The following is a 62,823-nucleotide window of genomic DNA, read 5'->3' on the forward strand; positions in this document are numbered from 1 at the left end:
AGCAGAGAAATATGTCATTACTTGTTCATAAACATTCTGTTGCATCTTTTAACTCTGGTCAAACTCATTGATTTCTCTGTGTAATGAGAAAGCTTTTAGCCCTGTTCCAGTTGTGATAACATGAAAACAGTACTGACCTAATACTAGGGAGCATGTGTCCGAGAATGTGACCTCAAAGAACCCCTAAGATAATAGAGTATTATCTTATTATCACACGCATCTACAAGCAGCTGATGGATGGAGTGACTGCCTACTGCTTTGTGCCATCAAAGGATAAAAAGCCAATGCTCTTAAAACAAAGGTATTTCCATTTGTGTCCAAATTATCTTTTTGGTAGAGTTTGCCTCCTGTTGAAGTACAAGTTGTAACTATAATATTTAAAACTGAACAAAATGAAGCCTGGAAGATTTTAATACTCAGAAAGGCAAACAAATGTGATGTTCTGTTTTCAGCAGGGGACTGTAGTGGAGACTCCAGTGGTAAAGCAAAGTTGTTTTCCACGTTAAGCAAGGATTCAGACTCCTTCTTTTGTACATTAAACAGTGCATTACCAGCTCTCTAATAGAATGGGAAAATTCAAGCAAATCCATTTGTTACTTTTTGAAATGTAGTGAGGTGAAACTCTGTCTTTTAAGAGCTTTGCCTTCCTGTGTGGTTGTTTCTCCTCCTGATCATAACAAAGGAAAAATACAGGTGCTTTAAACTTTCAAGGGAAATATATATATTATACACAGACTGCACTTGAATAAATTACCTGGCAGTAAATTTAAGTTACTAATAAAAATCATACACAAGCGTTATGATTAACTATGACACACACAAACCTAGGTCAAAAATTTAGTTAACTCCAAAGGGTAACTGTCTTAATATGCGTCCACCAACCACTCACCCTGTGACCTCCACTGCTAATTTTCATACAACACTTCCACATGTTGTAGTGGCTCACTAGCATAAAATTGTTAATTGAATGTTAGCTGTCCTAAGAAATGTCATGGCTGCATGGTACCTTGAGTGCCTTGACAGTAGGCTGACTGGGAGCATTGAAAGAGCATTGTCGAAAGACCTGAAGCAACGTTAAAACCTTAAAAACTTTTTGGACTCAGGAAACTAGGATCTTCCTTCCTACATAGATATACAGTCAAAGTTGAACTTATGTTACCATACAAACTAACTCTTTGAATTCCAAAGATTAAGGAAGAAATGCATGGGTTCATATGTTTTCTGGTGATGGAATGCAACTATAAATTTAGCTTAAGTGATTACTGTAGTCTTCCTGCTTTGATGTATCAGTGAATCCTCCTTGAAGTTAAAAAAATCAGTACTGATTAAAGACAGATCCTGTAAACAGAAATAATGAAAAGTATCGCATAACAGCATTCTTGTTTCATTTTTACTTTAGGGTTGTATGCACAATTTCTCATTATAAAATAAAATTAAAATAGAAATTAAGTAGTAAATATCAGAAGCAACTATAAAATGCTAAGAGATGCTACAAATATCATCTAAGTTAAGAAATTTAGGGAAGATAATTCTTCAAAGAAATCTAACCATAGTAAGGTAAGAATTAGGCTGTTCAGACACCTGAATAGCTTTAACTCTGCCTGAAGAGATGCCATAAGGGGAAAGGTTAAAAAAAGGCCTGATTTGTCCTAAAACATCACTTCATCTAGTCTGGGATGATGTGACTACCATTGCTTAATCAGAGGCAAACATTTTACTATCTGGGTGCACTTGTGGTGTTCTTCTAATTTTAGCATGTTGGATTTAATAAAAAGTAAGATTAAATTGGAAACACCCAGACACTATGCATAGTTTTGTAATGTTACAACAGGTTGAGAGAAATGGGAAAAGATCAAAAAACACATGTGGCATGTGAGGGAATCCAAACATAGCTACTGATAGAGGATGCTTGCTACAGCATCTCATCTACATTATTTAAAAATACATGGTCTCCATATGTGGGTTTTTTAATGTGTGGGGATCAATCTACAACATGGGGAAAAGGTCAGACATGCTGCTTTAAGCCAGAAAAGCCCACTTTTTAAGTAAAAGAGAAGTACCTTTAAAAGGATCCTAGACAGTATACAGTTAAGGTAAAATCCAGTTCTGTGAAGAGGCCAGCTTAGATCATGGCTAGGGGGAATTTAGTTCTGTATAAATCAGTCATGCTAAGTAATGTCACTTCCTCTGATCACTGCTTTCTAATCTGTTAACATCTGAGTCAGCATGGCACTGCTTGGTTTAAATAAGGGTATTTAAAGTGTTTCCCCTCTAGAGGTTTGGTGATATCAGTCACCAAAAACGAATGTTCCTTTGGAAACTACTCCTATCAACCTTGTGCATATGTAAATACCAATTGAAGATGGCTGTGGAGAAACATCTTTGTGAACAAGCCCTTAATTAGCTCTCTTTTTCATTGGCAAATATGGCCTACAGCTTTTAAACACATTTTTCTAGCAAGGAAAAATCATAGCTTACACCATGGTGTGTAGGTATAATAATATATGAAATATGCCTAAGAAAAATGCTTGTTCGGGACTAATTGTACACAAGAAGCAACTATGCATACTGATTCCAGAAACAATCACCTCACTGACTTCCATGTGATTTTGAGGGAATCTCTTTAGGTAGTAAATAGTAGTAATCAAGATGGAAATGTAAAAGGCCTAGTGCCAGACCTGTTTGTTCACTTCCTTGTTGTGGAAAAGCATTTGATACAGTAAGAAATATTGGTGTAACATTCAGTCAAACACTGGCTCGTTCCAGCTGCTGACAGTCAGTGATAGCAAGATATTGCTGTTTGTATCACAATTATTAGATGTATTTAACCACAGTAACAGCTTTACCTTTGCATTTCTGCTTCCATACTTAGTATTTTTAATTACTAAACCAAGTTAGACTTCATGCAACAGAAAACAAACAAACCAACCAACCAGAAAGTCTTTGAGTTAGTGATAGAACAGGATTAAGCGTGGATTTGGGAGATATCAGCTTATTTCTGTTAAGCAGCTGGCTCCATTTTATAATACAGTCATTGCTCTAACTGCAAAATTTTAAATTGTTGTCTAGAGGTTTTCTTAGCTGCATTGCAAGTTTCATCAGAAGAAAGAGAGAGTAAACACATTTTTTGGTGAATCTGGAAACTGAGGTAAAGAAAATATGGTAGCATTTAGAGACAGAAAAGTAATATTTGAAGATAAGTGCTTTGGCGGCACCCCCCCCCCCCAAAAAAAAAAAAAAAAAAAAAAAAGGAAAGAAGCAGCAGCAGTATTTAGGGCTGGTAAGAGCCTCACCTGCCTGGATTTTCTGTGTTGCCTTGATGCAGTTGGCTGGTTCAAGAAGTAGTGCTGTGATGCACCAAATGGTTTAGAAGATTAGTTGCTGCTCCTTTGGCTTGCCTAAGAGCTCTTTCTGCATGGATGCTTCAAAGATTATTTGTTGTAATTCCTGGGTTCTTAGACTTATCTGTAACACAAAATGCACACGGATATTCTCCCTGCACAGACTCACCCCAGCTGCCAATCATCAAGTACTGCACTCATTCTTCTTTTCTTCTTAATTTTCCTCACCAGAACAATGTCACATCATTTCCTTTCAGTTCCTAGCATAGTTAAAACTTTAATTTACAGACTGATATGGGTTAATAAATTAAAAAAAAAACCCACAACCCAAAGGTTTTGAAAGCACTGAAAGGCTAACTCTTCTATCGGTGATTCAGACTGAATCTCAAGTTCCATCCTAGGGTAAAGAACCAAGAAAGATATGTATTCCTCCAGAAAACACATTTCCCAGCTCTGGGAAGGTTGTGAGAAACTTACAGACTTGCAAGATACCCAGGAAAGATAAAAATGTTCTTGTTAAAAATGCTTTATTTGGCCATATAACATGTAGCACGAAGGAGTATAACTATGTTAAGTATCCAGGAATACGTAATCCTGTTTGTTTATGCTTACTTTCATTTGACTTATTCAGTAGAGGCTCTTCAAGTTCATGGCCAAATATAAGATCAGAGCCAAATAAATTGTTAATGTTTTCATTCAGATTTCCATTTGTTATTCTGAGAGGATTATGTCTTGTAAAGTTTGCTGGCAGTGCAGGAAATCCAGACTCCTCTGGAGAGTTTGCTGGAAAACCAAAAATAAAGATTACATATCTTGGTCTTTATGATAGAAATGTCTTTTTGGTTTTGCAGTAATATAAACAGTAATGACCAACTTTTTGTGATTAAAGAACTGCATGATCAGTTCTTCAAATTACTGTTGTGAGCTTAAGATTTGACTATTGCACTTTCTAGATAAACCGTCAAACACAGAAGCTATGCAAGTTGTGTACATTAAAAAGTACCAGTAGCTACAAAACTAAAATGCTTGAAATGAAATTGTAACCACTTCAAGAACAAAGCTACTGTAATGCACTGAAGCTGTTTGTACTGAGAAAGATAGAAAACAATACATTTTCAAATGTAAACCCAATACAGGGGATGGCTGGCAGGGGGCTGCTAAAAATTCAGCTTTGGAAGGTTCTTTATAATATTTTAAAATACTTAGTAGTTCATAAGTCTCACTTTGTGACCACCACTTCTAGCGATTGATTTAAGGCTGTGTGCTGGCCTGTGCTGATTTGTTAATTTTGTTAAAACTGGGTACAGTACAATGACAACGGTGATTGATTGCCTCCTGTAAACCATCTCTAATTCAGCAGTGACAACATTAAAAGAGATTTAATCAGTAGCATGAAAAAAGAAAATATTATTGTGTACAGTGTTCTGGTGTCTAGCTAAACCAGTACTAAATAAAGTGCTAGCCTACTTTCTGCTGGGAAAATCTCTTTTGAAGCTTAAGATCAAAAGCACTTTTTAAGCTTAAACAACACCATACGGTTTCAATTCTTGCTTTCTAACAAGCACTTTAAAAAGCACAACTAAAATGCAACTGACAAACTTGAAAAATCTTTTGTGTTGTTCCACTTGAATGATCTAATGAGAAAATGGCTCAGTTCTGTTGTAGCTAATGAGGTATAACATCTTCACTGAACCTGAATATAAACCAGAGATTTCTCTGAAGATATAGTCTTAACATGCTTCTATTGCTTTACTCATTCTGCCATGTTTTTATTTAAGTGATGTCCAATGAATAAAAGCACAGGTCAGTTTTGAAATAAAACATTTACACATGAAATTACTCAATCCAAAAGTGCTTTGAACTCTATATATAAGCATTGTGGCTTCAAGTGGGAAAATGTGTTTCACTAGCTTACTAAGGTCCCGAGTCTGCAAACAGAGATATTAATGTAGCCAGACAGAGATGTGTGATAACACATTTTTGGCAGATGGAGTTCTGAGGCAGAACCCAAGTGTACATAGATTTTAACCTATCTGGTTTCAGCAGTGATCTACTATCAGTGTGAAGACTGAGATTTGGCAGAATGATGAAGTATCAGTATCAAGTAATAGCATTTATTCTGGTAGTACCTAGAAGCTAATATCCTGCTAAAGAGCTTTATTTATACAATAAAATATTTATGCAAAGAATTTTATATAGGGATACAATAAGGACAAAACCCATAGGTGTGGGAAGCATAAGGTAACAGCAAAGGGGTTAGATTCAGTGCATCAAGTAGTATTTGCAGCTGGGCAACAGTTTAGATGTGGTTGGGCATGGTGACAGCATCATGGCAGTAAAAAATTTAAGGAGCTAATTGGAGTAGAATAACCTTGTGGTGTAAGTGTCTCCTGGTAGCACTTCTTATCTATAACACAAAGAGGTTTGAGGAAAAGCTGGATAAGTTGATGAGGACGGGAGAATAAAACCAATTTTACTGATGCTTCTCATCATCCTTAGTACGTACGTTTCAGATGTGTAAAAGGACTGTTTCTGTGCTCCATAAATATGAAACTGAGACATGAAGAGAGAACTGGCTTGCACAACACAGCGTGGGAACAGACTCTAGATCTCCTCATTACTCTATTGGTCCTTCTGGGGAAACCGATGGTTAAAATGCATACTGCAGTCTTTTGAACTGGAGGGAAAGAATTCTGTTCATCAAACAAATCTCCCGAGAAGTTTCATGCTGTGATACGGAAAACACAGGTCTTCTGTGGGACAACAAACTCTTTCAGTGAGTGGGGTCTTAGTGATAAACAGAACCACAGAGACAATGAACCTTCTGTTCGTAGGAAAGACGTGCTGGGCTAGCCTCCTCTGACTCCTTGGCGTTGTTACTGTTACTCTTGTATTTAGGAAACCTAACAGTGAATCCTACTAAAAATCTCTGTTCCAGTGAATTTATACTGTAAAATGAGATGAGGCACACCCAATGAATGCAGACAGACTGACAGATGGGTGAGCACAAGAAAATAATGAGCAATAAAATTGGTCAGTGTGACAGACAATAGTCACAGCAGATGCCCAACTGTTGTGAAGCTTTCTTTTGGTTTCATAGTCAGTGAGAATTTCAGGTCAAGGTCTGGAAGAAAAGAACGAGGTAGCCTGTCCAGGAAGCCCCTTCTCAAGAAAAGGAGTAGCAAAGGTAGAAATAAGGCAGTGAAAAAGGGGTGTTGATGACCAGTAACAGCGGTCAGCTTATCATATGCAATTGCATCTGAAGGCATTAGGACATGACCTCACTCTCAACAAGAAGAATGGGGATAGGCAAGACTGAACCACAGCAATGGAGACAAGTACTTTGATGAGGAGGGACAGTGAGAGCTAACACAAAGCAACAGGATTATGGGCAAAGCAATAAATGAAGAATATTATCTGTGTTGAAGTATTCCCAATGGATACAGATGGGACAAGACAGTACCTTTCAAGACAAGCCAATACGATACTGCATTTTCAAATTATAGTTGAAAATAATTATGAAGGTAACTATCAGCAAGAAGAGAAATTGGAATCAGGTGTGTCAAGAATCCCATTTACTGAGAAAAGATGGACAGAGAAGTTATATCGGTGAATAATGCACTTTGAAATTACAGTTTAAAACATTGATGGAGCATTGCTGTGATACTGCACTATGTAGTAACATTATGAGGTAACAGAAATAGGTTCCTCTGAAACTTTTATAAAAAATTATCAGACAGATACCCTGTGAACGTATGGGTGCTTCTATTCCTTCTGTTCTTGTTCCACATGGACATACTCGCATGACAGTGATAGTGCATCTGCTTAACCTACTTATGAGGATTTGGTTCATCAAATGTGCACCTGCAAGTTTAATTCTCCCTATGACCTCATTCTACCTGTAGTCTAGACTATCCAAAAGCTGTGTAAGTGCACAGGAGCATGAACCGAGGGTGAACCCTGCTGGAAAAAATGAGTGGATTTGCTGCAGCATGGAACTTCAGGGTAAGCATAAGTTACTACCAGGGGTAAATTTCACATTTCTGAACAATAAAATATATAGTGTCACCTATATCTATAGATAGAGGAGCCTGAGACTCTAATGGGTCCTTTCTAGTTTTTAAATGTTTGGTTTGTATTGCAATTGCCTATCACAGGCACCTCAATGAAGGTATCACAACACCCAAATAGTAGGCGTCTTCCTGACAGGATGATAGAAAGAACCTGATATAGGCTCTCACACTCATTAAATTCTGTGGTGAAGAAAGGGAGCAGATGGCATGTCTTTTATTTTTCCTGACTTTACAAAACCTGAGATTGCTTCAGAGAGTCTATCTAGAAGGAAGAAAAAAAATCTATTTTAATGCTATGATAACCACATTAGGCACCCATTATAGGTGACATAAATATTGTCCTTGGAATTTGGAAAACATTTGCTTTACTTGTTCCAGGGGCTGGTAGGCAGCTCTCATCCTCTCTTCTGCATTTACTAGCAGTCAAAACATAAGCAATAAACAGTAGCTCTTCTTGAGAGAACCCTGTGCAAAGAAAATACAAATTAACCCAGAAATGGGGTCCTTGTCCAAGAATCCAATCTGACAGTATCTTGGCTACACCAGTAAATGTATGAACCAAACCTTACACCAATGCTACTCTCCTAGAAACAGAATCCAACCTGTGTGTAAAAGACTATATACTCTTGAGGAACTTTTTTCAACTTTAAGTGCCCGTGAATAACTAACACTTTGTACTGACAAAGAGGCATGGTGTGGGCAAATTTATACCTTCCTCATCAAGGTAGCCCAGACCACAGCAGCTTCTCATGGCTCTCAGCACTTACGAGGATTTGAGTGCGCTGTGCGCCCTGGAGAGACGTGACTAGGAAACAGACTTACAGAAGGCCAAGTGTTGAGATGCAGGCTGTGCTGCGGACAGAAAAGGCTAGCAATATTTTTATGTTTTAATATACAATGTTATTGAAAATAACAGGCGGTAAGCTATCTGAAGTGTGGACCATAGTGGCGGTGTACTAACCGATGCTTACACTGGGATGTACTTCTTAATGCCACATTGTATAAGACACAGCTGAGCTCACCACCTTGATCCCCTTCAGGAAGAAGTCTAGGCCTACAATTCTGAAGAAGGAAACCCTGGAATAGCAATTTCTCAAGAGGAATCTGTTTGTCTTTTTTCCTTGTGAAGTGCATGACTGTTCCTGCCATTACTGGGTAACATTCAGTTTGCTTGACATTCTCCTGCCATTTCATCATCCATTTCAGAAGCCAGTTCATTTCCCACTCTGTTATAACCCTTTGAAAGCTGGTTTAAAAAATGTCATAAGTGTAAAAATATTCTTCTGAGTCAACCACTGAAAACAGAGTGCATGACTGCACCATATGTACTACTGCTCTAACGTGTCCCTGCCTTCTCTCTTCCCTGTGTTTCCAGCTGTTGCTTTAGACCAGAAACTGCTGGTTTGTGGTAAAAGGATGTTAAGGGGCATTTAGAACTTGGACTTCTTTCCACCTAATCATCAAAGGTCTGTTTATGAAAACATGCCATATGAACTATATTTCCAACTGAAATTTAGAAAGCCACGTTTTTTCTCAAAACTAACAATGAAAAATATATTTTTGTTTCCATTTATATTTGAGGCTACTTTAAAGCTCAGCAATGCTAAGATACTTAAATACATGAAGCTGAGATCCTACAAACTTTATTCAAACACTTGGCCCCACTGAGTTCCACTTGTCCTTTTATGGCTACCAGGAAAGCCTTTTCTACTGTGTGAAAGTGTTAGCTGTCTTCTGTCCCACAGCTATGTATTCATAAAATCACAAAGGCTAGACTCTTCTTTACTGTGTTCTAATAGTTTGTTCCCAGGGATAAAAAAAGGCAAACCAACAGTACTACACTGAAAAACAGAAGCATGTCTGGAAAAAAAGAAACGTGAAATTTCCCTTCGGGATTCTTGCAAGGAGTGATGTGCAATAAAAAAAAAAGATTGCTATTGAGCCATTTTAAAAATAAAATCAAGTATTTCAGAAATCCTTTAACATTCTTTGACCTTTCTTCACAGATGTGACCTGCTTTGGAACATTGAAAGGACAGCCCATCACTGCAACATATTCATGCAAACACATACATTTTAAATTTATCTTGCAGCACTATGAAGAACAGTATGCTGAAGAATGAGTGCCTTCTGATCACAGTATAGCACTGAGACAGGTACAGTGAGGCAATGTGATCATCACGCATACTATGAAGCTTTCAACTTTAAAACAATAATAGCAGATACTTAGGACTGATCTGGTTATGGAGAAATTCCTAACAGTTATAATGATTATGAAGAGTAAATATTCAGTGTATAAAGTGAAATACACATCTAGTTTATTTAATAATGCAAATGAACATACTCACTGGATTTCTGTGTTTTGAGAGCACCTTAAGACTGGGAATAACTGGAGGGTTTTCTAGTTCGGATGATTCCTGTCCAAAAGTTAAAAAATACACCATATGTCAGGAGCTCTCAGAAATCTTGCGACTGGTATATATATATATTGGGGAAAATACTGGTAATTTTATTCAGGCAAATCCATAGAAGAAAATGGGAATTTTATCTGAAAACAGTCCACCACAATTAGCTCACTGAATCTACATTAATTAACAAAAATATACTGTACTTGAATTCTGTTGAAGTCCAGAAAGAGTTTCTGCATTTTTACCAAAGGTTGTAAGCTGTTCAGTTCTCGTATTTGGTTTTGCTGCAGATGAAGAGTCAAAAGACCATTCTGACTAGCAAGGAAACCTCATGCAATCATCTTAATGCGGTTATGGTCCAATACAAACTCCTGCAGAAGTCTGAGACTTTCAAGTCCTTCAGTTTGGCTGATGTAGTTTCCTACTATAGCAAGAGTAAATGCATGGAATCATCTGTAATGAATTTGGATTCCTTTCCAGCAAAAAATTATCTTAAGCAAAAGCAGCTCATGAACTTTCTGAATTACTTGTATGTTGTTTTGGACCACTTCAGTGACACTGGAAAACAGTGTGTTTTATTTCATCTTCCTATCTGCCATCTCTATTTAAAGCAAAATATCTTCCTAAATAAAATCTAGGCATCTTGAGGAACAAGACTTAGGTCAATTGTTTTCGTCAGTATTGCTTATAGTGAGGAGGAAATTTCCTGAGTGTGGAACTTGCTGCTGGCCATGAGCTGACAAATATATCTTCCACATGCTGGTTACCCTGCTTTGCCCTTGTAAAAGAAAAGTGAGGCACAGTAGCGCAATATGGAAGAATTTCACTGTTGAAATTCTGAAGGATCTTGGAGCCAGGGCAAGAATTAAAGCTGGGATATCATTCTTATGGGGGTCAAGACTGTCCCCCCACAAATTCAAGGCGCAGAGTGAAGACTGGACATAAGGAAAGTACTGTAAAATGCTTGAATGAATGTACAGAAGAGCTGCTACCACCTACTCTGCAAAAACAGAAGTTTCAAGTTTTTTAGCCTGCTAAGCTGTAGCTGGGCCATGTTAGTAATTCCAGATGAAAATCTTCCAAACTCTGCATTATCAGGGGCAGGTTTGCTCCAAATTCTGCATCCCCACACCAGTAAAGCAAACAAGAGTATGACGCCACAATTTTCCTTGGACAAAAGAACTTCAGCATTTCCCACCCCCCCAAAAAAATTTACGAAGGGTATATATGGATGACTGCAATTTCACTAATCACTGGAACGGGTTTCATAAGAATTACACCTTTATATGTTAAAAAAAATCTCATTAAAAATGAAACAAATCCACTACTTTGAAGTGGAAATACTCCATATATAAATTTCTGTTCTGTGGAAGCTAGGTCAAGTTTTCTGGATCCACACCATGGAAATCAAACAAATAAAAAACCCCCTTCCTCTGCTCACAGAAGTCTGAGGACATGAAAAGAAAACAGCTATAAACCACTGCTACATTTAGTAAAATACTTACGGCAACCTTTGGGTGTATTCTCACAACAGCTGAATGACAATAGGGCAAAATAAAATAACAAGCACTGTTCTACTAATGTGTTTATAAAAGCTTCATTTCTGTTATGTCTGACCTGTAATTAGGTAGCATGAACTAATAGATTAGGAAAGAGAAGGGAAAAAAGGGTTTTAATTTTAGCTTTGCTTCTACCTTACCACCCAGCTAATGAAACAATGTGCTTAGGAACCTCAGTTTCCATAAAAACACTAAATAGTGGTGAATGCTGAGCAGGTAGTGAGTTGATTACATTCACACATCACAAACAAAACAGTATCCAAAATGTATGTGAATATATAATATTAATTTGTGTGAAGATGTGTAAATATGTAATAAGTATATTTCACGGTTTACACAGGCTTATCTCACAAGGCTACAAAAATTAAGAGCTAATTCAACTTCCGAAGAAAGTGTCAAGAGTATCTGGGGAAGGTTTAAGAACATTTTTGTTCCTAGAATATCTCACAATTGAGAAAGAAGGCAACAGTCATTAAAAAGACAGTATCTACTTAGTGGGAAATTAAAAGCATATATAATAAATGGAAAAATAAAAGAAATTGACAGTAAGAAGTAAAAATGTGCAAAAAATTGATGAAAAGAGTAAATGCATAGAAGGGGACATCAATGGCTTGTAGCATTAAGAACAGTAAGAAAGAGTTTGAAAATATACCAATTATAAAAGTAATACTGACAATGGTATTGGATCATTACTAGCTGAAGTTGGTAGACAATAAACCTGAAATGAAGCATAGTTGTTCACTAAATAATTTTGTGCTGCATTTGTGGGTAAAAAAAGGGTAATGTTATTCATATCAGAGAGTAATAATGAAATAATTTCCATTCCAGTGTTGACTTAAATGTTGTTAAGTAGCAGCTACTGAGCTAGAATCTGACATGTTTAAATCAGTGACTCTGAGTAAATCACATTTGAAAAAGCTGGCTGAGAAACATTATGGAATATTTATGTTGACTTGCACTGAGTTTGGGACCATCAGCCAAGTTTCAGTGGCCTGCAAGAAAGCTAGAATTTGTCAATATTTAAAAAGGGAAAGGGGAGGAAACTAGAAAGCATTAGTGCAAAAAAATCCCTCCCATCAACACGAGGGGAATTCCTACAATTACTGAACAATTATTTCAAGTCCTTTTTGAACCCCCAGTCTGTATAACGAATGTTCATCTCTCATGAGGAAGCAGATAAGCAAAATGAGCACAGAAATTTGTCACGCTATGATCTAAGCCCAAACAGCCCATATCCATGTGTGCTTCTGCCAATATCCCTTCCCCCCAGAAAATCTGAAAACAAATTCATGTTTTTCTCACACTCCATATGCAAAGAATGAAGACAAGAAGAGCTGGGTGAAGTCTTGAGAAGTATGCACACAACAACTAGGTTTTGCAGGATTCTCTGATGCTCTGTCACTGTTACTTGTATAAAATTTGGCCAATGTATAGAAGGAATTCTGCATGGTGACTTCGCAAAACTTCTCTGATATGATAAAACTGAATTTGACTATGGATGTTGCCTTATCCATGCAGAAATAAGTAAATGAACCCTGACAGGTCCTGGAAGTTTCAGTCCTGAAAGAGTGCACAGATGAGAAATGCAAACTGAAAGGTAATTGAAAATGCTCTTTAGGACACAGGCTGATCTAACATTGATGGCAAAAGGAAGAAGAAAGAAGTATGACCGTCTCCTTCAGAGGATGATGAAAAGAATATCACTTCTGAAATGAGCAAAGGAAAAGAGGTTTAATGGCAGGATGAATGACTGCTTAGACTACACACATCATTGCAGAAGAACTTTGGATGAATATGCAAAAGCTTTCTTTATGCTCATAAAAGGTACAATATAGTCTGAACTGGCTGAACTCATTGATTCTAACAAGAGGTTGTGACTGCCATCAGAATACTATACAGTGTAAGGCAGCTGAATTTTCACAGGTCAGGCTCCAAGGACTGAAATACTATCTCAATATATTCCTCACTATCTGAATATATTCCTAAAATTTTGTAGTGTTATGTTGTACAAATTTAAATAAAGAATGAAAACAGAATATCAATGATCAATCTGGTCAGAGATACATGTCCACTCTCCCAGATCAAACCAGCAGCCAGAGAGAGGTAAGTGGTTCCCTTACTCAAAATGAAAACCTTTGTAGGAAGGTGAAAAAACTTCAATGTCTGCCTAACCACCTATGCAATAAGATCCAAAGAACGGATGACAGCAGCCTGGTATAGTTAGTTTGATGAAGAAGTGGCCTAACAAGTTCTTCACAAAGAACTTGTGAAAGAAAAGCCAACTAGATAATGCCAAACATAACATATGTGTGCAAAACAAATGAACAAAAAACCGTACTGGGTTTCTTCAAGCTAGGAGGGGAAAAAAAAGCTACACTGAAGACACCTCCTTCCTCCTCAGCAGAGTAGAGAGATAAAAGTATATTTTAAAAGCTGATGTTACTTGCTTCCTTTTGCAAGTCCTTGATGTCCATAGCCACAAGAGGCCACCTTTCAGTACAGCTGCTGCCCATTTGTTAACTGATTTGGGAGCTTTTGTCCAGGCAGTATTGATTCAATGTAATTGTATTTCAGGCACGATACCTGTAAAAAGGAAACATAATTAATCAAACAGAATGTTCCTCTGCTAACACATTAGCAAAACTGCCAATTACGTATTTCTGATTCAGAAATTTGATCTTTAGAAAGATGATCAGTCAGCTTAAAGTGCTTAAAAAAGTTTGGTGCAATTCATTGATTTTGGATCAGAATACTGCAACAATACTGTAAAATTGAAACAGTGGTTGCAATCAGCTTTGTGCCAATTGATTGCTGTTGTTACAAAACCCCACAAACAACAGGGTATTAAAGGAGATTAAAGACTATTTTCAATCAAGGAAATTAGTTTATCATTAATATTATTATGAAAAATAGAAAAGACTGTGTCATGAACCCACTTTGGCATTAGGAAGGAAGAGTAAACCACTGAAAGGCATGAGATTATTGTTCTGTAAATTCACACTGCAGACATTTCTAAACTGGTCTGCTAGCACCAGCTCTGCAGCTTTGAATTAAGTAAAAAAAGACAAATATGGATTGACAATACAAGTAACATGGAAAGATAAGATAGAAATGAGATATATAGCATGACCAGATCCATAACATGCTGGCTTTGGGGTAGGAAATGCAACATGCTCCTATGAAAGAAGCTCCCTGATGAAAATCTAACAACAAATTCACAGTTCTTTTTCCAGTAGTAAACAATTGATTTGATTCTGACACCAAAGGCAAGGGCTTTCAACAGTTTGCTCTGTTTGCTTCTATATGACATTACTGAAATTCCAGTTCCGTACCTCTTAGGTTGTTTTCATTGCTTTCCAGCAGCACTGGAGCTGCAATTGCTCAGATGAAGTATTCCACCCATTCTCCATTTACCCTGAGGCCTGCCAAAGCACCACAAAGACTGTAATTGTGTACCTCAGCTGCATCAAAGCCTGCTTGCAAGGTACTTGTCACTACTTAATGGTAGAACCAGGATCCTCTATTGATCAGAGAGACATTCCTCAAGTAATTTTTAGGAATTCATAACTGTGCTGTTGGTACCCCTCTTCAAGAAATTCAAGGCTTGCAATTGTAATACCTTAAAAGGCACATAGTCAGTGTCAGAGTATTGCTCTACAACCTTTTACAACAAAGCCTCCAGGGAATGAAAGTCCTTGCAGGAAATAATCCTAACAAGAATGTTTAAATACTTGTCCCTGTCCTCACATCTTAAAACAGTCTCTTGAAACCAAGAGTCAAACTAAAAGGAGTTACAATTTCTTTATGAGCAAGACCTACTCAATTCCACCAGAATATTGACACTGATATTCCTGGCATGGTAATACCATTGCTGAAGGCCTACTAGGCTATTTAAGATCAAGAGATGAAGATCATGGACTGTGCCATGAAAATTGTATTCACATGTTACATCAGGTAAGGACTTTCACTGACAGATGCAAGATGCTGGGAAAGAATAAAATATAATTATGACTCCAAGAAGACAAATACATACATACAACCCATAGAAATACTTCCCTAAAGATTAATATCAGGGATGATGTCTGCAAACAAGTGTGACTAGTGCTGTGTAAAATACTATTTTTTTCAGAACAGTGACTGTCCCACTGAGTGCACATACCAGTGTTCAGTTAAGGATGCAACCAATCACAGGTCATTCTTGCTCTAAATTCCTGTAGATCTACAATGGACAAGGCAGCTTTTTTCAGAAATTAGAAGATCACAGAAGCAGCACTGCACATACGTACATGTCTGTTCTACTTTGGCTGAATTTGTTCTGAAAGGAATCAGATCAGATAGGTTTTGATCAAATAAAATTTCTTTTCTAGATATACTTGGTCTGGAGCCAGTACCCTGTCTCTCCTAGACATTTTCTGTTAAACTGTGCAGGCAGCACCACTCCCTAAATGAAAAATGGAAGCATCTAGAGAAAGAACATTTCTTCAATGGAACTGTGGAAAATAACCCTTTGTGATGAAAAATTACTTATTTTATGGATCAGTCAAGGGAATTTGGCCTGCAAATGCTCAGGAATTATAAGGTATATTTGCTAAATACAAATTCTAGCTTTAGATTTTCACATTCTATCCACAATATTAGATGCCACTTTTAATAGATAATGCAATTCTGAAAATCACTGCACCTGATATTAGCAGCTGTCCAATTTAATTCTTGCATTTCTGTGAAGTCTGAATGTCGCAGTCTATCTGCAATCATGTCAGAGGTGAGTTTGCCTGCAAACAAAACTTTTGCACTTTCTCCTTCTGTTGGTTCCTGTTAAACGCATTTGAACTGAAGTCTGCTATATTAATGAGGATCTAGAACTAGCCTAGTAATATAGGCAAGAAGCATTTTACAGTTCAATGAATTAAAAATATTTAAAATAAAAGTAACTTAAAAAGTGTTATTTTGTCTTTATATGAGCAGAACTGGATGACAGTTTTCTTATGGAACAGTTTAATGGAGATAATCTGTGTTCTCTCAGTTAGTTTACAATAAGGATTTGTAAGTAATGTACACTAATTTCACAGGTGTTAGAAATGATTAAGCTCCAAAATTATAGTTAAAGCCTCAGGAACCCTAGCAATGTGCCAGGACACTATTGTGCTAGGCACTATTAAGAAAAAAGGCAATTTTACCTCAAAATGACTGAAGAGAGACAGAAACAGAAAATGGAGTATTATGGAGTATATGAAAAGATTACACACATATTAACAAGTCTGATCAGCTGGGTGTTAATTTGTTAAAGAACTATTTTTAAAAAAGTTATAGTAATAATCTGCATACAGAATAACTTACTACTGTGATACCATCTAAGGCTTTGAGAAAGGGAAGATGGAATAATACAAATAGTTGGTAGTGATCTTGTTTCCAGACTATTCTACTCAGGTCCAAAATTACCACATTACTTAAACCCTAAGTAGAAAAAAGCACGGGTTTATTAATATAACTTTAAAACATCCATATATAGGTGCATTCAGACTACTTTGTTTCCAGCTCCTTCTTCAGCCATCATCTGCATGACTCAAAACTGAGAAATGACTTAACAAAATCCAGATATCTTCATTTAGATTAATAGCAGTTTTCAACACTCAAGCCACAAAGAAAGCCCTTAAAGGTAGTGAAAACTGCACCGACATTGCCTTAAAAGCCTTTGTGCTCTCACACAGTTTTACAGATCCTGAACATAAATAAGAATCAGGGCCTCAGTCTCCAATTAGTGTCTGAACCCAGCCAACAAATTTTATAATACATACATTAGCATTCCACGTAAGCTGAAAAGAACTGGAACTGCTGCAGGTGTGATTGTTTATTATTTGACATGAGTTGCAGAATTATTCCATGGATTGTAAACCTTGATTAGCTTACCTGGTATAAGTGATGTTTACCTCTGCAAAACATTTTGAGCCCAAACCACCTGGAGGGTTCAGTACCTCCTTCTCAAGAGTGAGTATCAATCCAAATATGTTAGACTGAGGTTCCCATCAGTTCGGGTTCCACTGTAAAGATGGCTAAATGCAGCAACCACATAGCTTCCTCTATACTTGAACAAGTGGGGAAACACTGTATTTGTAATGTAACAAAAACCAAATTAGTTTTGAAATAGTAAATATTTACCTTTAAATGATGTATCTCTTGGTATAAACAAAGTTATTACTTATGTTTAGCTCTATTAGGGAGTAAGTTTTCTTTAAACCAACTAAAGATGTGATTCTGTTGTTCTCAGTGGAAAGGAGGATAAGACAATTTCAAAGACATGTCTTTTGAGGCTGATAAGACAATTATTATTTACACTATGTCTTGTAAGTTTGGTGAGCTTTGGTGGCTGGTAGAGAAGATAAAACAAGTTACAAGTGACACAGTTTGCGTTACTGGGTCCAACTGTAACTAGATCAATGATCATTAGATCAATTAGATCATTAAACATAGATAAATATGTACATTTTAATAAGAAGTACTTATTTTGCTGGAACATAACCGTTCTGCCTCACTCCCTTCAGTTCTGCTAATGATACACTCAGATTTTTTAATATTTGAAAAACTCACTCTGTTGTCAGCAAGTAAAAACTTACACTCTATAATATTCACTATAAAGAAACACTTCTACTGTGTCCCAGCTTAACAGCCTCCATTATCACTACCACGGTAAATATAGTACCATCTAGTGTTGAAATGTAGTTTTCATCTAAAGTGAGTTCTCTGAGGTTAAGACAAGACTTTATTCCTTTTATTTATGTAGTTTGTTGTTGCTAAATGATGCCCATCTTAAATGCTCCTGTTTTTCCAAGTTGGAAATTTTGAAGAGTGTTGGTCAGCTAGATTTAAGACAGTGATCTGTAATAAAACTCAGTATTAGAGTTGAAAGAAACCAAACAGTCAATTAATCTGTAAATTAATTCCACCTATTTATTCTGTGCTCAGTTTCTATGTGTTCATTTTCTAGTAATATCAATGGCAACTTCTTGGATGCAGAATGTGATATTTCCCCATTACGCAACAGAGCTACTCATCTTTAATGCATTTCAAAAAAGTTCAGCTTCTCCTCCAAAAACAAGAGCTCTATAACATAAGTGTGCCAGCTCCCAAATGTATCTTCGCAGTTGAAGCTATCTGAATGTAAAGACAATTTTTTCTTGTCTGCATTAGATCTTAAATAGTTTTGTTCGATTTAAATCCTTCTGCAATACATGGTTATTTTATTGGCTAGACTGCTTTACACATCCTCATTCTCCAACAGGACTTTAATGGAAACAGGATTTCAGCCTAACACCAAGGCTGGACATTTAGCCTAGAAGAGGCTGAGTGCAAAGTCAGAGCAGAATTCATCCTAACTTTATAGTTCTTCATGCTTTTTATATACAAGCTAAGTACCCTTTTCTCTACATCATAGATTAACAAACTCAGTAATTTTCTTGTTTGAAATATTCTTGAACAGAAACAAATAAATGTCGATACTAAACATGTATTTTGCTGTCTAGGTTGTGAAATGACTTTCTTACACAGGATCTGACTTTAGACACCTGGCAGCAAGCTTCCTGTAAAGACAAGGCTGTCAGTGATCCAATCTATAAACTGTCTGTATGACTACGACTCCCCCCTTCCAATAATACTACACTACGTTAGTCAATCATTGCACAATGGAGAAAATAAAAGATCACAGAGTCCCAATCAAAAAATTAAAGTTGTATTGTAGGGGCCCAAAATATCCAGTATTGTATCAAGATTGTGTCTAAGACAAATAATCACTTAAATATTCAGTGCTGTTAGACTGGCTTTGGTGATGACTAAAGAACATTTTTTGGCTCTATTATTTTATTTTCTGAGGTATTTATCTTACCCTTTATGAATCCCTTCTCTCTGATGTCACAAAACTTATATGACATATGCTAAAGCATTAATTCTCCTGGCAATTTTTCTAAACATGAATTCCCTAATGCACACAGAATAAAGCGCTACACTTATCAGCAGAAATCTGTTTTCCCCTAGTTATTCTATATTCTAATAACAAATTGAGCTGACAGAGGAGCTTTTAACCTTTCATACTGGGTAGATTAACATGATTTCAACTGATGGATCAGAACAGGTTAGGATGACCTTGGATCTTCCTCCACTGACTCTTGTGGCTTTTTGTTAGCTCACTTTCCTCGGGAAACAAGGCTGATGTGATTGTGCTATCTGTATAGCCATCTGCTAGCCTTACCACTAATTTTTAAACCTATTGGTGAGTTTTGGCCCTATCTGTCAGACAAGCACTACTTGACTTCCAACAAATTCCATGAAAATGAGCAGCTGAATTACAGTTATAAACTGATGATCCCAGTGAAGGAAAGGCTGCAATATTGGCTCAGCTACAATGCCAGACACTAGAGGATTCAGGAGAGACCTGTTCTGAATGATCTGAGAAACTCTGAGAGCTCACAACTGATGAGGCACTGGATAATCCAAAGACAAAGCTGTTTCTTAAGGCAAACCAATTTCCTTCAGTCCTGCTGCTCATCAAGTGACTGCTTAATTAGTTTATAATTCTAGGTAGTCTTTCAAGGTGAGAGATAATGTTCAGAGTGTTGTTCTAAATGTTTGTTGGTTTGAAATTAGATCTACTAGCTCTCTTCTTGCAATCTGATTTTCATATTGGTATTTAGTAGAACTCTGTGAAATTTTAATCGTGCCTGACCACAAGAAATGGATTAGTATAGAGAGTTCAATATGCATGTGGCAAAGCTTATTTGGCTTTAGACATGAAAAATGCCTAAGCCTCTAAATTGTAGGGCAGGGTATATTTGAAGGGTCAGCATTAGAAAACTGTGTTGCTATATGCATTAGAGAATTGAAGTTTATAGAATTTACTGGGAGAACTAATGTTTCAACATATTTCAACATTATACTGTTGTGACATCAGAAAAAAGTTGGGTTCAAAATTGGCAGAATAAATTAGCTAAGCATAGCTACTGAATTTTCTAATGAAAAATTCTCAGGGCATATCTCTACTAATCAGGGAGAGAATGCAAAGGAGCTGGTTGCAGTTTCCTGAATCAGTCTGGTTCTGTCATTATCCTTGCCACCAGTGTCCTTGCTCTTTAAAAAATTGCCCAATATTCTTGAAGCTTCACTGACACTCTCCTTTGAAATGCTTCCAGAACATTTGGAATTCCTGGAATCCTTAAAAGAAGCAAGTAGATTAAGGATTTTGTCTTGCCTTAGGAGGCAATTCTTTAAAAAAAACAAGCAAGTGTATCTCATAAGCACGTCCTTTATATAGCCTTGGTGTTTTACAAAGGGCACTTTTCATATGCCGAAAGCAGTCACGAGCAAAATGAGTGACACAAAAACTTAAGCTAAAAATGTGAAGGCCAGTTAGGAGAGGTTTAATGACACAGAAGGTTAAACACTAAACACTTCATCATTACACACTTTTTCATTTAGAGTTGAAAAAATCTTCACCCTTTTAAGTTTACAGACTAAAGCAAATATTCATGAGCCCTACTGGATTGGGCCATGGCCCTTTTATTCCACTACAGCAGAAATGAATGAAAAATAGGAAAAATGATAGCAGTGGGAATAAAATAGTTGTTAGAAACACGGATTACTGAAAATGAAAGCTACAAATGTCAATGAAAATTTGATGGCAAATATAATCAGAGATCATAATCAGGACCTAGTGAAATTCAAGCAACGCTATAGACTTGATCCTATCTACGGATTTTAAAATAGTCCATCAGAATACAGGAGAGAAAGATAGTTTCAATGCATATTTTTCTCTGCATTTGGGACGGACCATGATAAGGTGCTCATAATTTACATGGATAAAAAAATACTTTGTATTTCGTTAATAACTAAAAAGAATCTAAAGCTGGAACTATTCATGTTAACATTTTTAAACCAGGCATTTTTCAAACAAGGATATTAATGAACCAGTTGAAGAACTTTCTAAGCCCCTCATTAATTCATTTTATACAAATGGTAGTATGCTTGGGAAGTTCTAGAAGGTTATGAACAAACTGAAGTTATAATAGTGTTGAGGATAAATAGGATGATCAGAATAGGTCAGTTAGCTTGATACCATCCTTACATATCACAGAAAGGCTGGTGTGCAACACAGTAAATAATTACAAGTTAATGGCCTTATTAATAGATGCCAGTATGGTGCATAGGAAACAAAATTAATATTAAATTGCTTTTGATGAAAATTTAAATGTATTGATAAGATTAATAGCTTCTGTCTGATAATGTAATAGAAAAATAATGATATCCAAAAGTGAAGGTAACTCTGGTTAAATAGACAAAAACTGGTTAGAGGATGGATCTCAAAATCTAGCTATAGAAAGAAAATCTTCACTTTACAGAGTATTTTTATTGATGTTCTGCTCAAAATTCTTTTTCTCAATGACCTAGTAAAAAAGAGCAGGAGTTCCTTCCTGGTAAACTAGGAGATGACATAAAGATGTTAGTAAGGTCAGCTATAAAGAACAGTCTTATAATGACTAGCATGGTGGCCCTATTTAAAAAGCACACTTCTGCATAGAACAATTTGTAAATGATGTAGCTAGGAAAAGAGAAATTCACACTCATGCGATGAAAGACGGTATCTCAGGAACACTGAAAAGGACTAGAACTAATGATAGAAAAACAGATGAATATGAGCTTGCACTGTTGCCACAAGGACATACATGACAGTTAATATTTAATCATTGGATTAGTGAGTAGGATTAGGCAAGCGGAATTATATCTGGGTGTGTCATTATCAGCCCAGTGTTGAAAGTTAGTGTATAGTTTTGTAGGAGGCCATATATAAAAACCATGCGGACATAATGAAACATGTTCAGGAATGAACTAGAATAATGTAATGAGAAATAAAAAAACCACTTTATAATGAGACACTTAAGAAGTTCAACCTAACTTAGTTTCCTAAAGATAAGGTAAAGTGGGATGATTTTGGCTAAATAAGGAAAAGACTTCTGGTTCTTTTAGAACATCTGGTTCTGCTCCTTTAGAACACCAGAAAGAGATAAAATGAGACCCAGTGGATTAGATTTGATAGTAGCCAAATTTGTATTAGAAACAAGATAGACAAGAAAGAGGGAGATAGGAGAGACCTGGTAGATTCACTGTTACTTGAAATCTTAAAAAAACCACTAAGACTGGCTTTCATACCAGCAAAAAAATATCAGCAACAGAGATATCTCCATCTGTGGTGGCTGGTTGGTCTCTCTGGTAGGATGCAATTCACTTTAACCTACAGTAACCCTCTAAACTGTTAGGTGACTCATGTCCCCAAACTATTTTTGTTTCTGCACTGCCTATAAAAGGAATGTAGGGTGACTAGTTCAAATATGGTTATCTTCTACACTGTAGATGAGCAAAATTAGGTGAAATTAATCCTAATCTGGATGGTTTACTGTAAAATCTGCTGTAGCTCAAACAGATGGTATGAAATTGATGCAGAAATTACCACGCAATGCTTTCTTGCCTGCTTTATGCATAAACTCAGTCTAGAGAATCTTATTAGTACCCCTTGGTCTAAAAGTCTATTAATGCTAAAAAGACAGTTTCACTGCAAAATAAGTAACTTAAATGCTCTCTTCAGGGTATCCTGGAGCTCCTGTGAGGCATCTGGAAATGGCCATTCTCAGAGCTCTGAGACAAGGTAACTATTGGCTAGATTTAGATGTGTTCAGAAATATGTTTTAACCAAAAAGCATACCCTAAGACAACAAAAAAACCTTTTTACAGATATTAATCTAAATGTTAACCTAAATACATCAAACAACATCAGCCCTACGATTGAATACCAGTTACTACGATGCATCTGCGACTCCACCTTGTTCTTGCAAATTTGAGACAAAATTTTAGCGCAAGGAAATAACACTGAGAATGGGAGTTTTTTCTTCATCAAACCTAGAATATTCTAACAGAGACACCTGGGGGAAAGAAAAACATTTTAAGTATATTAAGTATATAATGTAACTAGATATACTATACATACTTCACAGCTTAGCATATAGTAAATGGCATAAAAATCCTGTTGTTCTTGGAAGAGGAAGGTGATATATTAGTAGACATAATTCATACATCTAATAAGTTTAATAGTTTGCAAGACTCCTATAGGTCTTGCACATATCAAGTTTTTAGAGTTTTCAGTACATAAAACAGAGAAGGTAGACCTCATTAAAATGCTCTGTGTTAACTACAGTCTGGTTTTTGTGAAGATATTTATCCAGATTTTTTCAGTAAGACATGATCTTACTCAGCATGTGGGCAGACATAGTCTCACTGTGACTGTGCTGTGATCACATGAAAGTTGTGTTAGCATGATACTGAGTTCCAACCTAAGTAATATCAACAAAGAACCAGAGACCGGAACTGGTAGCTCTTATTATTTCTTTTTATATCTTAGCATGTATTGAAAAGATGCATTGAAGCTTAATTGACAGGCCAAATAGACAAGGCAGCATCTTTTTGGATGCTTCCTGGGTGCCCCAATGGAGTTCTGTTTCCTGCATTGGCTTGCTGTTCAAATTATTTGAGAGGCATTCTATTCAGATAGTACTCTGTTTGCCTGACTTTGACTTGTACAAAATATTAAATTTACTGTTAAATGATCATTAAAAAAGCTTTTTTAAGAGTCTCAAATTTGTAAGGTTTAACCCTACAGACTCTGACTGAGCCCTTTAAAAAGTGTTAAAATGTACCGATTCAAAGGGAATAAAGAACAGAGAGAAACATTTGTTCCAGAAGCTGGTTGGGCAGCAGGAATGAATGAGAGTCAGTAAAAGGGCTGAGTACTGGCTTTCTTGCCAAAGCTCCAGCCAACACAGCTGTGCTGCTGCAGACAGATACATGCAGTAACAGAGAGACTAACAGTATATATGCACATCCCCAAGGCTAGGAACTGTCTCTGCTCCCACCCCTTATTCAGTGCAGCTGAGACAGCAAAATTGAAGCCAGGGTTTGTTTTTTATATCTGGCACAGGCCACCAATAAATTTAATTCTTAAGGGAAGCAAAAAAGAAAGGAACTATGCCTCAAAGATGTCTCTGAGCAAAAATGCCACAGAGCTTATTCACTTGGTTAGGCTGTGACTACAAAAAAGGAGTGAAGGCCCTGTGAGAACAAAGTTGCCATAACATGATCATAAGGCTTCTTACATTGTAAGGGCCTTAGAATTAATAAAGTGCAGGACCAGATTTTAAGCCTTTATAACTGTGGTCATGGTCAGAATGCTTTCCCAGGAATTTCAAGTGCTAATATGTACCTTATGCCATAGGTTGTGTGTGATGTCAAGAGTGAGTGTGTTGGGAGTGTGTTTATGTAAGATGTTTCTCACTTCCCTGGACTTTTTCAGTTGGTTCCAGCTCAGGTTGAAGAACTGCAGTTTGCTCAAGCCTCTAATGCCCTCAAAAGGGCATTATAACATGGTTATAGCTCACATCAAAATATTCCCAGTTGGTCTGCAAGGCAATGCAGGTTTGAAAATAGTTGTATGGCCAAAAGTGTTGCAAAAGAAACTTTGGTTAAAGTAATCAGACACATTTAATCTTTAAATAGACTTAATTGGATACAGTGCCTGGGACTCCCTTTGCTCAGTATTGGGTCTGTTGAGGGAAACCTAGTGTGCTCCAGACATGTTACTTTATTTGTTAAAATGAAATTACCATTATAAAGGTCAGATGGGTGACAAAGTGATACCACTGTAATACTGTGATTCAAATTGGAGACAATATCAACAGGCACCAAAACTGTGGGCTGCTAATAATTTCATAGTGTTCATGGTCCTAGTTTAGTCCCCCATTGTCTTCCCCTGTGTGCATCCTGGCTCAATCCTGTCTTGTGAGCACACCTCACAATGCAAGAATATTTATGCTAGTAAATGTTCCTTAAAAAAAAAAGAATTAGAGTTTAATTTCTCACCAGGTCATAAGTATTATTTAAGGAAGTAAATTCATTAAAGCTGATGATAAGCTTTTGAAGTGTTTTTAAGTCTAGAGATGTCCTACAGCATGCTCAGGCAGTTCCCATTCAAATTCAAAACCTAGGCCAAAAGTAGATCAGAAATGACAATTTTACCGGACACACAGCCAAATTCTGTAATACTCCATGGCTGCCTTTAAAATCAAAGAGCTTCAACTGATGGAGTGGAAATACAAATACTATCCTACTAGTAAACCATAAAAAGACTATAAAATGTGAATCCAAATTAACATGAAACAGTGAAAAGACAATAAGGGCTATGATGACTCTTCTTCACTTATTTGAAGACTATTTATTCTCCAACATCCCCCTGAAATAGAAGTAACCTGAGTAAGATGGGGAGTCCAACAGTCAATCAGTTCACAGGAGAAGGGAAGAGATGCTGCTGACACTAAGGAACTGGCAACTCTTCCATTATGAAAGAGCAGTATGGAAAGAGTGGAGCCAAGCAGAGACAGACAACAGATCCTTAGGAAAAAGCAAAGTGAGAGGAGAATCGCCAGCCTCTGACTACAAACACAAATTACTGGAAAGATGGCACTTTGGTAAAATAAGAAGAGAATTGTTATTCACCCTTTCTTAACATTGTCTTTAAATAAGTTTTAGAAAAGAAAAAGTTTATTTGAAACTGTAAAAAAATGGGATTGAAAACATAACCATCAAGTACAAGAAATAACGCCATTCACAAACTACGGTTACAAATGGGAGAGTTCAGAAACCATTTCACAGTTTCATGTATCAGATATTTAGCAGGGCTACGTCATCAGAAAGGCCGGCTATTGAAGGTGCCATACAATAGTTATGCACACGAATGCAATGTCAGAATTATGCATATAAATGTCCACCTGAAGAAGCATATTTCTGTGCAGCTATTATAACAATATATATTTCTGAAGCTAAAAACTGTAGCCTGCTACTGTTTTGATGTAGTTTTTTCCCCAGGCTATGTTCTTGTGATGAAAAATCTCTCCCCCCCCCCCCCCCCCCCCCAATCTTTTCAAGAACAACTGGCATAATGGCATGAAGTCACGTATTTCATAAATTCAAAGGAAAGGCTGATAGTTTGGGTCATGTCCTATCCTCAGATGCATTCTTCTTAAACTTTTTTTCATTGAAATTACATGTCCATTACACAGTAGGAAATGCAATTAGGATTCAGCCCAATAATTGTAATTCACATTGCATAATCACTGATAGGCAGAGGAACACAAGTTCTAGTGATGTTAAGTAAACGTAAGCAACATCAGAATCAAGTCCAAATGGAAATGTTGATTTTTAACTTTTGTGTTGAGTTTAGGTCATGGGCCAACCTGAACAGCAAAGTAAAAATTACATAATACATTTATTTTACTGAAAATTTGACAGCAATGCCCCACGCGTACCTGACCAAATATTGGCCTTAGCCACTAAGAATATTGTTTTTTTCATTTAAGCAAAAAATCTGAGGCTTGACCTTTACTGTCAGTTCCATGTTCAAAACTTCATCATCACATTGCAAATCATAAGACAGAATAAATCTTTTTGTGCTTCTCTTTCCCTCTTCCACAATTATATTGCACATAGAAAACAGACACAGGTCTTTGAGTTATATAAAATAAAAAGCATTTGAAATTTGTAAACTTTCTGATTTTTAATTAAATAATTTAATACTGAGTGTAAAATGAGAGAAGTTTGATTATGAAATTAATAGCAATCAAGTCAGGACATCATCTTTCTCTAACACAGATCTGCTAGAAACTGGATTTAATTGCGTCATAATCAAAGCACTGCATAATGTTTTTGCTTGTATGGGTTGTTGTGTACCATACAGAACTCTGGCTAGAATCAATAGAAGTACACCTATGCACTGAAATTCCCAAAGTCCAACAGCAGCCTAACACTGGACCATGGGACCAGTCAGATGTACTCATTAGTGAATTCGACTCTCTCCTTCCTTTCCCCAGAGCTGAACATCCCACTTCCCCATACTCTCTTGTTTCTAACAGAGAGAATAACTCGGAGTCTGAAATGAGCCCTTCTACCCTGGCAGAAAGTTATGAAGTTAGATGAGTGAAACAGCAGCATTATATGCTTGTAAAAATGAATAAAAGGAATCAAGGAAAAACTTTTTCAGAATACCAGGTGAGAATAAAATATATTTTCTTTTTTTTTTTTTCAAAACTGCACATCTCACAATTTAAATCAAACAACTAAAGATCATTTGCTCCTGCAAGATCCCATGAAAGAAAGATTCTTTGCACAGTCAATACTAATGTTGGTACTCCAGAGAAAGTAGTTGTTAGTGACAGAGAACTTAGTTTTCAGCTGCATTTCATTTAATCTGTTGAAACTTAGAGGATCTTTGCTTTCTCTGCTATGCTTTTTGCAAGTACAAAATGAAAGCCTCATTGAAATCTCACTACAAGGAGCGGAAAGTTTCTCACTGATTTCCACAGAAGTTTCATCTGGCTCTGACAGAATGGACAGAAGAGAATCAACCTTAAACCTGAGCTTGTCAGGTTGTGTTAGTAGAACAGAATTTAATTTTACCTACTTCTTTTTTTTCTTTTGATCTGTGAAATCCAAAGCTTGCCTTCTAATATCACAGGAGGAAAACCAAAGTTCATACCAGTGTAATGTACCCAAACTCAGCAATGTATTCTGGCAGGACTAGTTCATGGTCAAACACAAACCACTCGCAACACCAATGGCTGCAGTCACAATTTCTCTGTTCCAAGGAAGCTCACATCTTGAAAGTGGACAAAACAGGGTAAATATATTGGTTTTTAGCTAAGTTTGGTATTAATTTCAGAATGTAAATGAGAAAAAGGTATCTCCTTCCATGAAGATGCGTCAGTTTTATTCTTTTCTACCATTAGACTTTTTTTGCCATACAGATTCACAGAGGCTAATAAAGGAGTTTAACTTGGCTTTCTAATACTCTATGTAGAATAAGCAACTGTCAGATTCCAGCATGAAGATCACAGCCTGTCAAAGACTAACTTAGATCCTGAGGGCATGGACAGCTCTCCTGCAGTACCTTCATTGCTGCACTGTCCAAAACTACTCCATCATATTATGGTATGATCACCTTCCAAACTAGCTTTCATTTCCTCCCTTCTAAGAAACCAGAAGCAATCCCAGTTCCTTTATAGAGATGCAGATGTTGCTCCCTGTTAGCATCTGAAAGTTTGGAGAGTATATCAGAGTGAGCAGGTAAAATTATTACTCAATTCCCACTCTGTTCTCTTGCAAAAAAAAGGGTAAAGCAGAGGATACATATGATACAGAGACTTAATGTGGTTACTTACAACAGTGTATTTCTCAGCAGTACTAATTTTTATTTTGCTTAAAGGTAAAGGCTGTGGATTTTAAGGGTGAAGATTCCCTCTGTGGTATATGCATATTGCCCTTTGCAACACTCACTCAATCCTGCTGTACAAAGAGTAGTTATGAAACTGCATGAAGTAAGCTACTTTTAGTGCGGACTAATGGCTAAATAGCACATCTCACTTTTACTCTGTGAACCAAACAAGCACAAATATTTATTAAAAGAGGAATCTTCTTGCTTGCTATTGTCTGTGAAAAAAACACACTTCAGCTAAGCAGAGACCATGTTTTGAGGGATGAAAGCTCTTGACACAACCTAATGTCAAAGATGAGTTTAGAACACAAATGTTAATTTAACCTTAACTTTATGCTAACAAGTGCCTACAGATACATACCATTGCCAAAAGTAGATGCATCACTTTCTAGGCATTTCCACGGCCTGAATACTGGATAAGCTTCTGGGTAGTTGACTTGATGGATGGGATTCACCACACAAGCTGGAGCACTGTGGCCAAGGAAAACTTTTGCAATTACCACTTTCCCTAGGAGAGGGAGAAAAAATACTTAATGCTTCTAATTTTAGTTTGGGAGTGCAGACAGGATAATACAACATTGATGCTTAATGTAATAACAGGCAGCTACATCTTGGGCTGGCAAATGAATAATATGTATGTAATAGTTATTAATAAAAATATGTATTTTTATATATTGTGATTCTGGTTTTATGTTTTTTTATGAAACAAATATACTTTGGAAAAAGATTACACTGTGGAATCTAACATTTGTAGCTGGCTAATATTTAAAGCCAGTGAAATCTGAAAAGAAGTAATTTCATAAACAGTGGAACCTGTAAGGCCAGGTATCCTTTGGACTTGTGTCTTCCAACCTCCTTCTTCAATACTGCAGTAAACCCAGCTTCCCCAAGCTCCCTCCGACACCAAGGCCAAGCAAAAGGTAGTATGTTGTCATGGTTTAGCCCCAGCCGGTAACTAAGCACCACACAGCCGCTCACTCACTTCCCCCCCACCCAGTGGGATGGGGGACAGAATTGGGGGAAAAAAAGGTAAACCTCATGGGTTGAGATAAGAACAGTTTAGTAGAACAGAAAGGAAGAAACTAATAATGATAATAACAACAATAACAAAACGACAGTAATAATAAAAGGATTGGAATATACAAGTGATGCACAATGCAATTGCTCACCACCCACCAACTGGTGCCCAGTTATTTTCCAAGCAGCAATACCCTCCAGACCAACTCCCCCTAGTTTATATACTGGGCATGATGACACATGGTATGGAATACCCCTTTGGCCAGTTTGGGTCAGCTGCCCTGGCTGTGTCCCCTCCCAACTCCTTGTGCCCCTCCAGCCTTCTTGCTGGCTGGGCATGAGAAGCTGAAAAATCCTTGACTTATTACAAACACTACTCAGCAACAGCTGAAAACATCAGTGTGTTATCAACATTCTTCTCATACTTTACCCAAAACCTAACAGTGTACCACCTACTAGAAAGATAATTAACTCTATCCCAGCCAAAACCAGGACATATGTGCAACGGCTAATCTCAAGCTATATATATGCTGACAAACTTGCCAGAAGTCCATACTGACTGCCCTGTTGGCTGATGTTAACTGAACCCTAGAAAAGCTGAGAAATATCTCTTTTCTTTGTGAGGAGGAGGAGAGGTATCCTAATTTAGGTTAACACACATTTCTATAAAAATCATAAATACTTAATTACCTTTAAGACTTCGATACTTTTTTGCAAATTTGGTTGAAATTTGATCATTCCTAAGCCACTGCAATGACAGAGTTACACAACATGACTGGTGTTTTTCCCTTCCACGTCTTGTCCTGGACATGGATTGACCCAATGTATTTGTGTCTTTCCTCACTCATCTAGAAAAGATTAGACATATCTAATTATTTCTCACATGAGGATATGTCTCATAGACGCTTCGAACTGCTGTCTGGGAATTACTCCCAGCAGCTGAAGCCCTTTGTGGAGCTTCCTAATACACAGCAATGCCACTGGAACAGATTTCAGCAGTTTCAGAGCTCCTTTCAAGGCTGCATATGCCACCTTATGGCCATCTACAGTATTTACAAAATGTCCTTTCTGTAACAGCAATTATACAAGCCACACAACACATATTTCACAAGATCTTTCCAAACTTTGAATTACCATGCTTGAATGACTTCTCAGGATCACTACTCTTTTTGCCTTCTGCCTTAGTTTATTGTTTCAGAAACTCTGTTCTGGGACATTCACATATGCTTAGACTGTTACAGAGAAGAAAAGCTTTTTTTCCTGTCAGACTGCTGCAAAGATTAAAGCAAGGGCCAAGTATCTTTATTTGACTGAGACTATTCCTTAAAAATTTAAACAAATTTAAGCAGCATGAAAATATAGCCATGAATTATGATAAGGGATGGCAGGCAGGGAAAGTGAAGAATAATGAATAACAAAATAGTTTATGGTGTCATTATTCCAACAGAATGAGAGATACAGACAAGAAAATCAGATTTTTAGCTCTGTGGGACAGGGCCCATCTTCCTGTATGCTTATTAAGCATTTAGCACCACAGAGAGGAATCTCAGTGGGGCCTCTGCAAACTAGCATGATATAAACAATAATAAAGCAAAACAGGACAATAGATACTGCATCTGAAGATACAATCTTGCCACCCAAAAATCTGATCACTTCTCAGAGCAAAAAGAGAAAGGCAGGTGGGCAAAATGTTGGAAAGAAGAAAAGGAGAGTAATGGGGACTACAGAAGAGTTGCCCTGAATTAATTTTCCTTCATAAGTCAGAATGAAAACTTCCTTACCTGAAATATCTCCATCCTTGGAGATATTCAAAAGCTGTCTAGACATGCCTCTGCGCAGCCTGCTGTAAGTGACCCTGCTTGATCAGGTGGGTTGGGCAAGGTGACCTCCAGGGACCCCTTCCAATCTCAACCATTCTGTGAGTCTGTGAAAATACTTCTTCTATTCTTAATTTCTTACTCAGCACGAAATAATATATTCCACCTGTCTCGCTATTTTACAGTCTGGAGATGGAAGGGGTCACTGGGACAGGACTGACAGTTACTAGGGTTATGACTGGTCTGACAAGTAGGATCCTTGCCAGAGGAACCCTATGGTTAGGGCTAGGTATCTGGAGATACCAGGGACAAATGGACTAGGATTAAATTTAAGATTAAGGACAAAGGAAGCAGTGATTCAGAGGTAGGACGAGGCTTGCAAGCCAGGACCTGGAATTCTGTATTACTAGAACTGAGACTGAAAGAACTGAAAACGCATGGTATGCTTTGTTCTAGCACTGGTAGGAAGAACAAAATAATAGCAAAATAATATTGTGTTCAAACAAATACAAGTGAAGATTATAAAATAAATGGCTGAAGAAACCACTGAGCAAATCTGTTCCACAGGCACTACAGGTGCTGCAGCTGCTACTGTGGAGACTTCCAAACTAGCCCTGCATCAGTCCCCACAAACTCTAGTGGGGGACACTAGTGAGTAGTGGTGAGAAGAGACAAAATGCAACAAAAAGAGGAAGGGTAAGGAAAGGACAAGAAGATGATGAGAAAAAGTGGAAAGTACTAATCATGCCTTTGCCACAGATGGCATAAAGATGTGAAGAATGAAGCAGAGGTAACACAAAGAAATATAATGAGAACAGAGGAGGAAAACAGAAGAAAGATGAATAGAAAAATGATGAAAGGAGAAAGGAAAAGAGAGCAGCACTTTTCTTCCTGCTCTCTTCTGTGCTATCCTTTACTAAAGAACAGCATTCTTCTTTCCACAATGCAGCATACCGTATGCACTTCCAGACCCTGCAAACCACCCTCCAGCATTTGTAGCAGCTGCTTTTCCTTAACTGGCAATTCAGGGTTGCATACGTAAGAGAGACATTCCATCTTTTCTTGTTAAGAAACTATGAAGAGAAGAAATAGGGAAAGACTCCAGGTTTTCATTATGCTGTTGCAAAAGCAGACAAAAGACAAGAATAGACTTTCAGACCATACAAAGTTTATATGTTGCACAATATTTACTAAGGACATTTAAGACAAATTCCATAATACTGATGTTCACAATAATCATGAGATCACTTGCAAGACTTTTTTTTTCCCCTGCGTCTTTATAATCAGTAAGAGTAGTCTCCATGTTCTGTATTACATTAAAAAAAAAATAATTAAAAAAATCTATTTATTTGCCTCTGGAATCACAAGTCTTGTCTTTGCTGAAGATCCTTAGCATGAAGGTGGCAATACCATGAGAAGAAAGAGAATAGTACAATAAATGTTGACAGCAGATCCAGAACCCCATACAAATACTACAAAACTGTTGATAACTTATTTTCTTCTTGAAATTCTTTTTCATAAGGATGCTATTTCTGGTGATTTACAACACTGCAGTTTGAGTATCAGCAAGTTAGTGCGAGGATTTGATTAATTATTGCTGGACTTCTCTGCCAAAATAAGCATCAGACCATGAGGTTTCAATTTAAGAACAGCATTGCGCTGATAGTTGCTTTTTAGGGAAGATGCAGAAATTCCCTATCACCAACTGGAATGGGGTCTAATACATATGAATGGAGCTGATCTGGCTAATACATACTAGGAGCTAATACAACGAGACAGTTTTTCATACAACCTGGAGGATATCCTACCAGCGTGATACAGAGTGCATTGGGGAGCTTCCTGAAAAGTTTTGTTCTCTTCAGGTAATATGAAAAGACCTCCTAAAATCATTAGCTCTGCCAATCTGACTTCCCCAAGGGCCAAAAAAAGTGCTGGAAGTGCGTAGTTGAATTGTCTGATAAAGATTGCTACTTTGGATAATTTTAGGTAAAGCTATAAGAGTAAGAGTAATTTTGTGTTTCCAACTTTATGTGAAGAATAGCAAAGGGTGAACAAATCTGTTTCATGTTGTATTGGAATGGACTAGAAGCTCAATAGTGGTGTTTCAGCTATGGAGGAAAATAACTGTTAGCTAAAGGCTTACAGGAAAAAAATTTGAAAGTGGTACAATCCATAAGATCATCTCTGCCCACCTCTGAATGTTTCTTGTGGCTATGCTGTTTCTCAGTCAAACCATACCCCGGCCCCCAAAACTATGAAGCAAACAAAAAAACCCCCACCCTAAGAAAAGCCCCCCAAACATGCTGAGCCATGTTATGCTATTAACTGAAATACTGCATCTCAGAATGGGTATACTCTGAATCCCAGGGAATTTGTTTTGATCTTAGCAGCTAAAATGTCCTGAGCAGAGAAGGTACCTGCTGTCTCTCAGGCAGATAAGATTTTGCTTTCAAAATTGAAAAGGTCTTCCAGCTCCCTTCAAGCTCTCAGCTCTGATTTCTACACACAGAAATCACAAATACAGTTATATGTATAAAATAAACTTTCACATACATATTATAAATGCACATAAAAGATGAAAAGCACTGTATAAACTGTACTAAAATCATAACAATACAGTCACACATATCAAGTCAGCAAACTGCTCAGTATGCAGAGAAAGAAATGGATTCAGCAGGAGTTCTCTCTCATAGTTAGAAGTGGGCAACTGGGTGTCCTAAGACCATTGCTCCACTGCTGACACAGTTCTACAACCTGCTTTGGGCAGATGTTTCCCAGTGCTTATGACAAAGATCATGGCTGCATCACAAGTCTCAACCTGATTCTTGGAAGGCAGTGAAATAAATAAGTACAATCACACAAATTTCAAAGTTGAGGCTGACCCACAAAAACTTGGGACTTATCTGCATGGATACAAATCTACCTTGTGACTGTCCTGACATATGCATATGCTCTCCTGTGATACAGAAGAAATACAGACGCATATACATCTGGGTGGGTTTTGTTTTGTTTCTGCATTGTTAATCTACCACTGCTTTACACTTTCAGAAATATGGCCATGCATAACTATTTAGTCTGTTTGCACAACCATTAGGAATATATGAGGTAAGACCCAGATTCTAACAGCAAAAACCTGAATCAATTCTCATGCCTGGTATTTTCTACCAAGCTACAGACCTCTGAAGTCCAAGAGCCAGTCATAGAAACACCAAACATAGGGACTTTGGGGAACTTCAAGCCACCTCTATCTGGGTAAAACTTCTTAATAATCCTAAATTATTTGATGCTTTGCAAAATGTTTCTCTTCTTATAATCACAAAGTTAACTGTTCACAGGTCAGCGCTACACTAAATAGCTCTTAAAACTTAGGCACTAACTCTGCTATACTGAAAACTTCTTTTTACAGATATATTTGAAACTCCTCCTTTAATTTCAGCATCAGAATTTGATTGTGCACTCTAAAGATGTGATTTTTTTTCATTCCCATGATACTGTATGCTCTGAAGTCCCAGGTACAGAATACTGATTGAATTATATAATAACAAGAACTAAACCTGTGTGCAGAAATGCACAGAGGAGAGGACTAAGACAATAATATTTCCTTCTTGTTTTGCACTGAATTTTTCAGTACTATCTACATGATTTTCTTCTGTTTCCTATTCAGAAGAAAGAATCACAAGCAATACCTCTAGCCTGTTTCATTTCATTGTAACTTTGTTCTCTCAAGTGGAGACAAATAAATTCACCTTACGTTATTCAAATGCTCCATTCAAAGTTAAGCATCAAATATCAATATCTAATCACATGTGATCCATTGTGTTCCTTTTCTCTATTTGCACTGTCATATTTAAAATCTGTTTAAATCCTTCTTCACTATGCAAATGAGCAGTTCCACTATAGTAAGCACAATTATGCATAGAGCGAGCATGGTTTGCAAGAACCTACAACAGCTTCTACAGTCAAACTTGAGAAAGAGGAGACAGCCCACTGGCCAGCCAGGAACCTGGGGGCAGAAGCTCACCTATTCCTTGTAGTACACAGGTCAAATAACTCAAAAGTATGTGGCCATTTTCTCTGTGTCTGACTAAGAAGACAATAAACTCCCGTACTTCCATCTGGTACTGGTAAGTTGCCTTAAAGATTATGGGATAATCAGACACCTTAGAAAGAGAACCAACCTAGAAATGCAGTAGGTTCTCCAGTTGTTAATTTGATGGAAAGTTTTCTTAAAAAAGAAGATGTAATAGTCAAAATCCTTACTGCAACTAATAAAAATATTACTCTTTCTCAAAAGATTTTGTGCTAATATTACTCATTCAAAAACCTTGGGGGTTTGGCTTTCATCCCCACAAGAGTAATTTATTAATTTCTCCTTGCCAAAACCAAAAAGATCCTTGGCTTGAGAAAGTGGTATTAAAAGTAACCAGAATGCTATTTATAAACAACCTCAAACGGAACCTGCAGGTACAGAACTACCTGCAGCTCTAACAAATGTCCCTGAACACAAAAAGAAGGCATACCTGAGGTGGACAAGCTTGGAGTACTCAAGCAGAAAACAGTCCTTGAAATACTGCCAGTCTAAATTTGAATCTCTCCTCAACTGAGCGTCAAGGTTATTCATACAAAGATTATGTAAGCAACTTCTAATGCTTCTTTACAAATACAGCTATGTAGAAACTTAGAATAATCATTATCACTGTTGTTAAAAAGCAATTAGATAGCTTACTTATTCTTTTATCTTCCTTTTTTAAAATTAAGGCCTTCATAAATAGGTAATAAAAAAATAAAGGCAAAAAAATCCGTCTTTGTGGGCTCAAAGCTTCAGCCTAGTATACCACCAAGAGAAGGAGAGAGTATTTCCTTTCTTGTCAGCTATCTGCAAATGGAGTCTGTGGAGCACTGATGCTTCAAAATACTCCAGATCCTTGTAATAAATTTGTTTTGTAAAAATTATTAACTTGGAATCATAAGAAACAGGTTCTAGTTTGAAGTATCTCTAAAAGATTATTTGATAAACCGTCTTCAAAGTGAATGTTTCCCACTGTTTCCAATTCCATCAACAAGAATTGTACTACCAAATTAAAACTTTTCTTCATTTCCACTTGGAAATCTTGTAAATCTGCCTGGAACAACACAACAGGACAAATTAACAGAACTCTGATTTTTTTAAAAGCAAGAAATTTAGACAAATTATTACAGAAAGACTTTTTTTTTTTTTTAATCCGAAAGACTACAACTGTGGATATACTGACCCTTATATGTGGATATACTGATCCTATACTGATCCATAACGCCAAGCTTCATCCACTTCACCCTCAGTGTTGCTCCGTAATCATTAACTTAAGGGAATCACCTCTTCAAACAAGAGGTCTTAGTTTGCTATTTAGTATTCATAATGATATCAGTCCAAACTGCAGCACTAACAAAACCATGCTGGACTTGAGTGCAATGTGAGGCACTGGCATGAAATCAGTGGCAAGTAACAGCAACAAATTTCACAGTATGTTTAAATTCTCCCACACCTCCACCAGTTGTTTCTTCCTTGAGATGACTGACAGTCTTTCCCTCTCTTTATTAACAAGTTTTAACACAGTACTACTTCAGTATGCTATTTCTACTTAAACGCAGAATCTAAATTATTTGATTCTTTTGGGGCCTGATGCACTACAGACTCTTTGTACTACACTTGTAGCTAAGGACAGTGTTCATTGGTCTAAGACCCAAAACCAAAGCAAGAACTGGCCAGATGAGTGGTATGCCTTAGTTGTCCTCAAGAACATCAGAGAGAGAAGAGACAGCTTTCTACTCATCAGAAAAGAGCCATCTAATTCTCCCTTCATAAAAATTCTGTAGAATGAGCTTCAGATCCATGCTGGCATCCAACACTAGGTCTATGGCATCAATGATATCCTCCGCATGCCCTATTACAAAGGTTTCTTTGTGTGGAGACTTTGTGCTGGCCATTGACTATAGAGTGACATTGACTCATGAAGTCCTAAGCCAGAATCAAGAATGACAAGAAAAAGAAGCCATTAAAATCACATTGGAAATACAGGAGGAAAAAAACCCTAACAAACAGAAACGAAAAAACCCCCACAGCACTTTGCTGGATCTCTACTGTTTAAAGGCCCAGAAAACTTTTCCAAGCACTGGTCCAATATAACTACTCATCCCAGCTATTTTTGTTCAATCCTTTTCCTATTTACTAGATCACCAATAATGGGAATGGCAGCATCTGCCTGCTAGAAGCTGGCCTGGTTCCAATAATTCAGACCATGCAAGAGCTGAGAGCTGCCACTTTAATGATATTTGCAATACTCCTAGTTTGGACCGTATAAAAAATGTATTTGAGACAGGCTTCAATTCCTGTCATTAATCTCCTAACCACCAGCCACCATCATACCCTGAAAATATCAGAATACCGTTCTTCTACAATTCACTAAACATACTAATTCAGTTTTCTGTTCTGGAGTGTTATTCTTTTCCTCCAGTGCATTTATTTTTTGTAAGAATGCCAAGACACATCTTTTCTGTATCTTCATTATGAACTGAATTTTCAGTTTCCAGATTCTTACTCTGTAGAGATTTATTACTTGATATTTTACCCAACATTTGCAGCTTGGCCAATTCACTTTCCAGCTGATAAAAAGATCCCATTAGGATTCAGAAGCAAGAGGTTATGTTAAAGTATGGCAAGAAAATTATCTTATTTATGTTTCCTCAAAAGAGAAGCCCTCTAGATGTGTACTAAAAAGCATACCTGAAAACATCAAAACAGAAAATTATTTTAATAAATTCAAACTCTTGATTGTCAATAGAAAAAGCTGAATTACTTGGCCAAAGGGACAGCTCTGCTCTGAGCAACTGCACATACTCTTCTGTTGTATACTGGCTTATATCCCAGTCCTATTCATATCATTTAGACCATTGTTTCACCCAGGCAGAACCGACCCCTCAGTGTGACTTCATTATGATGCAAGTCTCAGCAATGAAAAGAGAGTTAGAGGGTACAATTAAAATGGAAATGCAGATTTTCTTCAGACACCTAAGGGTAGGGAACATTTCTCTCCCCATGTGTGATCACTGTGTGGCATAATTACTCTCTGCTTTGTGGAAGCAAAACTCTTTTTGCATTCTTTTTAAAGAGGTAAATCTTCAGGATCAATGAAGCTGCTATACAGCTGAGATTAGGTAAAGCAAGAAAATAAACTACTCATTCCTTTTGAATAACAAGCAAGGATTTGGCTCCCAAGTATAAAACTTCCAAAAAACTATTCTTAAAGAAAGCAATTTAGCTAACTCTGCCTACACACCCCGATGTGAATATTATTTAAAATATTCATATATGCCCTAACTATAGGCACTTCTGACAAAGAGATGAGGTGACTGAAGCACATGTCTGCTTCCTGATCTACATATGGCAAGCAAAGGAGGAAGATATAACCATAAAGACATGAGCCTGCATTGGCAGAGTCCTTGGCGTGTGCACCCTTGACCAAAAGAATCTGTTGACTCTTGATCAAAGTACTTTTAAGGGGTCCTATTTACATAACCAGCAATATTTTTTCAGTTATATTTGTACAGACGTATGTGCAAAGAGCTCACTCAAAGTGCATTGAAGACGTACTAGGAATGTTTACAAACTGCTGTACAGAAAATCTGTGACACAGGTCATTATTGAATAACTGCAGTTGCACTGATGCAACTACAGTCCGATTCTGATCCATTATGTTGCTTATACTGTTCTTAAAGGAAGGGGAACAGACCAATCAGTTGGAAATCAGAAAAAAACCAAAACGGTAACTCAAGAGCTGGGTGAGAAAGAGCTTTCTAATCCGCAAAACAGAGACCTTTCAGAAATGTTTATAGTATCAGCTAGAATAGGCATTAACCATAATAATCTGGGAACTCAGCAGGAAGGTCCTCTGCAAACACCTGTACTGGATGAATAAAAGAAGCAACCTGAAACACAGTTTACCACATTAGGTCTGTATCTTATCTAGTCCACTGTTCTGGACTGTATCTCTAAGGCTTCCTTCTTGGTGCAGTTCAATTTAAGAGCCCATTGGTCAAAGCGCTTACCTAAGGCTTGAGACACCAAATTCAAATAATTATGAACATGGCAGAACTGAAAACTGGAAATGGATCCCCTGCAACACATTAAGTGTCCTAGAAACTTGGCTGTTGATTATTCTGAAGAATAATTAACACAAACAACGACATCATACTTGTAATATATTATTTTCTATTTCCACCCAAAGTGCAGGGATAGCACGTGGAAGGTCTTTTTATTACAGATAAAGATAAACCAAGAAAAATTAATAGATTCTCTAGCATCTATTCAGATATGCAGGCATGATTTACATTTCCATTTTATAACCAAACAGGCTTGATTTAAACTAAATGCTCTTTATACTAAAGGCAGTGAAAAAGAAAAATAAATATATGCACAAATCCCACTGATACCAATTTTCTGTCATCTTTGACATGGCTACAGCAATGGAAAGGAGTTTCGAGTAAACAAAGATGAGCCCTAGGGAGTTTTGACACAGACTTTGGGATGATGAGGGCTGTGTATATTGGATATGACTCTGAACCATGCAAGTTGATAGGAAATTTTTATCAGAATGAGAGAAAGATTAAACCATGTACATAAATCCTTGGTAGTAATCAGAATGCTCATGCTAGAAATGCCAGACTGGTGTCACCTTCCTATTTTTTCTATTAAGTTTCCAGCAAGGTTGACCTTCTGCAAATTCTGCAGAGTATGTAAGCCTTGTGAATATTTTGAACAATACAGTTTTAATCTAATATAGCACTGCAAATGCTGAAGAGCCTGTAGGCTAAGAGGCAGATCATTCAAATGTAAAAACAAATTTGACTGGAGTCTAAACAATGTTGGCCTCTGTTGTAAACTATAGCTTTCTTTTGACATGGAAAGAGAGAATGCATTTTGCCGAAAGGGAATTAGCTTGGAAAGCCTTTGTAAATGATACTGCAATGAAAATAAACTTAGTCCCCCAGCCTTAGCTTCACAGCTGTGCATGAGAAACCTAACAGATCATGCCCCATGTCATGAGTACTCATTAGCTTTTGGCTGCAGCCCATGTCTTGGCCTTGGGATATCATGAGAGCTAAATCACTGATGTCAATCATTTCTCTCCATGATGACACTGCAGTTCTTTGCAGTGAGATGCCACTAGTGTTTGTAGTGGCCTTGCTAATAATTTCCGGAAACAATCTACTGCCTTTACATTTGTACTTTGTCAGCTGTAATTTCTCAGTCTTCCTTTTCCTTCCCTATCATCATGCCCAGCTTTGATTTCTCTCTCCTCTCTTTTTATGGCTTTGAAGGTTCACAGTGATCTGATTTCATTCATGCCTATCAGCATCTCCTTCTGCTCTAACTCCTTTTATCTTGGTATCATTATCTCCCTCTGCCTGTTTTTTCATGTACTCTCCCAAGGGAAGGTGGACTGAGCTGCAGCACGTCTGTCTCCCTGTTAGGGCACGATGACTCAGCTAATTCAGAAAGCTACATGGTCTTTTGCTAGAAATGGACATCTACAAATTTCTTCTTTCTTTACATGCCAAACTGCTAATCACAGAGTTCTTGCTGGTTCTGGACTAGCCTCCAAATCAAAGATTAACATGAAGAGTACTAATTTTGGGGGGAAAGGGTAGAAACCAATTTCTCATAGGAGCTACTTTGATATATGATAGCATGAGAAAAGGTCAGGATAAAACTTCTCCTGAACAGGAGTTAATGTCTCCAAGTTAAAAAAAAAAAAATCCAAACACTAAAATAAAATTAAATGGCAAGCCTTTTACATAATACTGAAGGGTAGACAAAAATCTGCAGTTATAAGAAAACTAAAAAAATCTTTTCCCTATCCAGAATCTCTGAGGTCTTCGAAAATGAGTGATTTAGTTAATTCTGCATATGCATAAAACCTTGACAGCTAATCAGTTCTAAATAATATTTCAGCCTTACTTCTTATAAATGGAAGTTTAAAATTGTCCTTTCTGTTGTTCAATAATCTAAAAGTTAGCCCTCCTTATTAGACACATATATACACCATACTATTAAAATACCATACATTAAACAAATCAGAAGAAATCATAACAAGGACACCAGACGCACCTCTATATTCTTGATCAGGTTATTATTCAACCAAAGTACATTCAGCTTTGTTAGGGCTTCCCGATTTTCAGTTCTGGAAATTTCATTGCAATAAAGATAAAGCTTTTGCACATTTACACATTTTTGTAGACCATCTATTTTCTGCAATAGGAGGTATTACTTTGCGGTACTGAACAACAATATGTCACTCTTTTTTTGTCAAGGTGCTATTAACTTGTACAGAAAATTGTTAGGTAGTTCCAAATAATTTGAGACCACATGCTCTATGCAGAATTCTGGTGATTTAGAAAGCTTTTCAATTAAGCCAACAAAGAAAAAATAGTAGCAGCTACAACAGTTCATGATAAATGATTATGTGTTTTTAAATACAGTATTATTTTCATTAAAATGTCTTCATTCTAACCAGTTTCCTGGAAAAGGTTTCAATGTAATTATTCTAGTTTTAAAAAATAGTGTTTCTAATGAGAGAGAAAAAAATCCAGCAATAGGTTCTAAATTACAAAAAACTGTAATATGTAACAGACATAATTTGATCCATATCTAAAATGGGATTTTTAGATACTTAAGTAAAGAAGTGCCAGATCATGACTCCTTCGAATAGTGCCTTCTTCCTTGAACAGATGAACGGAGTGTTTGTGTAAGAATATGATAACAATTGTAAGGGAGTGGAAATTGGCTAAACTTGGCTAGAAAAAAACCCTCATAGTTAACCTACCACTTAGCATTCAGCAATCCACAGCTCTTTGAGCAACAGGCAGTACTCTAGGTCTGAAATCTTTTGAACGCTTTGTCCAATGAGAATGAGAGTAGTTACATTTGGGAAGTATTTAATGCCTATGATTTTGGGATAACCTGTGAAAAGCATCTCCAGTGCTGTTGTTTTTATCCCTCTCGATCAATGTCTTCATAAGACAATCCATTACATGTGTACTGGAAAAGAAATGCAACTATTAGTCACTTCATATCCATGCTGTAAAAAATATATTACATAATTTTCAATTCTGCTAATTCTAATGAAGATTAAAACCTGGAAATTTGTAACTTTCTCTATAAGCTAGTATATGTATGTGTATATGTATACACACACACACACATATACATACATATATATATATATATATATATATGGATAGATGGTGTGCTTTATCAGTCTTGTAGTTTTCCACTTCTGGAGTGGGTGTATCAAGTAAATGTAATAATAAAAGCTTTTGGCCAGGAAAAAATAAAAAGTTTACATGGAATTTCATTATGGGTGAGATTCAGCTTGAGATTAAGACACGAAGCAGTATGTATCCACAAGTGTGCCTCTTGCCTAAGCTCTCATGTTAGTCAAGAGATTTAACCAATATAGCCAAAGGATTCTGGAAAGCCATTCCAGATGATCAGACAGGAGGTGTTTACGTTACACTAAATTGACTTATTCTATAGGCTTCCCTGACTATATTGACTAAGGATAGCATTCAGAATGTCTGTTGCGATTTCAGAGACCTTAAAGTATCCTGCAGCAGCTGTTCCAGTATCCTCCTAGAGACGTGTGGTGTCTTAGTTACCTGGAGGCAAGTAAAATGGCACTAGACAGCTGTATCTATGCAGATGAATCCTATCCTTGATTTCCACTGACTGTAATGAGAGCCAAGAACTGAAATGCATATGTAGACAACTACCTGTAGACACCTAAATGAAGGTGTCTTAAACTGGAGTGGGTTTCTATTTTAAAATTCCAAGCAGTTCAAAGTAGACAAAATTTCCACTATCTTAGTTAATCACCCAATTCTGCTCACAACTATCCATTGTCTACAAAAATGCAGGACTAAGTCAAAACTACAAGATTTATTTTGATCAAATTTATATGACAAGCTTATTTCTGTTTCTACATAAGAATAATTCTGCAGGGCATTTCACAAGAAAAAAAGTAGGGAATTATACCTTAAAAGTAGTTTACTCTGAAGATACTCTCTTGAGAGCTTCTCATTTCTGCATCCTAACTACTAACACTGTTTCCAGAGTTCTGAAATATTCAGATCACCACAAACTGTTATTAATGCATGCCCTATATCACCTTTGGGGCATTCCAGAATGGAGACAACCCTGTCTCTAGAGATGGTCTCTCTAGAGGAGCAAAAATAATTGTATATTCTAGCAAGGACATTGATATTTATAGAAGTACTGAGAGGAGAGAGAAAAAAAAAAAAAGAAGATTAAAACCAAACCCAAATTAGTAGCTTCTCAGTGCCATAATTATTTCCACAAGATTCTGGTTTTGGTTATCACTTGCATCATCTCTTGAGCTCTCTGCAGTGACTATTATTTCTTAGTATCTTCTTAGAAAAAGTACAGTAATGTAGCCATCCACAGAATTTATAAGTCACAGGATTTCCAAGAAGTTTGGATAGGAGATCTAAATTCCTAATGGACTGAGTTCCAGAATCTATATTTCTAATGGAATCACAATGGAGATGACAACAGAATAAAGCTGAAATTGCCTGGAATACTTTTATTACTTTTTTAATTAACTTTTTTAGATTCTAAAGGCCCAGAAAGTAGTATAGTATAAGCTATTCTGACCACCTTCATAAGGAAGGAGGAGGAATTGCACCCACTTATCCTTGTATTGGACTCAGTAGATGGTATTTGCACAAAGACACAGTAAAAAAGAACCAGTCAGAGCTCATAATTCACCAAAAACCTCAACAAAAGCCCCTCTGCATGTATGTAAAAATATACCAGAATATAATGTAGAGTATAAAACCTCTGCTACAATTTTTTAAGTAATAACACAGCTGCTACAATTCTTCTTTAGAATTATCAAACACTTATTAGTAATGAGTATGATTGTTGCAGCAGCTTTTTTTTTTTTTCCTTTTGAAAGCACTTTCACGGTATATTAACCACAGTATGCACAAACTACACCCTTAATATACCACATCCCCACTGCTTTTGAATTTCTGCCACAGTATTTAACGACACACAGCCCCTCTAGCGAGTAATTTAGGACAGGAAACGAAAAATATATTTTTCCATTTACAACAGCTAAGGAAATTACATTAGACCTGAATTAGATTTGGGTGGATGCCCGCTCCTCTGGGCTCCGTAGGGGAGCTCAGGGAATTGTTCTACCTCGCCTAGAAGGGACATGGCTTTGCCAGCATCTCTTCTGGATCACTGCCTCCACAGAGAGCTTCCATAGAATACATTCCCACAGAGTAATGCCACGGATTTGCCCGCTGCGGCCTAGTCGAGGCCTCAGTCTGAGGCTGGGCTGAACCCTCAGGACGGGCCACCAACTCCCGCTCTGTATGGGAGACCCCCTCGCCCCGCCCACCAGAGGGCTGAAAGCCAACCGGGGCGAGTGCGTGATGCACTGACCCGCCCTCACGGGTCAGGTGGGGCAGAGCAGCAGCCAATCGGAGGCGTGTGTGTGAGGGGGGACAGATCTCGTGGGCAGGGACTGCCGCCATGGCGGTTACCTCAGTGAGAGGCGCCTGCAAGGGCAGGGGGTATTGACACGTGTCAGAGGGCTCAGCACCAGTAAGCCCAGTGAAATGGGCCAGTGGAAACTGGGTCCTTGCGGTCCTCAGCCGCGCTAGGCCAATGGCCTGACAGCAACACGCTGGAGACCTTCCCCATCCCTTTTCCGGGCACCTGGCCCAGTGCTGGTGATTAATTTAAGCTGCAGTGACGTTTCCTCTTGCCCTGTCAGTGTGTGGGGTGTGGAGTGTAGCTGGTAAGCTGGTTTGTGAAATGTCAAAAAAAGAGGGTTAGAGAGTTTTATTCTGGCTTGTGTATCTCTCTTGGTCAGGGAAGGTGTCATGTCTATGCAGCAGTTTATCTTCAGGGGGCAATGTAAACCGACTGTGCCAAACTGCAGCACAGAGGCTTGCTGTGGCTTAGCTTAAATCAATTAGAAATGTAAGTGTGAGATAAAATAGGCTATTCTTAAACCAAAAGGACTGTGTTCATTGAGCCATTTGCACTGGATTAATTTTATCAACTTAAGAACAATTACAATGAAAGCACTATATATTTTTTTTGTTTTTGCATGCAGTAAGAACCAGCCAACCATTTTCCAGTGGTAGAATTACTCAGCAGAAAATTGGATCCTCACTGAAACAAATATCACCAAAGATGCCTGATTTATGAGTAAGGAAGTTACATTTATCGAAAATTACAAAGATTTCTCTTAAAGTCTTTGTATTAATGTTTCTTAACATTTTTAATGGAAAGGGAGAAAATTGCTTAAGCAGCTTCTGCAGTTCTACCGAGGCAGATCAATCTGTCTGTAGCTCGTTACTTGCACTGCTTTTTCTTGTCACCAGATGTCACTCCAAGTCCACATAAGGCAGACGGCTTCCGTTTATTTCTACATTGTAAAAGATGTTCTGGCTTGGTTTTAGACTTCCTTAACCATAGGTGCTACATTTCACTTACCCAAAGGCAAAAATACATATATACTACTTCTTTTAGCAGAAGCCTGTAACAAAGTCTATGAGTCCAAATATGTGCTCCTGAACTAACATATTGTAACAAGTACATAATGAAACATTTTGAAATTAAAAAGGGGATGTTAATGCTGAAAACTGTGCACATTTCTAATTCAAGGAAAAAAAAAAAACAAACCCCAAACAATCATCTGCTCTGACCCTTCTCCAGGGAAATTTTATGTAATTTTGCTTAAGGGGAGTATGTTCTGTCCCCTTTACACCAGATCCTCCAAAGAAGAGAGTCTTCTTTAGCAAATTACTCCTTTTCTTTCCTTTCTCATTGACAAAGAATCTTAGGATCAACCTTCGCAGTAAATTAGTTGGGGCAGCTAGGCCAACTGATACCATTTTGTGATCTGTCTAATATTTTTTTAAACAGTAATTGAATGAATAAGCATTAAAACTGGACATTGCATCTAAATTCAGATATTCATCGGTACTATCCATAGCAAAATGCAACTGCTTTTGTTTCTGAGCGTGTAATGGAATGACTCATTATTGGCAGTGAGGAAAGCTAAATGCTCTAATTTGGGTATAGGGATTTCTGTTTGACTGGAAAGCACTCCTCTCTTACCAGAAGGGAATTATTGTAAAAATCAACATTATTGTGCACCACTTTTAGTCCTTTCTAGGTGACTGAATCATCTCAGAGTGACCTGCTCTGGCAGCCTAAAATCTGTGTGCGTAATATTCCTAATCTCTTCAATTGCAGCAAACGTGCAGGGCAGCATTACAATATTAATCATTAACTCAGCTCATTAAGAGCTAGCTAATGTTACTGCTAGATAATCTTGTGGTGGTTTATAAAGCAGTTAAAATGTATATTCGCATGTACAATATTTTAAAAATGTCTGGCAGTAGTTGCTACATTTTTCTTTTAATGTAAAGGATTTTCAAACCTCAGTCTGAATTAATCATTTGTAGTGTGTTATCTCTCACCTTCTGCTTTTGCACATTCTGCTCTAATTCTGCTAAAGCCTTTTACTGTAATTTGAAGTCATTTCATAGTATAGTCAAAGCAACTGCTTAAGTGCTGATGGTGCTTTGCTGCTGTATATTTACTTTTGGAATTGTCCTTGTAGTTTTGCTGATTACTGTAGAAACTTTTGAAACTGATGTTCATCAGATTCTCATGGATCACTGTGCCTCATAGGCATGTGTTTCTGCCTCCACCTTCTACTGATGTTGATATTTGGTTTCACTGGCATTGCTAAACAGTCATCATTGTATTTGTTTGTAGAAGGGTCTTCATCCTTAAAAAAACACTATTTGTAATCTATGCGCAGCTTTTTGTCTGCTTCTGCTTTGTATCACTGGAATATTTCTGACTTCCACTGTGCCATTTATTAACCCAAGCGTTTCTGGTATCATCTCTGCAAGTGAGAGCAGATTTAGACGAAATGTCAGATTAAATGGCAAGAAACGGTCATGATAGACCTCATGTAAATGTTTAAGAGAGATTATATTTTAGAATCTAGGCTCTCTATGCCTTAGCGTTAATAAAACTGTAAGCACTTTAGCTAGCTTTTAGTATCAGGTAAGATATATGAGATAGTTTGGGGGTTGTTTTTTTTAATAATTTTAGCAGTATAAATATTTTGATGTGATACATGGCTATGTCTTTTGCAGTGTTTAAAATAATAGATTTCCCATTAAGCACCTAGGAAATATCACCCCTTCAGCTGTGATTGCAAGCAGTTAGGTTACCAGGATAAGCATGGACGGTAGTTGGAAACATGATCTAGTTATATTGATGTCTCCACTTAATAATGCAGAGTCCTCACTCCCACTGAGGTCAAGAAAAATACTGCTAAGACAAGATTGAGGAAGGCTTGTAGGGTTTGGCCCAGCAGTGATGATGCATTAAGTGTGTTCACAAGAGTCCCATGAACCATGAGCACAAATGTGGGAAGAAGAGCACTTGCTTGCTTTTGGCGCTGCCAAAAATAGATGTTATTTTGGGAGCATTCTGGTATGTATCCCAAACTAGTTACAGCTTGACCAGCAAGATCAAATGGAATAAAAGTTTGTTGTCTCAAGTATGTCACTAGCAACAGACATTCATCACAGACAATCCAGAATCATCACTTTAGATGCACATGCATTAGTGTTTTATCTAAAATAACTCCTGACTCTCTGAGCTCTGGGTGGAAAAGGCCATTTCCCGGTGGCTCTGGCTGCATCGTCATGCCACAGAGTGTATGATGCAGAATGAATGTCAGTGCTGTGGGGCTCTGCTCTCTCTGCAGCTCACCTGATTTTACAGACAACCGTTCATGATTTTTCTAAAGTAAATGAACTAGACAGAAGTATATAGATGAATATGTATGTCTGTGCTTTGTATTTTGCATGTTTTTAGATCATCTGAATTGCTGTATTTTCTTGTTGCTTTGGATGACAGGCCATAAAGACTGAGGAGTGAACTCAGATGGGCACTGGGCATCTATGTGAAATTCCCTGTGGAACAGGGCAAGCTGCTTCTTATATATCAGTCAATAACATGTAGGAAGGAAGTCAGACTTATCTCCGATGGCTTGGTCTTGGGGATAGCTGTTGAAAGTCTCCTGTAAGGAGATGAAAAAAACAAAACCAAACCAATAAAACTTCATTAGTGCTTCTAAAAACAGTAGGTAAGACATTACTTACAGAATGTTTTATTATTGCAGTAACTTCTTCAGTCAGCCCTGGACCGGATGTCATGCTAACAGACAGAAATGAGCTCAGCATTGATCTATAAATTAGCAGTTGCCTAGTGACTCATGATCTTGGCACACTCTCTTTGTGCAAACAAAAAATAGCACTATGCAGTAATGGGTACATGCCAATTTTTTGTTAGGGTCACTGTCCCAGAGCTTATAGCAATTTTTGACATAAATTTTGACAGGGAGAGCAACTTGAAAATGGAAAATGTCAATGAAGGCAGGGAATTGTTCAGAACCAATCAGCTAGGTACCTACAAAGGAATTTTACATAAACATACTGCAAGGAAAAAAAACCACACACAAAAAATATGGCCTGAAATATATGAAAATAAGCAATGTAGCATAAAATAGAATTTGCAGGGCATATATTAAATGCATTATAAATTGGCTTAAAAGCAGATCTCAAAATGGGAAAAAATAATTTTAATGATTATGAATCAATTTAATGAAGCTATCTAATAATTTTATTGGCCATCCAAATGGTAACATAGGTCTCTGCCAGTTAAATCTGCAGATGACAGGCTTGTTGAGTAGTAAGTAATGAAGTTACACGTATAAAGTTATTCGAATCACCTAATTAAATGGTGACAGTTGAGCAATATGCACTTCAATACAGCTAAAAGCAAGCTGATACACTGAGGGTATATGGACTACAGCTACAGGGTAAGAAACCTTATCCTGAAATGCTTTGACTCAGGAGAGGGACATAGGCTCACCCATAGCAAACTATGTCAGCCTGAGCTCCTACTGTAGTGCACTAGTTGAACTGACCAACATGATCTATGGGTTTATCAAGTAGATGAACACAGAGAGTAAGACAGAGAAAGGATTTTTTTCTTTTGTATGCAGCACTGATGAACCAGCTCCTGTAATGGTGCGTTCATTTAATGTGCCTTCACTCCAGAGAAGGAGGCCACAAACATAGCCATGGACTAGGAACCAAACCTGATGATACACTGCTAACAGACCGTCCCTGATGAAAGGAAGGTTGAGTCTGAACTGAATAGTAGTATATAGGTAGCTATGGAAAATTACAGCTGGTAGCAGAAGGCTTTTGAGTCTGACAGGGAAAGGTGCAACGATATCCAGCCACTGAAATTTTAAGTTGGACAATGTATTGTAGCATGCACATAATGTATTGTCAGCATTAGTGGGGGTCAATAGTGTCAATACTGAATTCTTCTGTACCATTAATCTCAGTGGGATCTGGTTAGATTAGAAATCAGCACCTGTGAAACTTCATCGTGATAGTTTCATGGACAATCTTGAAAAAGACGTTGCAAGATTGTCTTTTTATTAATCTCAACTTTATCTTTCCTTTTAATCTATCAACAATATACAACCCGTTAAGCTCTTTAAAGTTTACAATCTATATTTTTCAATGCTTATGAATATTAAAGTAAATAATTTCCCCAAGAAGGGGATCAAGCTCTTCATGATTTCTAAAGAAGTTCTGCAGATATAGGAATGTGAGTGTACTTCTCGTCTTATTGGTGAATATTGCCGATTTTTATAAGAGAACAAACTCTGTTTGCACCAGTACTTTGCAAAACATCACATGAGCCTCAACAAGCTCCATTGAAACAAAAGTAAATCTTCCATGGGACATGGTGTCATTACAGTCTCATGAAGTCACAAGGGAAGTAATTTTGGCTCTAATCTGCAGTCCATGTGTAATCCTATAGCTCCTCTGTATCCCATGGAATGATGCTAATTTTGTGCCTACTGAAGGCCAAAGCTGTTTTATGGTCATATTCTTGCCTGCTATTGGCTTTATTCTACACACCGGGCATTAAACCCAACCACCAGACTAGGTGTGGAAGAATCATTTCAGTCTTATGAAGCATCCTTATGAATCGTCTTTTCCCAGAGCCTGGTTACACTGAGATCAATACCACTAGTTACAAAGTGGTAGGGAGAAGAAAACAAAAATATTCAACAGAGTTCTTGAGCATATGTTGCTGTCACACTGTAATGTCAGTTACCAGAGGTCTCTAGGAAACGTGAACCTCAAAAAGCACCACAGAAGAAGCATTGGAACATTTTGTCTAATATCTGGGGCAAAAGAATTGCACTTGAAAGCAACACTAAAATGCAGTGAGGAATTTTCACCTGCTTTTCTTTTCTTGCATTTTTCCACGGTGACTAGCATATCTCTTTGTCACTGAGGCACAATGGAAATTGAAAACCTGCCGGACTGGAAAAAGTGCAGTCAGCTTTCCAGGATGAAATAATACCTTAATTGGTCTGTCTGCATGGATGAAAAAGGGCCGAGCCCTATCATCCCAGTCTGAGAGATATGATGAGAAAAGCATCCTAGATCTGATATCAGCAAATCTTCCTTGAGCTATTTGTATCTTTTGACAAAGAGACCTGGTAACATAATTCACAGAACAAGGATACTGTAAGACTTATGTATCACAACATTGTTTTGAGCATACAATGGAATTCCTACATAACCAGCTTAAGGAAATCTTAAAAAAATATTTTTCTTTCTCTTGCATTTCTTTTTTTTCATCAAACTTTTTTTTTTTCCTGACACACAGAAACAAGACTAGCAAGGACCTTGAGAAGTCACCTAATTCACCCCTTTGCTCCAAGGCAGAATGGACTTCTTCCAAACCTTCCCTGTGTACTGTTTCTGTAACCTGTTTTTAAAAGCCTCTGGTAATGGAAATTCCAAACCCAAAGACTAATGGCAAATGTTAATTCCAGTGAACAGAGAAAGTTAGTGAGTGCAAGAGAAAATAGTGGTATGCTCAATGGCACTTTGATATTACATTGCCTTTTAGATTTTGCTGTAGGACAGCAAGAATCTGGAAATTTCAAAGGCTCAGCTGACTATGTCAGGAGTTTCCGCCATGTCTCTGAACTATTAGTACAAGTTTATATCCCTTTACATTGCATAAGGAATAAATTTCTTGCTCAAATTCCTGAACTGAAGATTGATAGCAGGAAATGGAATGAGTATGCTTTTGACTATGAATATGATAGAGGAGAAAACACCCAATTTATAGTTTTGAGCAGGTTAATGTATCAAAAACCTCCAAAACATAAAGCCATATTTGAAATTATCTAACAGGGAATCATATTTAGCTGTCACTAGGTTCCCACTGTAAAAAAAGTTATAACATAGTCTAAAGGACTCAGAATTACTAAAAATATAAAATTAATATTCTAAGTTCATATTCTGAATGAATAAGTTAATGAAACATCGTAAAGGCTGCTAAACGTTGTTATACTTTGGGCAAAGGAACACTGAGAAATGATCAACTGTATTACTATAGAACTGTTCTACTTTTCAAAGAAGGACTTAAGGCTCTCTGTGTTATATTTAATTAAAAAAAAAAAAGTTAAGAATTCCTGCCCGGTTCTGAGAACCACAATTTATGTATTTCTTTTGAAAAGATGCAGCAAAAATGTGTCTTTAATTTTTCTTCTTGCATTGCCATAAGTAAAAATGTTCTAGGGCAAAAAGATTGTGTGTAAGTTTCTGTTACAGTAGTGAGTATGCTCTGACAGGTTGAGATACTGATATTGCCAAAGCAAAGGAGAATTTCAAGAAGCCCAAGCGACTGAAGCCATCTGAAATGTAGAATGACTTCATCAATAGACATGCCAGGCCTGTGGAGCCCCTGAGTATCCAGGGTCCTGACGACTGCCTTCAATTGCTCTGGGAGAGGGATTATGATTTCAGAAGTGCAGCTGAAAGGCACTCACACCACATTCTGGAAAGTTATTTTAGCAATATAATACACGAGTCTTTCTGAGCATAATATAGAAACTAGATACTAGGGCTCAGGACACTATTGTTTCATTTTTGGAGTGAAGAATATGTCTTTCTCTTTCTCTGATGCTTCTATTGGTTCTGTGATATCTGATGTTGAAAATTTAATGTAAACACCATTTCCAGACCTTCATCTTACCACCTCTGTAATGATTTGTAAGAGTCACACCTGGACCTGGATCTCCTTGCTCTTTTAAATGCAACTGGAAAAAGAACAGGAAGTAAACACCACCACCATCCCAACAAAAAGCAAAACAAAGCAAAAAAACCCACAGAAAAAGCAAAAACTACACATAAGGGCCACAAGGCCTAGTGCCAGTCAACATTCACTCCCAGAGTGGGGTTAATCACGGGTGTGTGTCTCAGTAGAGAATTTCCAGCCAGTACAACCGAGAAGAGAATGTCTCTGTTAGGAGAAGAAACGCAAACCCTGATAGCATCAGATGCTTTGCTTCTTGGGGAAAAGAGGAAATGCGGCTCCCCAGAATGTTGATTGTAGTACTGCATCATATTCTTGATCACATCTTGGGCCATCTGTGATTCAAATTATTTCTTTCACTAAACTAAACTCCTTATAAGAAGCCCACTAGAGCAACAGTAGCAAAGGCTGGTTTGCTGTCTACAGTGACATACACATACGAGCAGAAAAAGTGCCTTCTGGGATTAAGAGGGAGAGCAGACATAATGAAGACAGCTGATGAGACTTGTTTCTTGGTTGTGCTTCCCACAGACCAAATCAATTCCAGCAGATGAGTAAAAGATGGAAAGACATGCTAATTAGCAGCTTTTTTTATGAACGAGTTCTGTACTTCAGGATCTAATTAGCTTTCTAGATAAGGCTTAAGCTGTCTGTACTTTCAGAGGCAAAGGTGGCCAAATTTCTGTTTCTCCAATACAAGTGTTATGTTCATGTATTTCCAATGCTTGAAGAGAACTGCTTCAGATTGATGAATATTTACTTATATAGTCCATATATACCCTCTAGATGATGGGAGCCCTGTTTCACTACTGCTCTGGGGAATTACACAGCACAATACATTCTCCAAAGACAGGGAAGGTAAAGGGAACACAAAGGGTTGAAAGTCATGGGTAAGACCATTATATCAGAGTGGTGGAGAACAGTCATGGTTGTGAGACAATAAACAGAGGGAGAAGAGAACAGGAGGAGTCTGGGGGGAACCACAGTAAGAGGAGAAAAGCCAAGAGAAATAGCCAAGATCTAATTGCTTTGCCTACAGTTTATATGTTGAAGGAAGAAAACAGAAAATATTTAATGGAAACCAAGTATGGAAGGAAAAGAGAAATCTAGAGAAAAATATAAAAAAGAACTTAGCTAGTTAGAATAAACTGGCTATGAGGATAAAATAATTTCCTGGGAAATATATGTGAAATTTCCTGGGAAATATATGCGACTAGTTGTATCACATCTCTGTAAATTTTGGGGAAAAAGATATGTGTGATAAATAGTTGTGCTGGAAGAAATTGAGACCTACCACTCTGCTGTTTGCAGCCCACCGCACTGGATTTACTACCATGACACATGTACTTTTAAAAATTCAAAGCCATGCTGGTAAGTAATTTCTTCCCAATTTTTATGCTGCAATTTGTGATCAATTAAGATGTTTGAAAGCAATTACGAAAATCATGAAGGAGGGTGAAATACTAGTTCAGGGCCAAACTTGTACTAAATTTTGCATCAAGTCTGACTTCAGAAATACTCAGATATTTAAAGATAATGGGATGCTAAAATGTCTGCTGACTCATGACATCAATGAATAAAACCACAGAGGAAGTGTATGGTACAGTACTATAATGGTGGTAGCATGTAGTGAATAAAGCCTTAAGGACTGTCTTCACATGTTTGGAAGACAAGCTCTGAGCCCCAAGGCCACAATAGTAGAGGACAGAGGTTAATTAATTTGTTGCTGTTACTTGGCTTTGGTACTGGTCAACCACAAAGGATGCATTAAAAAGGCCACCCAACACTCCAGCAGCTTCTTGTAGTGTGACAGATCTAGGACTGTGCTGCCACAGGGGTAATAAAGACAGGCTCAGGCAGCAGCTTTTCTCTTCCAAAACTAGCTCACATTTCTAGGGAAATACTGAACAAAATAGAGAGGAAAGAATGAGGCAGATGTAAAATTTAGCAATCATAATGAAACTCTGCATATTGAACTAGCATCAGGGTAGACTGGTTCTCTCTTGCCAGGCAGATTTGATTGCTTTTTAAATAGAATTATAAAATGTAATGGAAAGAGGGAATCCAAAATCTGCCTTGTATTTGACAGAATGTGTATTTGAAACAGATACCTCTCAAAACTTAATTCAAGGGGATTTAGGTGGCGGGACTGTCACTGGCTGAGTGATAACACCTGTACGAGATCTTATGGTGAAACTGGCCATTGATCAAGTGAAGTCTTCAGCTTTCCAATAAAACAAAGAAATCTCAGTTTACTGTTTTGACAGATATTACTGAAAGTATAATATAGTGCAGCCTCAATCAAATCAGTTACAGAGAGCACAGCAGTATGCAGACAAATGCTGCTTCTGCTGCAGGGGAAGGAATGGCCATGCTGATTTTCCTACCCAGATACATCCTGTGAGAGGAAACATCAAACACAGTCCACACTGTCTTGATCTGTTCCACTTAAAGTTATGGCAAAATTAATCTGCCTGCATGACATGTGTCCCTGAGGATTATTTATGAGATTATGGTGTGAGAGACAAATCAGAAATTGGTGATAAGTGGTCGGAGAAGGAGCAAACAGTATGCAACATTCTCCTAAATTCTGGTTCAATGGTTAAAACATTTCACTGCTCACTGACTGCAGTGAGATTGGCATTGGCAGTACTCTTGGCAAAACCAATTTCTTCTTTCTGCCCCTTTCTAATGCCTCTAGACTTTCCATCACCAAAGGAGGTTTCAGAGGTCCAAGTTGGGTGGAAGCCCGGCAGAAAGCAACAGCTTCTCTTAGCATTAGTTTACACACCATTCTTAGTCTCTAGTCTTCTGGGGTTGCAGCTGGATTCAAAAGATGGTTATGTGGATTAGATCCTGTTGCCCCTTTGCCTACTGTTCCACCAGAAGAGAAGATGGGCCAAACTTCTGCTAAGATAGTTGTAACAAATCCAGGCAGCCTCTCCAGCTGTTGGGACCTGCCTGCAAAGCTGCAAACTCTATTCTCCAGTCTCTCCCATAGGACCAAAGTATCTCTAGACAGAATCAGTGAGGGGTGATCTTCACCCTTTTGTGCAAAGGGAGTTCTGTCACTCACCATCCCACCAGAGAAAGATGAGCGCAGCAGGGGTCAACTTTGCAGACATGGAGCTGCTTCATGCATGCCTGGGATTAGTGCTTATGTGTTGTGTATCCTTGTTTGCTGTGCAATGTGGTGTCTCTACACACTACGCAGTCCAGCCATGATATGCCATTCCTTACTGTGCAGGAGCAATGGCTGCAGCATATCCAGAGGGATATTTCTGTTGCTGGGAAGTCAAGGTGTGAAACAGGCTGATACCACCATGCTTGCTAAAGGGCAGAGTCTCCAAAACCAAAGGACACAAATGGCTAAAATTATCTCTGTCACAGCAAAATTCTGGAGCATAGATTTAGTGCTGTGAGAAGAATTAGCAAGCTGGGCATGAGGGAGGGAAATGAGGGGGGACGCTTAGTGAGCTGAGGGGCAGGAGGGTGGGAAATGATGGCTGAAAAGAGGAGGCACAGGGGACACTGGATGCTCCCAGTAATGTTCAGGGGGGCATGTGCTGGATACGTGCTGCTCGTCATACTCATAAATGATGTGGAAAAAGGAGAACAGTGATGTGACAGAGATTACAAATGATGCGGAATTAGTCAGGCTAATAAAAACAAAAGACTTCTGCAAAGAGTTGCAAAAGGGACTTCATAAAATTTGAGTAACTGGATGGTGAAACAGTAGATGAAACTCCATGGCGATAACTGCAAACTGCCGCACATGAGGAGAAACAGCTGTGACTACAGATATGCACTGATGAGCTCTAACTTAGCTATCACATCTCAGGAAAAAAGATCTCAGAGTAATTGTGGATAATTCAATGAAAATATCAGTATCATGTTCGGGATCAGTGAAAAAAGCAGCTGAAAAGTTAGAAACCACTAAAGGGGGAGTCAACAAAACATCACAGTGCAGCAGCAAATCCCCAGTGTACTCACACCTTACATCACACAAGCAGTTTGGCCTCTTCCCTGTTCCTTCTTCACAATAATTTTTAAAAATATAGCTAGAAAATGCTCAGGGAAGAGTACTTAACAAGACTGGCAGTATGGAATAATTTCCATATGAGGAGAGCCTAAATAGATGTGCTGCCCTTGGAAAGCAGATGACTAAATCACAGAGGTATATAAAATATATATGAAATATATATTTACATTAAAAAATATATAAAATATGCCACACAAGTGGCATGAAGATGCAAATAGGGAACAATAGCCATTATTCCTTACAATACAAACACATCATGAAATTGTCAGGCAGGTTCAGAACAAACAGAAGGAAGTATTTCTTCAAGCAGCCTATAATTAAATTGTGGAACTTGTTGCTACAGGATGTCATGGAAGCTGAAAGCATAAATGAATTAAAAATGAATTAAAAATGTGATTAGACAAATTTATGGATATACCTCTATCAAAGGCTGTTAAACAGAAGGATATGGTTTCAATATCTGACTCGGGAAATCTTTTAGCAAAGATTGCAGGAAATCTGCAAGGATATATTGAGGAAGGAGGGCAGAGGATTTTCACTCCCTGTGAAAGGGAGTGATTTTCGCTCCTGGTTTCCCTCTCTATGTGTACTTTCTCTCATCAGCTGCAACTGGACCCTCTTGGAGACAGGATCCTAAGCAATCCTTTGGCTTGACTCATTATGGCTCTTCATAATTCTTACTCTATTTCCTTTCTCCTTTCCCTTTATCTGTCTTCAGTTTTTATAACCAAACCATTGGATTAGCTAAGACTCTCAGTAGCATAGCTCCTGGGTGACCAGAATTTACAACGCTTTTTGACTCCTGGGAGTGTTGGACAGTTCACCTGTGTCTTGTCTTAATGCTTAGCACCTGGCAAAATGGCAAGGATTTTTAATTAGCTCCTGGGTACGTGAGCCATAGAGTTTTTTTTCTTGATGCCTCCTGGAAAAGTTTTTGAAGGCAGTGCTAGGCAAGTATGGGCAGTTGTCTGAGGCACAGAACAGACCAGAGTTACAGTTCTAATTACTGGTGACATGCTCCTGGATTGACTGTGATAGTGGACAGTGACAATATGTAGTGAGTTGAGCTAGGTTGAAAAAAATCTGTATTAGAGCTATTCTTCATGAATGAATTTCTGTTACCTAAAAGACCACTTAAATGCACAAATAAAAAATGTGTAAACGATCCAGCTCTGGAACAGGATGCAAACACCAATTGGGGGAAAAAAAGAACAGCTAAGAAATCGAATCTGGAAATTAGTTTTAAAAAATGACCTCTCTCTTGTAAACTGATACATCTGGGAATCACTCTGCCCTTCCTCCTTCCCATATTCGTGTTTTCAATGGGAGGCAGAAATGTTGGTGGGTACATAGAAAAGCAGAGGTTAAATGAACAACAATAGGAAAATGAAATCACAGTGGTATATTGAAATGGAAATGGGGATGGTCAATTTGATCTGTATATACAGAGGCATTATGTCATGAAGTTGCTTTTGATTTAACTGTAGTAAAGCATGTCTATGACGCTGCAGCTAGTTTCAGAAGACTGTTAATAATAAAACCAGAACAAATTACACAAAATTCAAAACCTGCAGCAAAATGAAAATAGTGAGTGACTTTTGGGAAGCTATGAATACATCAGCAAAGCAAACACCAGGGAGGGGGAAAAGTTGTTTAAGCTAAAGTACACTGTTGGCACAAGAACAAATGGCTGTAAACTGGCCATGAATAAATTCAGGCTGGAAATCAGAAGAATTTGTCTAGCCCTAAGAGGAGTGAATTTTTGGAACAGCTTTCCAGTAGAAATAAGAGGGACAGAACACTCTACCTCATTTTAAAATGACAGTGAACAGTTTATGTGATATTGTTGCCTGAAATAGAAGAGGACTGTGCCTGGCAAGCCACGAAGTCCCTCATATTTTTGTATTTTAAGCAATTCTGTATTATAAGATGAAGGTAGATTTGAGAACATAAACATTTGAAGGGCAGAGGGAGAAGAAGTACTTTCTTGAGAAACTTCCTGAGAGTGAAGTGGTTATGCAATATTTACTCAAAGGAACTCATGGATGACTCATCATTTGGGTTGTCTAAAATAAGACTGAATAAAGCAGTAATCCAGGTACTTTCAAGATGTGCCCTGCAGTGGCCAGTGTAATGAACAAGGCAATTTTAATTGGCCCATCTTCATCATGAGTCAACATTACAGAGCCTTGAAGGTTCAAACCCTGGAGCCCGCTGACAAATATATGACACACAGGGAGATGGATCCTCTGAAAGTTGCTGAAAAGGAGGAAATAGTGACTAAAAGTTATGGCTGTTGGGCTGGGGACTCCTACCTGCTCCCCTCAGCTCTCAGGCAAGTGGTGTCAGGTTTCCGCATTGTCAGTATGAGCAGGGTCTGCATCCTAGAGAGAAGCCTGCAGGGAGATATACATTTCAAGAGGAGCTTCAGAACCGACATTTCCAGCTACGTGGTTCAAAATATCATGAAAGAACCTCAGATTCTGAGACCAGGTGGCTTCAGGAAAGTTCCCATAACTAAGGCACTAACCATGGAAGTCAGTACGTAAAAGATCAGACCTCAGATACAACAATTGGCCAGTGCAGACTACAAAATTAGCTTCTAATTTTAGTTTTATCTTTAAACAGCTGCTTCTCTCTGAAGATAACTTTTTTTGAATATTAAGCTGCCATCTAATCTTATGTTTCACTTTGGGAAAATATGATGTTGGAAATGCTCAGTGATCCCCTCTCCTCTTTTTCAGGCACACAGGAAGGTCTTCTGTCATCTGAATGACAAATATAGCAGTAGGTTTTCTGTTGAGAGCTGCTGGAACATTGTTTTCCAGATTAATGGTGAAAGTGATGGTATGGAGACTGGAACACATGGAAGATACAGTAGGATAGAAGAACAGATCAAAATGTTTTTCTCTTACAAGAACAGTCACTGGTGCTTAGCTTTAGTGCATCTTTGAAATAATAGACTGGATCCTTGGTAATGTATCACTGTGGCTCTAGGCAGAATGCATATTTTAGAGAGTGTTATTATTACACCAATAGGTAACGGCTTCACAGTGGTGGTTTTAGTGAACTAGAACAGATCTTTAATGGAGGATGAAGATATGAATTCTAACTTCATTTATTGTCTTTTTAAATGGAAAATAAATCATAGTAAAAGCAGACGTATTTGGGAAATTAAGCTATCTGAATGAGTTTTCTGATTTTAATTCAAACTAAAGTTTTTATTCTTTACATTTTAAGACTTGTTCCCATGTATATCAGTAGAAGGCCATTTCATTGTCCTCAAGAGAGATCTTTTAATCTACCCCCTTGACATTTGTATTTCTTGATTAAATAAATATGCACTCAGAGCATTTAGTATCTGACCATGCACACTTACACAACAGATGTCAAACAGTTACCCTTTATTCTTAATATACAATCAAATTGCTAAAAGCATTGAAATTTGGGGCACTGTCCAAGACTGATATATGAATAATTAAAGTAAAAAAGACTTCCAGTTCTCACATTTCTTTTTCATGAACTCAGTTGATGTAACTTTCACTACTGAGAATACCAGAGCTGGACAAAACCCTGTCGGCAATACTTTCACCACTAAGAATACAGGTTCAGAATCATGAATTATCTCCTACTGATTCTGCTGAACTGCTTCAGCTAGGAGGTGGAAATGTAAATCCAGAATCCAAACCACTATTTTGAGATAGTGTCATTTAAAACATTTAACTTTCACAGAAGTTATCATAATAGCCAAAAGTATTTCAAAACTTATTTTATATAAATTAGTGAAAATGTAAAGATGGAGGAAAACCCCCATGTATCTACCATTAATGAGCACAAAGGCAATTAAGCTAGTAGCTTAATACAGCTGCAAGTAGGAGATGCTAAGAAAGTTCTGAGAAGTCATAAAAAAACAAAATCACAAATGATTCCTCCCTGTTTCCACAAGGCAAACCTCAAGCAGCTTTTAAGTTTTCAACTCTATATTGAATCATGTGGTCACTTGTTATGTGATCATCTCATTTTGATTTCTCACCCCTGGCTGGAGAGTCAGAGTTGCCAAGATTCCCCCCTTTTTCAGAAGCCTCTTTAGGAATGTCACAAGAATTGTGTACATGATATGGAGGAAGGAATCAATCCTGTCTTCCAGGTTAATTTTGTCCAGAATGGTCTTGTGAAACCTGTTCTACTAGCAGCTGAACAGAGACACTGCTGACCTGAAATGCTTTCTATCAGCATCACAATCCCCCTTCCATCTGGAGTTAGCATTTCTCATGCTGTCCTGGGAGCCCAGTTATCTCACTTTTTTTTTTCCCCAGCGCCTATCTCCAGTTTGCTTTGTTGATTGAGGTCCTAGAGCTCACAAAGCTCCTGCTGCCCGGGGGTAGATGACAGAATTACACAAACATGTGGTCTTTCCACCACTTGAAGGCACGGCAATCTTTAGAAGGGTTGATAAGACTTCCTAGTGTAAAGCACAGAGAATATTCAACTCCTTGCACTTGCTTGAATTTTTCTCCCAAACTCCCCAAGCTGTGTGAAGGGCAAAAGCTCATTTCCTCTTACAGCATCTTTCACTGGCTCTTATCTATTTCTGTTTTCTTATCTATTTCTCTACCATGTTCAGCTGTAATGAGTTGATAAGAATCCAGATAAGGAAATTACAATGAATGGGACCTTGTTTTTTAATTCTTGGGCACAATAAGGACAGATTCTTTATGCCTTAGTCTAGGAAACCTTCCCTGTAATGTTGCTTGTGAGTTGCAAAACCCACTTTATTGTCACACAGATGAGTCATAACCTGTAGTTCTGTTTTCATAAACATAATGTTGATGGCCAAAAGTTGTATGTTGATGCTTACTACGAACTTTCCAAGGCAGCAATTCATCTCAGCATTTTGAGGAAGGTAACATTCTCTTCACAATCCAGCAGAGGGCCCTGGATCTGATTTCACTTTTTTTTTGGCAGAAGATTACTTTAATTACACAATGGGGCTGTTCATGAGAAACCAGCAGAGCCCTGCTTTCAGTTCAGGTTTTGATTTTTGCAAAAGTTAAGTTACATTAAGAAAATAACATGCCACATGTTATAAAAACAAACAACCAGGCTTATTTACTTACCTACTCACTCCACTGCAAAATGCAGAGAATAAAAATGATGATTTTAGGGGTTAGTTATATCAGGGATTAATCCTGCCTGGTTTTGCTTTTTCAGCACTGACATCAGCTAGAGTTTGGGGAATGTAGGCTTGTGTTCATTGCAGACATTTAATTCACAAAATAAAGCCACAGATGAGTAAAGCTGGTAAGAATTTGCAGGTCGTTCTCTCCAATTTGAATAATGTGATATACAGAATGCACTACAAAGTGATTTTGAAATGTAAAGCAATAATGTTCCCTTTGAAGAGCTGATATCAAGTGCTAAATGATATATCAATTAAATGCAAAAACAAATCCCAACCCTGCAAATATTATACAAAAACAGCTTCTTTGAAGTCAATGGGACTAATTACAAATATAAAATAGAGCCTGGTTCTACAGCACTTCTGTTAACTGGAGTTTAATTTCATGAATTTAATAAAAAATAGATTAAAGGTCTTAGAACAACTCTAACTTGGCTTCAAACTGGCAAAATGCAGTCCCTGCCTGACTCTGCCATCTGTGGGTCTCTAGCACCCAAGCAGCTCAGAATTGTGTTTAACTTTGCACTGCAGAGCATTACAGTTCTCGTACCATAGATGAGGTGTGTGGGCACCAACTGGCAAAGAGTTATATTCAGTATTATAGCCTAACTATTCAGTATTATAACACCCAACCTTTAGGCAGGTAGAGTGTATTGGGTTTGTGTGGCAAGGTTTTAGTAGCGGGGAGTATTACAGGGGTGGGTTCAGTGAGAAGCTGCTGGAAG

The 62,823-nt window shown here is 37.6% G+C and overlaps 1 pseudogene; it reads right to left on the reverse strand.

Moving 5' to 3' along the window:
* Window positions 1-7,643: 7,643 nt before the first annotated feature.
* Window positions 7,644-42,573, reverse strand: LOC104842093 (annotated as a pseudogene).
* Between the last annotated feature and the right edge of the window lie 20,250 nt (window positions 42,574-62,823).

This window comes from Haliaeetus leucocephalus, unplaced genomic scaffold (assembly GCF_000737465.1).
Source record: "Haliaeetus leucocephalus isolate CR32 unplaced genomic scaffold, Haliaeetus_leucocephalus-4.0 Scaffold944, whole genome shotgun sequence".
In the NCBI taxonomy this organism is placed as follows: domain Eukaryota; kingdom Metazoa; phylum Chordata; class Aves; order Accipitriformes; family Accipitridae; genus Haliaeetus; species Haliaeetus leucocephalus.